At 42.2% G+C, this 52,500-nt stretch overlaps 1 long non-coding RNA gene across 1 annotated transcript; it reads right to left on the bottom strand.

Annotated features, from left to right (window-relative positions):
- Positions 1–16,849: 16,849 nt before the first annotated feature.
- LOC147032427 (uncharacterized) lies at positions 16,850–34,988 on the bottom strand. Its single transcript, XR_015052063.1, has 3 exons — positions 34,552–34,988; positions 18,246–18,296; positions 16,850–17,594 (listed from the first exon to the last, which is right to left on the bottom strand). It is a non-coding gene; the product is annotated as an uncharacterized LOC147032427 (long non-coding RNA).
- Positions 34,989–52,500: the final 17,512 nt, after the last annotated feature.

Below are 52,500 nucleotides of genomic sequence, written 5' to 3'. Positions count from 1 at the left end.
AGAGGGAGAGAGAGAGGGAGGGAGGGAGGGAGAGGGAGGGAGAGGGAGGGAGAGAGAGGGAGAGAGGTGGGAGGATGCTGCACTGTATTGGGAGGGGTGGAGCGAGGATGGAACATAGAGAAAGAGAGAGGGGTGGGAGTAGTCGGGGTAGGGGAGTTAGCAGAGAATATGTTATGTTTTATGAACAACAAACAAACACTCACACGATCATCATGTGACAGGTGGAAAAAAATTGGCTCTGTAATTGAGAAAACACATTAATATGATAAACATCTTGGAAATAGGGTGTTATCTGATATATATAATCTGCACCAATCTATCTGGGGAGGGGCTTCTCAGTTCAGGGCAGGGCTTCCACATTCAGGTAGGGGTTTCAAAATCAAATTGCCACCATTTTGTCAAACGAACTGTGCATACGAACCATTCTTCCCTTTGTCTCGGATCGCTCACCTGCATTTTTTTCAGATATTCTTTGTTCATTTATTTATTTATTTATGTTTCCATTTACGGATGCTTTCCGACGGTTCTGTGATTTTTCCTGGTGCATGGGCTATGATGTCCATCGACACACAAAATTACGATGCTTCCCTATTGTCTCGAGTCACTCAGCTGCATTTTTCTTCAATTATTTTTTTACTTTTTTTTTTCATTTATTTATAGTTTAATTTATGGATGTTGCCTGACAATTCTGTGATTTTTTTTCCCGGTGTACTGGCTTCGATGTCCATCGGCAGGCAAAATTTCAGTTTTATACGTCACCCGGAAGGTACCAATCTTTAATATCAGTCAGTCAGTCATTCAGTCAGTAAGTCAGTGGTTAGAAAGAGCTTTATAAAGTATGTTGGAAAATTAGGTATAGGTATATCGTTGCTGGGATGGCCAAAGGGTTACGTGGAGTTTTCACAAGTGTATAAAAACACCGGTCTTGAACAGATGGAGACGATAGGACAGATGAGGTGAGCTTTCTTTCTCATCTACAAGGACAGGAGGAGTGGATGGATAGGGAAGATAAAAATGGGAGAAGATAGGAGTAAAGCATGGGAGGGGGAAGCGTAGTGTCATTTATGAGACACACAGAGTGGAGAGGGTGGGGTGAGTGCATAAAAAAATGTGCTATTTTTCCTATTTTAATCAAATAAATGCCCCAACAACAACAACAAAAACTTCTGTGGCTCCATTGGCTTGCACCATTGTGCTCATGAATCAAACAGTTGCATGCATTCTGAAAAAGAAAGAAGAAAAAAAGTTGAAAGCATCAGGGCTCATGAGAGTAGGTTTCAACATGAGCTATAATGGCGATGTATTTTAAAGAAGCTGGAGTGCAAAATGCACAAAATGACATTTACTTTTACTCCGCATCACAGAAATATTATCACTTTAATCGTGTGGGAAAGGTGGACTTTGCCATCAATTTGAAGCACTCGAAAAATTACTTCGACACTTGAGAGATATTAGACACGAAACCCCAGGGTCACTGCCAGATTGATGCTTTGTTGATGAACTGTCTACCCATGAAGGATAGAAACGGGGAAAACGGAAATAAAACTGCATTAAGATATCGGTTGTGAACGACGTGTTCCAGCATGCATTCCCTCCTGTGTTGTCATTTTGTTGCCTGATTTTGGCTTTTAACAAATCTTGTGATAAAACCTTCTACACCTATACGAGGGGTGTTTCAAAATGTTCTCATAATGAAATATTCACAATAGTTAGAGATGTTGAGTTGTTTCCTATGACCTTTCCATCATGCTAAGTCATCCATCAAAGCCCACAATGGTGGCATCAGCTATTCCCCTATTGTTACCCTTTTCATTTCTTTACCCACAGTAATTTCTCTGACAAATGAGCATCCACATTGCAAGAACAAATAAAACTGAAGAAAATGTACAACCCATTGCAATATTGTTGTTTTTTTTCCAGTAATTCGCAGCATGCAGCATTTATTGACGTTTAAAATGCATGAAAAGTGCATAAGTACTGCATTAGGAGACTTGAAATCACTAGGAACCCAAAATAATTGGAGTTCGCCTTCTTTGGCTTCTGAAATACAGTGCATCTATATTGCTAAAATTTATTTTCTTATTTCCAGCGATTTGAATGCTGTTCTAAATAAGTGGTAGCTGATGTTCTACAAATCTGGGAAATCCTTGCTTTCCACACAGATTTGTTGATAAATTAATTAACGGGTGAGAAAACGTGTGTGCCAAACAGCTACTATTGCAAAGACATGTTGTTCGAATATACAGTATGTATGTATTGTATATTGATAATAAAATGAGAATTTCTGCATTTCATTGATAGTGTTGAAGTCATGGGGTTCATCCAGTTGCCCGGGTCGAATCCTGGTGAAACATGTCAAAGGGGTTGTGGCGGCTGAATGATTATGACGTCCTGGGCCAGATTATGTGTCTGTCCACCATGATACCATGCTGAGTGGGACCACCAAGCCGGTAGATGCACAACACCTATCGGTGCCTAACACGTGATCTCGATTAACGACAGAGTGGAGTGATTAGGCGGAGGCACAGCCTTATTATCTTTTTTTGTTAAAATTTGTACTTTAACGGATTTGCACAATTGTAATCTCGATCAGAGCCACTAAAATTCACTCAGAGATTAAGTGGTTTTAAAGTGTATTGAGGGAACATGGGGGAGGGAAAGCAAAAAGAAGCAATCATCAATTACCTCTTAACCCCGACTAATACGCACCCGTGAGTCAATGAACGAACCTTAATTATCCAAGTTTCTTAAGGCCTCTTTCATACAACAGGAGATAGACAAGATAGAGTTACACAGGACAGAAGTACTGCAAGCAGCATCCAACAGGATGCAGATTGACCCTGAATGTAAACAAGAGCAGGCAAGGAACGGGTCATGCTGCAGAACAATGCCAGTACGAAGAGAGTGGATGCTGCTTGCTGGTTGGGACATGGCTAGTGACTGTAGCAACATGACCAGTTAAGATGGAACCTCCACACAACCCTCCCCCAAATGCTCAAACTTTCACCCAGATGCTCCTGGTCCTGCAGGTTTGGTCTGGATTGAAGAGGTGCCTTTTCCCACCTAAACTTGTGCCTATTGGAACGTTCAAGAGCGCACAGAAGACAGATTTCAAAAGTAAGAACCATCACGCATTCTAAAAAAAAGGGGTTTTGAGAGATGGCGGTTTCACTAAAAAATGTAGGGCATGTTGAATATACCTTTCTAAAGGCATCTATACATCTATCATGTAGGGCATCTATAAAAGTCGATCCCGTTTTTCCCGGAAGTCCGGGCCTCCACTTATACTCAGAATCGACTTATCCATGGTTTAAGACATTAAATTGCACAAATGAAAATAAATTGCAAAGTGTGATTTTTCCAAAATAAATTGTATGATTGTCAATTTAAAATGCACTACAGCAAGTTTCCACTTCACATTGTGGATGCGTTCAGAGAAAGTGTGACGTTAAGCAAAACGATGTAAAACAAGACGATATATTCTCAGACATAGTGTTATTATGTGGGGTGAGGGGGTGAGGGGAGTTGACACATGATGGCTTACATATGCAAGTCATTTGTTTCAAGATCAGATCCAAGATGGCCGACTGGTAGCCATTTTGTTACTTCAACGTGTCCCCAACTATTTATCTGATATGCATGGTCCGATTTTGTTCAAACATGGCAAAACCACAGCACACAACAACATACGCATGCACCTAAATATATTTTGCAATCCGATCAAAGATGGCAGACTGGTAGACGGGTGACCATTTTAGTTGAAAAAACCTGATGTTGAACATGTCCTCAACCATTTTTTGGACATGCCTTTACCGATGTTGCTCAAACTTGGCGAACAGATAATGAATGGTGGCTTACATGTGTACGTCATTATTTTTCGACATCACATCCAGGGTGGTCGACTGGCAGCCATTTAAGTTGGAAAAAAAATCCAGATGTTGAATACGTCCTCAACCATTTCTCATACATGCATTAACCAATGTTGTTCAAACTTGGCACCAGATAATGAATGACGGATTACATATGCATGTCATTTCTTTCAAGATCAGATCCAAGATGGCTGACTGTTGGCCATTTTGTTACTTAAATGTGACCTCAACCATTTCTCAGACAAGCATGGTCCGATTTTGTTCAAACTTGGCACAAACACAGTACATGATGGCATATACGTGCCCTTGAATTCATTTTGCGATCTGATCAAAGATGGCCGACTCGTAGACTGGTGGTCATTTTAATTGTACATAAACATGGGCTAGCCCTTTAACTCCATACAGAAAAAAATAATAAAACAACCGGGCTACGACATTTCATGTCTTTCTTTACTTGTTTATCTGCATGCCAAGTTTGAACAAGATCGGTAATTGCATGTCCAAGAAATGGTTGATGACGTGTTCAACATTAGGTTATTTTTGCAAATAAAATGGCCGCCAGTCTACCAGTCGGCCATCTTTGATCAGATTGCAAAACAACATTAGATGCAAGTGTATGCCATTGTGTGCTATGCTTGTGCCAAGTTTGAACAAAATCGGACCATCATGTCAAATAAATGGTTAGGGAACGTTTAAGTAACAAAATGGCCCCCAGTCGGCCATCTTAGATCTGACCTCCAAACAAACTGACGTGCTTTTGCAGGCCCTCATTCTTTATCTGTGTGCTATGTTTAAACAACATCGGTAGATACATGTCTGAGAAATGGTTGAGGATGTGTTCGACACTGGGTTTTTTTTTACAACTAAAATGACCGCCAGTCGGCCATCTTGAATCTGATATTTAAAAAAAACATGATGTACATATGTACACAATCATGTGTTTGCTTTGTGCTAAGTATGAATAAAATTGGTCCACACATGGCCGAGATATGGTTGCGGACATACACGTACACACACACACACACAGACACAAAAATAGAGACCAAACCCATAAGCCCCATTTCGGACCAAGTCCAATGGGGGCTAATAAAGGAGGAGGTTGCAGAATACATTTAGGCTGTGAGGGATCAGGTGATGATGACTGGAATAGTATTAGCCTAATAAAGTCCTGCAGTGAAGAGTGGGATGAACGGATTTAGGGAGGCAATTAAACATGCAAGAGAAAAAAGAAGCAAAGGCATGCTATACGGCATATTGTTACCCTTCTGCGAAACCGGCACTCCCCCAAGGCAATGACACAACATATAGCAATCCCGAGACAGTTATTTCATTCATATTCTTTTTAGATTGCCCTTCCCTTATGTGTATAGTGTGCTTATGGGTTGCGTTGCGTAGGCTTTAAGCAGGTTTTTCTTCCCCTTCTTTACCTATTTTACTTGGCTGCACACATGGGCCTTTCTTCATGCAAGCCTGCAGACCATAACAAATAGCAGTCAATAGAATCCACAAGCCAATTTAATATTCAAATCACGTGCCATAATCCAACGAATATTACACTTCAGCCCTTGCCATACTCAAACCCCTACACCGGAACAATTCACACAAGAAGATGCCTTCATAATAATCACCACACCATCAAACCACAACTCAAGCTCACCTACATTCATCATGAACGCCACAACCTCAATGACCACCATCACCACCATGTCAAAGTTCACCATTACGCTCACCGCTATGCGGACGCTGCAATCATTCAGCCACAACCACCACCGACACCAAGGCCACCTTTGGGATAAATAGTGAACAAGGGAGTGACCCGTACCGTGCAAGTGGGTCATACTATACACTGTCCGGTGATGCCCGGAGAAGTCCAGAGATGCACGGAGCTTTTTTTAGCAGTCAGAACTGCTGTTAAGCTCAATTCCGCTGTTAAAATTTTGAGGTTAAGAGTTTGTAGAGTGCATCGTATTTTAGTTTTAAAACGTGAGCAGAAATTAAATAAAGTTACGAACAGCATACAGAGAAGTCTGGAGACACCTGGAGAAGTCCAGCAGTTCTGACTTGAATTAAATCTCATAGAGACTCGCGGCAGTTCCAACTTAAATTAAATCTTATGCACATCTCATGGAGATGCCAGAAGTCCAGAAATTAAATGAAGTTACTGGTGGAAATTAAATAAATTAGTGTAAGGTTAAGCGGTGTTCGCAACTTCATTTAATTTATTTACTTTCCGGATTTCTCCGGGCGGTCATATTATTTAATTTATGGACTCCTTCGGGAGGCAACTTTATTTCATTTCCAGACTTCTCCGGGCGATAATTTTATTTAATTTCCGGACTTCTCCGGGCGGTAACTTAATTAATTTGCAGACTTCTCCGGGCATCTTTGGATGGTAACCTTATCTAAATTTATTTAATTTCTGGAGTTTCCCAGGCATCTCTGGCCAGTAACTTCATTTAATTTTTGGACTTCTCTGGGCATCACCAGGTGGTGTTTAGTATGACTGGTGCAAGTTACTCGGATCTGGACACACGGACATCTAACTTTGGGCACGAGTATGTGTGAGACCTCGTTTGACGTCGTATGGCATTGTGTAGCCCTGAAGCTCTTCTCAATTGTGGCCCTCATTGCATGTTCAGAGTGTGTTCACAGCCGAGGTATGCGACTAAGTATTCTGCCCCATGTTAATCTCGGAGATCAGCTGCGTGGCGAGGGCGAGAAGCAAATGGGACCATTTCCATCACCGGTTCCTCCCATGGGCAGGGCCAATGCCTTGGTAATTGTCCAGACACCAATGGGGGCACGGGGAAACGTTGATAGCTCCACCAGATCTGCCTCCAAACTTCACCCCTGCCAGGGGATTGTGAAGTGCTGTGCGCTCCGCACATCACATTCGGGTTTTTCTCTGACGTGCATTTTTGGTCGGTTCTTGGTTCTCTGGCTAAGCTCAGCTCGATTGATTGGTGCGTTCCATGGACGGAACAGTGCGGAATGGAGTGGGATGGAGCGGAACGGAACAGAGTAGAATGGAGCCCATGGAGCAGAGTGCACGACAGCGACAGAGACCTAGGCACCAGACTGAGCAGCAGTTATTAGACCATTAGCATTTACACGTACAGACCTTCTTTGCACTTCATGTTAGCCGAGCTTCTCACACCTTCTCTGCTTTGTTTCCAACTCCCCTGATCCACACATTTACACTTTCTTCTCTAAACTGTTTGTCTGTCTGTGAGCAGGATAATATCTCAAAAAGTTATGGATGGGTTTGAAACGAAATTTGTTGGACAGGTTGGATGTGTGACAACTGACAAGGACAAATTGATTAGATTTGGATGAAGATCTGGATACCAGAATTTTAAAGTGATTCTTCACCAATGAGTGAGAGGGCCAAAAACTATATAAAGCACGAAATCTCAAAACGTTGTGGATGGATTCGGACAAAACTTGGTGGACAAGTTGGGCGTGTGACAAGGAAGAAATTGTTGGATTTTGGTGAAGATCTGAATCCAGAACCTGATACGAGAATTTTTTTAAAGAGATTCTTCACCATTGAGTGCTATAGGACAAAAAAAACGTTATATAGAAAGGTATCTCAAAAAGTTTTGGACAAGTTATGACAAAACTTGGTGGATGAGTGAGTTGGTTAGGTAACAAGACCCAGATGGTTCGATTTTGGTTAATTCTGGATGCAGGTTCAGTCTGTCAGTGGGATACAAAATGTAAACTGTTCAGCCTAGCAGAGGTATGCGCTCTACCGAGTGTCGTTCTAGTTTATGTCTATATTTTTGCTCACTACCACACCATTATCTTGTTCCCCTTCTATCCTCCACTACTGTTGCTCTTCCATGATAAAAGACTTTTCTCCACAAAAATAACGTTAATATCTTTTTATATAAATTAATAAAAACACGTGTTGGATGACTTCTAAATTCCATAGTCCGAAATAATAATTCAATGACTGACATGTCTAGACCTGATATTCTTGCACAGAGGTCTTTTACAAACATTTCATCTTTTTATTGAATAATTTCTCTTCATATTCGTTTTGTCCACGTCTGTGTGTCAGCCATATTGTTCTATTTATTTGTCTACTACCTTCTCACAATATTCATTAAAAGATCCAAAATAAATGTTGCATTAGCATTGGATCGAAAAGCGATTGAGACATCATAATAACGAAGAATCACTTGTGAGTAATGTTAAAGAATACTCCTGTCCTCATGTAATTTACCCACAAGAACATCTCTACCTGGCCTTTCTCGCCATCTACTGACAGCAGCTTGTCGGTAACGACAAAGGTCACTGTTCCCATGCCCATCAGGGAATGCTGTGTGGCTATTTAATAAATAATGATTATCAAGGTACAATGGTGGGAATTGTGGCTGAAGTTTAGATCATGGCAGAGGAAGACATACAAATTTTTGGATTGAAGAAAATTACTGTGGACAAGCATGAGGATTGGAAATGTGTTGGATGACGGACCTCGATTTTTGGTTGTTCTGTTGCTTTTCTTTTGTGATAATTGGTTGTTTTGTTGCTTTCTTCCTTGCAATATGGAAACCCCAATCGTTCAGGGTCTATCATGAATAGAATTTGGATGTGCTTGGTAAATTTTCCCACCATACACATTATCTTCTCAATCAAATATACCTACATATTCAAAAAGTAAAAACAGGATTTCTTAATTGGACTATTGCAAGTGGAACCTAATCTCAGTTGGAGAAACTTTCCAGCACCCCTAGTTTCATGTCCATCCAAGGAATGGCACACACACATTGATGAATCACCCTACCTGTGAAACACTGGGATGACAGTTTATAGCTGGGTTGGGATTTAAACCCATGCTAGACAGCTTAGAGCGAGTGTGTGTACCTCTTGGCTATCCTGCCATGATGTTAACAAAACGGCACACATATTGATGCCTGTGATACACCGGGATGACAGTTTAAAGTTGGGTCGGGATTCTAACCGAGCTAGGCTGGACAGATTATATGTGAGTATGCATACTTCTCGACCATCCTGTCACTCCGAGTGTATAATGCAAGCAGTCAATACTATTCCTTCATGTTCGGACAAAACTTGGTGTGGACAAAACTTCAACCACCTGGTTGAAAGATGGGTGGATATGTCTATCTGGTGTTAGGGTTGGGTAAATATGATTGAAATTTTGTGCACAGCATTTTCTACGGCCGTTTTCCATGCTGAATCCGAATCCGGTCGAATTTTTTTTTTTTACCTCCGATGACCTTTGACCCCCAGAACCTTAATTTATTCAAAATGGGGGGCAAAAATTGACCTTTTTCATGTTTTCCTTCTCTAATGTGACTAATAAGGCTTGTAAGATATCATGTTTTTCAGGTCAAGGAATACACTAATCACATTTTCAAATTGATTGGATGTTGCATAGGACCGAAATCAATTAATTTAGGGCTGAAAATGTGATCTAAAATGATTTTTGACAAAAACTATCCTGATTATGAATATTTTAATTATCCATTTTGTCTTTCCAGATTCGGATGCTAGCCAAACTGTTTACTAAACACAATAATAATGAAGTATACTTTTTATCGTTGCAGAATCATCAATCATGACTGACGGACCAAGATCCAGTGTTTCAAAAATGAGGAGCAGCGCTCAGAAAGAACTGTTTGGTGAAACGTACAAAGAAGTGCCTGAATATGAACTAAAATCTAAACTACCCCCTGGAATATACTTGCTCGGTCGAATGATTCATTTATGCAGGACTGTAGAAAAGGGACAGAATCAAATTAGCAAGAATGATGCAAGTAATGTGGTAGCAGAAGAAGTGTGTGATGATTGGATTTCAAAGAATGTTTTTCCCAAAGATTTACGTAGTGTGGCAAAACAAATCAAATCGGACTATGATACTTTCCTAATGATGGCTAAATATGAACGAAATACAAGTAAACCGAAAACAGATTCGTGGTGTGAAAAGGCAAAATCATTTAATGATAGAATGACAATGAAGGCATATGATATTAGATCAAAAGCTTGAGATCAGCAGAAGAGTTTGGAAGACCAATATGGTGTGAAAATGACCCAGGATAATGAGAACTTTTATTTAGATAATTGTTACGGGGAGTACGTGGCGATCTATACCAACACAGTACCTGGATACTGGAAGAAAAAGAAAAATACTAGGCTATTGAATACTATACAAACTTGCAAAAAGCACAAAGGACCTTTGACCCCAGACAGTCTAGATTTACTGAGTACACTATCGGAGAAAGAACTTCTAGCGGAAGTGACATATTTATGCTTAACTGCAGCCCCAGACATACGCCAACAAAGACGTGTGAAGGATGGAGCAGGGAAATTCCGCACTCAAAAATTCGGTTTGACCGAGCTACACAACTCTATAAAGAATGCTATCAAACCCGATGAATCCGTGCAGGATAATAAAAATGAACTTTTGTTGGCGGCACTGGTGTGATCTCGGTCTTATGTTGATCTGAGAATGACAAAAACATTTCAATAATAGCAAAATATTGTGCTGTTTTCAAAAATTGTGTTTTAAAAATCATCAAATCGTTGCATAAGTCTCATTTTCGTATTTCCTGATCGGAAAAACCTATAAATTGATATATTACAAGCCTTATTTTGTCTCATTTGGTCAGAAATTCATAAAAATATCATTTTTGGTGGCCATTTTGAATTAATTAAAGTTCCAGGGGTCAAAAGTCATCGGAGGTAAAAAAAATTCCAACATTTTCAGATTCAGCATCGAAAATGGACATAGAAAATGCTATGCGAAGACACTTAACCGAAAAAAAAACTTCACTATTTACCCAATCCCACTGGTGTAAGATGAAGCAAACACAAATCTGTCAACACTTCTTGTTAAAATTGCTATAATAATATCTGTATTATAAATCGTAATTAATGTCATTACTGATTATCATCCTTGTCATTCTCATTCATGTGTAAGTTTTCAAAATATTCTTTATCTTCTGTCTTTCACTTCCATAACTCTGTGCTCACGATGTTTAACTTTCTGCAAGAACAATGAGCTGATGCACAATTACTACAGCAAGAGTGACATCATACCTAAACAACAGCCCATGGGGCAGAATCCACATTTGTGACAACTGGAGATAACACTTCCTATGTTCAATCCACCCATCCTAAGTCAGGCCTGGCAGATTAGGCCAAGTACTATCAGCAGGGAACTCGGAATGGTCAAAGGGCATGGGGCAGAATTTTTCAAGGGCCAAAAAAAAAAAATTTTGGAAAGGGTGAAAGTAGACTGTGAGAAAATAAAACACATGGACTGAGCCTCAAACTAGGGAAAGTTAGAATCGTTATCTTTTAACAACAAACTCAGATAAACATAACTTACCAATTTTGGCACCTTCCAGCAAAACTTCAATACTTTGTGCCAACTACTCACAGACATTATCTTTCCAAGATAACTTATCAATCGATTCATATACGGTGCTTTTTATGGGAGTAATTAACCCTATAGCATCTGAGCAGGCAGTTCACTGTGGTCAATTAGCCACTGAAAGGATGCACGGAAAAAAAAAAACCAAAAAGATTCTCTGTATTGTACCAAATAATTGTAAATATCTCCTTCATGATTATTTTTAATGCCTCCGCTGACGAAGTCACGGGAGGCATTATGTTTTCGGGTTGTCCGTACATATGTACGTCCATGCTAATTTTCTTTTTTCTCAGTAATTAGGTATCCGATTGACACAAAATTTTCACGATAGGTGCAACTGCTCTTGTAGAATATTTTCATAATTATGACGTCATAGGTCACTTGGTGTGGCAGCAATGTTGGAAAAAAAGAAAAAACTTTGGACCTCTATCTCTGAAACTACTACATGGAAAAAATTGAAATTTGCCACATGTAATCCCATGGGGGGAAAAATGTGATTTCTTGATGATGTCATAGGTGGCTTCGTGATGACGTCATAATAGTATACGTCGAACGCTTTTTTCGATTGTTATGAAAATTTTTGAGGGTCATTTATGGCTAAATTGATGATGTCATCAGTCATGTGGTTCAGCAGCCATATATTTTTTTTAACATAAAAACCTTCAAAAATCTTCTCCGAAACGGCTGAACAGATCGAGGCAAAACTTTAGAGGTATGATTGCCGATCCATGAGGAAAAAAAAGTTCTCCACCTATGACATCATAGATCACATGATTTGGTAGCCAGCTTGAATTGAACAAAAATCGTTAAATTTTCTTTCTTTTGAACTGTTTCATCAATCAACGTGAAATGTCAAAGTTATGATCTCGTAGTCATGGGGAATATATATGTTTTAAATTTCAACCTAACAGCTGTAGTGTAGTGGGCCTGCGGGGGCAGGGCATGATGTGGGGAGCGTGGTGGAGGATTGGTTTAGATCATGATCACGTGCTTGCGCGGGATATAGGAGTGCGCGCCGCCTGAGGCGTCGTAGTAGTTGCTGTAGCCGCTGTGGCCTGGGAGCCTGTAAGTCGTGTGGCGTGTAGAGTGCATCGAGTACGTAATAAAGGGGAGTTACGGGCAACGTACGCTCACGCTCTCGTTCGTGCAATAAAGCAGGGTTGAACTGTTCCCCCGCTCGTGTCTGCCTTGGAGCACCACTACCACGACACCACAACAGCCAGAATTATTTAATTTTTTTAAATCTGGATTCAGGGATTTCAATCAATCAATTGGAACAAGTGTTTATAGCGAACGCAGTGAGCTTCATACTTAACGCATGCACATGAGAGAATAGGAAACAACAACAACAACACCAACACAGTACCTCTGGCAATTTGGAATCCGTGTCGTTGGCTATGACCCTTTTGCTTCCGGTTGTTTTTAAACGCTGTGCGGTGTATAAACATGATTGGGTTTTATTTATATCTTGTGAATATTACTTAACGCGTGCACATGAGGGAATAGGAAACAACAACACAATACGCTGGCAATTTGGAATCCGTGTCGTTGGCTATGACTCTTTTGCTTCTGTTTTTTTTTTGCTTCTGTTTTTTTTTTTTTGTTTCCGGTTTTTGTCATGGGGAATGATACATGCCGGGAGATAAAGGCATCGTCGGAGACATGAAAGACCCAAATATCAGACATGGTGTATATTTCCTCCACTGATTTTAATAAAGATATCTCCCGCATCATCAAAAAATAATTTTAAATCGTGATTTACATTATTTGATCGCTGATCCCGAATCAAGGCCGAAGTAACCGGAAATTGCGTACACAGTTGTGAACAAGTTATAGGTAAAGTCAGAAGTGAATGTAAGAAGAATTCTACGTTCGCTTCTATTTTTTTTTTTTTTTTAGGTGAGATCCTGTTCTCGGCGGTGTAGTTGTCGTTGTGAAGGTAATGTTGAGGATTTCTTTTTTTCAGATGAGATCCTGTTCTAGGCGGTGTAGTTCTTGTTGTGAGGGTAATGTTGAGGTAATATTTATTTTTGCAGATGAGATCCTGTTCTAGGCGGTGTAGTTGTTGTTGTGAAGGTAATATTTATTTTTTCATAGCAAAGAGACTGTTTAATTTGATATATTTAAAAAGCGAATGTAAGAAGAATTCTACGTTCGCTTCTAGGCTTTGCCTATTCCATATTAATGATGTAATAATGTGGGCGGAGGCTTATCTGGTGACATAACGTTGTCAAAGAGTGCCCTTCTAGTTTTGTCTATTATCTGAGTAGTATCTGCAGATAAACAGTAAGTTGAAAATCGAAGAAGAAATCGAGGCCTCAAAAATCATAATAAAAAGCATCATCAGAATTATACGTCGATCATGACTCTCGCGATTAAAACGGAAGTGCACTTGTCAGCAACTGCACACCAAAATGTCCCAAAAAGTGATAGCGCCCACAAGATTATTCTATATAATCACGATACTCAGAATTATCAATCACATCAATTGGTGGTGGTGTACTGCACAGCAATGACACTATCCTAGCGCATTGTGCATTGCTCTATGGTAGGTGTAGGCTTGTCAGACTGTCAGGATAAGTGCATGTCTTATCTAAATACAGTGAAAATTAACTAAATAAAAGACAAATTTGAATCAGCGAATCCTTTTGAGGAAATTTTGAGGTCTGCTTCCTTTAGGCCCATAAAGACTTGTGTGGACAAAATGATTGGCAGTCAAAGGTAATGATGCATTTTAGAAGCCTCTTCGACTCTCTGTTAGTTCAGCAATGTGTCAGTCATTTTTGTTAGTCCATGTGATAAGGTGCTTTCTGCCCCTCTCCCACCCCTAATATATGCAGTATATAATGGTAGGTGAATCTTCCACGGCAAAAGGCAGATAGGAGGAAATTGCCCCCCTTCCCTCTCTCGCTCCGGCGTCCCAGGGTGTCAGCTTGCTTCTAGTCCATTAGTGGCAAGTGTGTGGATATACACAGATTATGCTGGTCGTTTGCTTCTGCTGCTGACATCACTACTTCTGCAGTGTGCCAATGTGGACCAAAAAAATTACCCCGGTTGTGGGTGACGGTCATCTCTGAAGCTCTGTAGATGTGGATCTCTGATCGGCTTAGAATGGCTTCGATGTCGTCTTGTCTTTTGGTTCAACGTACAGACGAAAGCCCGGGAGTAAAAAGGATAGAAAACCTCAGAAATCAAACTAAATTTCTGAGTTATCCGGAGATAGATTTTGAAAATGGTTGATTTGGAACATTTATGATCAATGTGTCTTCAAAACGATAGAAACCGGACCTCAGAAATCAAACCGCATTTCTGAGTCATAAATGGCGGATGATATTTTGACAATGGATGATTTCACAAGTTTACAGCATCGGTGACCTTGACCTTCAATCAGGCCTAAAGTCATACCGTCGTGCATCACTCATCGACCCCTACATACATCCCAAGTTTCATCAAGATCGGGTGAAATTTTTTTGACCGTATCACATTGACGATTTTTCCAACTTTGAAGACACGTGACTCAATAACCAGGACGGATTTTAAAAAACCGGCCTGACCAAATTTAGATATTGTTCCATATTATCAGAATCCAAAGAAATTTCAAAGATCGAATCACAAATGGTGGAGGAGATAGATTTTGAAAATGGACGATTTCGCAACTTTGGAGTGGCCTTGACATTGACCTTCAATCGTGTCAAAAGTCATACCACCGTGCATCCCTAATCGACCCCTACCTAGATACCAAGTTTCATAAAGACCAGGCGAATTTTTTTTGACCGTATCACATCGACGATTTTTCCAACTTTGAAGACACCTGACTCGATAACCAGGAGGAATTTCAAAAAACCGGCCCGACAAAATTTAGATATCGTTCCATATTATCAGAATCCGAAGGAATTTCGAAGATCGGATCATAAACGGCGGAGGAGATAGATTTTGAAAATGGACGATTTCGCAACTTTGGAGTGACCCTGACGTTGACCTTGACCTTCAATCGGGTCAAAGGTCATACCGTCGTGCAACCCTCATCGACATCTACCCACATACCAAATATCAAGAAAATCGGAAGAAAAAAATGGGGACGTACGTACGAACGGACATCGAGACTGGTTTTATTCGGTCATCTCGTTAGAAATGACCTAAAAAGTGCAGACCTGCAACATTTTCCTTTTTCATTTGTTTAAATACCATATAGCAAATGTCAGTTCAGAACATTTCACAGATCTATGTTCTTTTGGGTCACGCACACTGGAGTCACACGCATGCACAGTCTTCTCACAGGCTTCAGAATGATATTCTCGATCAGCTGCCAATGACTGACTAACTGCGTCTGTGCTTCTTCCTGCGCTGAAGTTATGGCGGCAGCTGGAGGGACTCATTCGATATATTTTATTTATGGTGCAGGAAATGATACTTGAGGTCAAAGGCAAATCAGGGAAAAATACTGAAATCTTGAATTTCCATTTTTCATTACTACCTTTCATGACTGTTTTATGCATCTTGTGTCTTCATTTGAAGTCCCAATGCTTATGGGTAAAGTCATCCAGTCTCCTCTCCATTGTCACACAAAACACATCATGATGGATGACAAGCACAACATTTGAAGCAAAGCTTCTGCATGTACATGGTGTTCACGATAGAGACTTAAACTTGGAGCCCACTTGGTTGCGTGATGTTTAATATAGACTCATGGAAACAAAAAAAAGACGCAAAGCACACCTACACAATAGAATCAAATTAAAAAGGATATTGAATCAAATTAAAATTTTCTTTCAGGCATAAATTAAAGAACCCTCCAGGCACAGTGTGTTTTCCATTCATCACTCAGCCAAGGTAATTTTGCACACCAAGCACTTACAGCACGGTAGGGGTGTGATGTGATGTAATGTAATGTACCATACTCCTTACAGAGCGTTGGTGCTCCTGAAGCAGTTTCTTGGCAAAGGTCATACTGGACGGTTTGCCATTGCCTTCGTAGCTTTGTTTATCCATGCTCTGTCTCAGCTTTGTTTGTCCGTGCTCTATCCTTTTAAATGCTGAGCATCGAGCAAGGAAGCAGCACGTACTTTAGGATTTTAAAATCTTTGGTATGACTCAGTTGGGGTTTAAACCACTGATCTCCCAGACTCAGAGTAGACATTAATCATTATGCCACTGAGTCTGGTATGGTAACGTTATCAACTTGAAAAAACACTTTGACCTGGTTTTGGTTTGGAGAAGCCAACGATATCATAACATACTCCTATTTGTAGAAAATGTTTCTCTGGCCTGTAGAAGAATCAGTGAAGCCGCAAAACGTCAAATTATTGGGATGAATAATGATGAGATGTCCTACAGAACTGGCTTTGTGCTGCTGGGTACAAAGGCGGGGGATGCCCTCCCCTCACCCCAAAACACAAAGTAGCCCACTGTGTGCAGGGAAGGTCAACACTGCAATCTCACATTCTGGAGGAAGATCCATTGGTTTTATGAGACCTGATTTCTCCTGCATGCAACTGATGGTGGAACTCAGGTTTTTCGTGGTGACTGAATGCAGACTTTGGCAATGCTGAAGGCTGCTTTGCACCAGGAATGGCAACAGCTCCCTTTGGATTTTCTCTTGTGGCTTCTTCAGGGGATGAGAAGGAGGGCCGCAGCAGTAATGCCTCATTCTAATGGTGTGTAAACACATTACTGACCTTTTGAGACATGCATTCCGTTTTGACATCTTCAGATGTCATTATTGATTGGTCTTGAGTCGACTTCAGCAGGCAGATTCTAAAATAATTGTGTTTTTGGTGTAAAACAGTCATTTCAGACATCCTTATTTTGTGATTATAAAAAAATCAACAAAACCACTGAATTTGTCTTGAGTCATTTGTCAAACATGCATATTTTACAAATATATGGTTTTATTTTTGTTAAACGTTATGGTTTCTGAATGTTTTTCTCAGTTATTACCGTGATCCAAGAAAACAACTCTTTGCGAAATACCATGGGATCTTTAAACACCATGACCGACAACCGAGCTACAAGATGGGTGTTGCCTTTTTATGGAAAAAGGATTAAAAAATAAAAACATGATAACTAAGCTAAGTTTGTGTACTTCAGCCCCAAGACCAAAGTACATGTTCAAAGTTTGTTAAATGAATACAAATGCATTTTGGTCGAAAGGCCAAGGCTGATAGAGTCAAACAAAAACACGTACAGTTCGTATATCCCAACCTACAGGACCAGAATGCATGGTCATACCATAACCATTTTCGGTTTGAGAACTAATGTTCATTACCAGTACAAAGTGGATCCCACTCAGGAATTGAGCTGGCTTGCTGTTTCTTGTGGTCCTGCAATCACATGGCACCTCTAAGTGTCGGATTTAGGCATAAGCTAAACAAGCTACAGCTGAGGGCCTCACAATCCACAGGGGCCTCAAAAAATGTGTGAACGAGGCCTAAAAACTGCGACCTTGGTGCGGGAAACATCATGACAAAAAAATCGCCATTAAGCCTTCCTAATGCAAGGCGGTGGTACTTCCCAGAGTTTCCAAAAGTAACCTGGGTGTTGCCAGACCGTCGACCACCTAAAATCAACATATTAATCAGTATATATATATATATATATATATATATATATATATATATATATATATATATATATATATATATATATATATAGTTTTTAAATGCCTTGTGGAGCAAAAAAAGTTAATTTGTAATTTTTTAATAAGCGGCCTCCAAGCTTTATACAGCTTAGGGCCTCACCAAGTCTAAATCCGGTAATGGCACCAATTTACTGTAATGGTGACCATGAAGCCATGTGCCACACCAGCACTTGCTGCAAATATTTTGCGTAGTATGTAAATCAGCCCTTAATACGAAAGATACAATGACAACACACTCTATCCTCAAGTGGTACAGAAGAGATGCTTCATGCTGTTCTGTTAGTCAGAGTAACAAGACTATTTTGGATCAAACAAATGGCTGGAAATTTTTCACCTGAGTCAGGAAGGGCAGTCAATATTTTGAAATGCAAACGTCTCTTGGGAACTGAAGGAAGGAAAGAGAGGGAAGGAAGGAGAACATAAAAAAAAGGAATGTATCAAAAAAATGTTTTGCTTATGCATTATGGAGATGGTCACCTGTGATTATGGATGCAAGAACACCAAATTACAGCTTAGCTTTCTTTATCAGCTCAATCTAAAAAGTCAATTGTCTTACATTACAAGAACTGCATTTTCACAGAGATTAATGCTGCAGCTGCTTATCACAATCTTCTTCTTGTGTATGGCAGCTCTCATTTTGTTGGAGCACAACTATGTCACTGATGCTGTGCCCCTATAACAAGACACTGGTACTCATTTTGCCAACTGCAGAAGGATGACAGGCTGAGTCAACCCCACCTGGTGTTAATTCGGCAGCCTACAAGGCTCAAACACACGACCCTAAGATCCCCAGCTAGCCACCTTAACCACTGAGCCAACACCAGGCTTATCACAATCTCAACTCATATATGCAGCATATAATGGGAGGTGAATCTTCCGCTGGAAGCTGCACAGTCATAAATCTATTTCTCTTAAGGCTGCTGCCAAGTCATATCAAAGAGTTTTCTGACAACTGCTTTCAGAAAACTGAATTTTACTAGCAGCTGTCTTAAATCTGTCGTGCAAGGGCGAAGGATGATAAACAGTCAGGAACCTGTGTAACAATACCTGATGGTTAAATCACTCTAGGAATGAGATACTGCAGTTATCTGACTTCCCTCCATAAGTGTCAGGATAGCCAGGAAATATACACACTTGCATCTAAGCTGTCTCGCCTGGGTTTGAATCTTGGCCCTGCTTTAAACTGTCAGACTGGTGTCTCTCATCCAGGAAGAAACTGTCTGCTCACTTGTTACAGAAATTCACATGCAAAATAACAAACAAGAAAACTCATTAACCAGAACATTGACTTCAGACTGGGTGTTCAACCTGCCAGCGTTTAGTTGGTGGACGTTAAAGACCCCACTGTATCCTTCGCGAAGAGGTGGCAACCTTTCACTGATACCCTGTAAAAATTACAATTTCTTGCTCACGACACGGGGCACTGCATCACTGCTACAGCCACTCTTCCCAGCAAATGATGCTACCTACAGCGACGTGCTGCCTACGAAAGAAGCAGACTTTTCTTCATCCCTCGTCCTTTAATATTCAAACACATGTGGCAACGAGAAAGGCACTCAGTAGAGCGCACACCTCCGCTAGGCTGAACAGTTTACGTTTTGTACCCCACTGAGAGACCCGATCTGCATCTGGACCTTAACCAAAGTCGAGTCGGCTTGTTCTTATCACACACTAACCTGCGCACCAAGTTTCGTCCGAATCAGTTCAAAAATTTGAGATATCATACAATCATGTATTGTTTTTGGTCCTATCTCTCAAAAGTGAAGAATCACTTAAAATTAAAAATGATCTTATTCTGATTTTTCCCAAAATCGAATTGATTTGGCCTCGTCACCTGTCCACCAAGTTTCGTCCCAAAACCTTTTGAGATATCCTACTCAAACAGACAGACAAAAACATAGGGGTAAGAAAATAACCTCCTTTATGGAGGTTATCTTCTCAGACAGACAAAAAAACAGCCAACCTTCAGTGGTGGAGGTAAAAAGATCTTTAGTTGTGCGAACGTGTCAAGGATATTTTAAATTGTCTGATATTAAAAGACTGCGATAGGAATCATCAATCCATGTAGTGTTGGTTCGAGTAATCACATGACTGATGATTTTGGTGATTCTTGGATGAAGCAAAATTGAATATAGCATGCAGCATATGAACTTGCAATAAAATTTTCGTTAATATGCTGGCATTCTTCATCGAAGGGAGGGCAACGAGGACACAGCAGGAGAACAAGCTGGATACTAGCTCAAACACAGCAAGAAGAGGAAGGGGAATACCAGAGGTGAAAAAGAAATGGAACAAAACAAGGAGCTTGTATCGGCTTGATTGTCGATGCACACTCGGTCCCCACCATTTTATCGGGTACACAAGCCAACTTACCGAGATAGTTGTCATGGTAACATCATTGAGCCAATCACAGCTATGATTAAATGAGGTTGAGATAATGTCATGAGGAATTGAGCTAATCACCTCTCGCAGGTTCTCTCACCACATGCAGAACGGTGGTCTTTGTAATCTACCGTCTCCTCTCCGGTGTTGCATCCCCCACTGCTCTGTCTGTGATCTATCCCACCGATATTTCCGCAGGGCGCTCAAGGTCTGCCAAAAAAACCCCTTCCGGTGAAACTACCAAAATCGAGAATCACTGCTCACCTTCACTCTTTCATTCCTCTATTTTCCTGCCTCTGGGACAAGCTCCTGCACCCTTCAATGCCACTACTCCCCCCAGGTCTTCAAAACAGCTGTTCACCACCATGTCATATCTTACATCGTCCAAAATCTTGATCTTTACTTCCCCCGTTAATCCATCCCAAATCCACTCCCTTTAAATTCCCTGTTTTCTTTCCTGAAAGTCCCTGTAGTGTCCATCTTGTTTACCCCGTGTACCCCACCGCTTCCCTCTACCTTCCACAGATCTCTTGATGTTCCTGTTCCTCACTGTTGTTGTGCTTCCCTCTCCCATTGTCTCCTGCTCCCTTTGATATACTCGTGGGCCTGTTGGACCAAATTTTCATTGGTCTTCACAGCCTTGTTGCATACCTGCCTGCTGTACTGCTCAAGCATTAGCTTGCCTTTCACCAAGCCCAGATGTGCTTGGAGCCAAGATGTGCTTGGGATTATATGTTCGTTATTATTATTGCCACATGATACTACTATTCCTATTTTTGTTGTAAATATTATTTGTGTTAATTAATATATGCCTTGTTGCAATGTTATTGTTATATATTTTGTAATTAGAATACTATGCCGTGGTCGAAGAACGTATTAATCTGCTTCAGAAACTTTACCATGGCGTGCATTTAAAACATGGGAATTCTAACGGATTTTTGGAGTGCAGTCGTGTCTTAAAGGGTATACAGGATCTACAATCTTCGGGGTCTTTTGGGTCCTCTAGAAATTTTGTGGGTCCTTGGGAACTTTTTGGTCCTCAGGAACTTTTTGATCCTTGGGAACTTTTGGGTCCTTGGGGACTTTTTGGATTCTTGGGGACTTTTGGGTCCTCAGGAACTTTTAGGACCTTTGGGTCCCCAGGGACTTTGGGGTCCTCGGGGACTTTTAGGACCTTTGGGTCCTCAGGGACTTTAGGGTCCTCAGGGTCTTTATTTGTCTTAAGCATCTTCAAAGTTCTAAGGGATCTCAGCAGTCTAATGGGTCAAAATGTACATTCCAATAGCATGGAATTTATGAATAGACGTATGTACTTAATGGACAAAAAGAATGACACACACACACACACACACCTCATCCATTTATAGTAGATGTTCTGTGTGTTCGCTCTTATACAAGCCTTGACCAAGTATACAAAAAAAAATTATGAGTATGAATGGGGGATGACCTGAGCAGGCAGTGAACGGTCATGTGGAAGCCATGGAGGGAAAAGTGGCATTGAACAGACTGAGGAAGTCGGTTCGACAGGCGTTCATTGTTCAGTTGTTCCTCTTTACTTCATCATCAGTGCATTGACCTCAAAATCTGTTCAGATTTTCGAGGAGTCTTGAAAACACTTCTTAAAAAAAGTCTCATATGGTGATACGTGCTCAAATTTGAGTTGTTCGTTCTTGATGTACAACTTTCATGAGTAAAGATTTTGTCTGTCTGTCCTTTTGCATTTTCCTTTTTTTTCACTTTAGCTTTCCTTATTGTGTCTTTCCCATTTCTATTTTTTCTTTGCATTTTGTTTTTTGGCAGAACATGATTGCTCAGAGCATAATGCACTCACTTCTATCGCTGATCTGATGAGATTTCTCACAGATTATGAGGTGACTACAAATTATCGTCATTTTGCTCATTGCTCTTGATGCTTCGATTGAGGGGGAATGCCAAGCCAGGTGTCCCATCTGCTGACACTTGCTTTTATTGTGAAATGAATGACAGCATTTCAAAATGAGTCGACTATTGTGTGCTCATACTCTGTCCAAGTACATATTCCTGCCCTAACAATATAGAGAGCAAAGTTCTTCCAAATTATGCAATCATTAGCTAGTTGTACACATCTGATTGATCTCAGCTGTGGATTGGCAAGATAGATCATGTAATGTATGGTCCTCTCTCTGCTGTGTAATTCTACAATGCATTCAAAACAGAATCTGATCCAATTAGAACTACTTCCTGATACAATACCACATACAGGACAAGACGGTGATGGACCATGCCAGTGTTTGAATGAGACAATAGTCCATTTGTCATCTGTTTAGACTCTCTTGGGGATGTTAAACATCACACACTAACGTTTGCGAAATGTGTGACTGTGTGCTAGTTTCCTGGTCAAAGTTTTTTGTGTGGATCAAGCAAGAGTTCACTGCATTGCCTCACTCTTGTTGGTCTCCAATTCTTCTGGTAGCTTCATGAACCTTCAAGGGTTTTAAAATAATGTCCAATAGATCAGGTTGAATATTTAAACTTGATAGTACTATAATTTTTCATGTAACCCCCCCCCCCCCATCACCAGCACACCGATTCCAAAGTCATTGTGTTTCTTGGTGTAAAAAGTGTCATCGTTGTGTGATTTAAAAAAAAATAAAAAATAAACAAAATCTTGAATTTGTTGAGTCATTTGTCGAATATATATATATATATATATATATATATATATATATATATATATATATATATATATATATATATATATATATATATATATATATATATATTCTTGTCTTTCCCTGATCATCCTGATTGCAATGATCCTAATCCCAAATTATTCTACTTTGTCCTTCAGTGCAATTCTATCCTCAACACCCAATTTTAAGTACATGATGCTGCGTTTGTCTTTCTCATTTCCTCTATCTCACCATTGCACCTGCCTCTGTTGTCTTACTTTATCCAGATAACCCCATTTACCTCTGCCTTGCATTTACCACTGCCACTCTCTTTTGCTCTCTCCGTTTCTGCGTCTTCTCATCCTCGACCACTTTTTACACGCCTCTCCAATTGCTTTTTCAGAAGATTGATGATGGTTTCTCAACGCCTTTCGATCTGATCGCTCCAACATGGATCACGGCACTTGCCATTTATCATGCAATTAGTGGTCCCTGTGGACCTCATCGTACATCAGATGCCACACGCTCCCAGCCTTTGACAGGCTGGTGGCCTTACACACTCTGAATGCTCCATAGAACAAACACAATTCCACAAGCGTTATCATTTTAACTGCTTCAACTGAGAATGGGTTGATGAAAGACACCATGTAGATGGCATGAAGATATTGGAATGTCACAACCTGCCACGATTTTCATTTCTTTAAATTCATTTTTCCTGCATTCATTTTGATGGTGTTGTTGTTGATATTTTCTCTCATATTTATAGAGTAGCAAATATCAACCATCGCTTTGCGAACGGGAATGCTAGAAGGGGGGTGAGAAAAAGAGGGGGGAGAGTGAGAGAGTAGTGGAGGAGAGTAGTGGGGGGGAGTAAGAGGGGGGACAGTGAGGAGGGGGAGAGGAATAGAGAGAGGAGGGAGGGAGAGTGAGGAGGGGTGGGGGAAGGGAAGGCAGCGAGAGGTGAGAGGAACAAAAGGCAGACATGCGGTAGACTGCTAATTACTATTCATACTGTCTCATCAAAATGATTCTGCAAAGAATAACAGTGAAGTTGGAAACAAAATAACGTCTGAATATCTATTTTCTGCCAGTCATACTATAAATACCGCCCCGAGACAAATACCAACTGAACATGTCAGAGATAAATACAGTCTGGAGACAAACACCGCCCGGACACGTCCGGAGACAAACACCGCCATGATATTTCAGCGGACAAACACCGCCGGATGTGTCCAGAGAAACACTGCTCTGACACATCCGGAGAGAAACTCCCATCCGGACATAAACACCGCCCAGCCACATTCGGAGACAAACACCACCCGGACACGTCCAGAGACAAACATCGCCTGGACATAACAACCGCCCAAACACATATGGAGATAACCACCGTCCAGCCATAACCACCATCCGGAAACATCCAGAGACAGAGGGGGCGGGGGGCGAGGGGGGGGAGAGAGAGAGAGAGAGAGAGAGAGAGAGAGAGAGAGAGAGAGAGAGAGAGAGAGAGAGAGAGAGAGAGAGAGAGAGAGATAGAGAGAGAGAGAGAGAGAGTGCTGCACTGTATTGGGAGGGGGTAGAGCAAGGGTGGGACAAAGAGAGAGATAGAGAGAGAGGTGGGGGTAGGGGAGTCAGCAGAGAGAATATGTTATGCTTTATGAACAACACACACACATACATTAGTGCTTGGCTGATATGGGCAATTTTTTGGGAATCGGCACAATAGTCAGTGGGATTAATGACTACAGTACGTATTGTATACAACCCAAAAACCTTGAGTAGCTTTCATTCATTGCATTTGCATTTATGTGGACATTTGAAGGTGATGTGCACAAACATTATTCTTTATAAAAAGCTGCGTGTGATGGGTGCAAAAAAAATTTGGCTCAGTTATTTCGAACACATGTTAATACGCCAAACGGCTCAGAAATCTGGTGTTATCAAATATATTGAACTTTTGCAAAGCAAATCCGAAAATCAAATGCTTGAGAAACATTCGGGAGGACAAAGGAAAACCTGATAAAACCTCCATAAGATACAGAATGAAACTTTGCCACCATGGCACCCGTAACAGGCATGGCATGCCCACACACCAGCGGAGTGTCCCTACAGATCCAAATCTTTCCATATGTACCATGTCCGTATGCGCTGTATACTTACTTCTACCTTGTAATAACTGTTGACTGTACATCCCGATGGGGACACAAACTATACCGCTATTAAGTCGGGCTATCGGAAAGTAGCTTAAGCACACAAGCAAGCACTCCAATGGAATGCCTGGCTTGGCAAGCGATTACCAATTGCTGTCGATAAACTTATGCACCTGGAAACCCCCAAGCAATGTCCGAATTGGACAAATGAGCACTTTTTTATAGCGTCGGAACTGCTGATAAGTTCAGTTCTGGAGCTTAAATTTTGTAATTCGGCTTAGTTTAAGAGATTCTCAAGGTTATGGCATGTGCGGAAAAGACATAAAGGCACGAACACTGGTGTCTCCGGGCGTTTGTAAGCATTACAATGTATCCAGCGATTTGAAGGTATGATGAACAGTGATTGGTTAATATGAGTGAGGAAAATTAAAACTACCAATAAGAAATTGTTGTGGCCTGTTCCAAATTAGGGCAAGGTTGAGCAGGCCAAAAACATGGCGGCTTCAGACCCCAGTGAGGTTACCCAGCAAACGCCTAAAGACACCATAGAGAGCAGTGACCGTGAATGTGCCTGATAAAGGATATAATTTATTAAGGGCGTTAATTATCTTCAAAAGGGGCGTTTCAATTAACCCAAACAAGCAATTTTCACTCCCGCACTTTCTTGGAGTTCCCTTGGTATGCATGCAGTGTTTCAGGCAGTGAGGTTTCACGGTTTTGGAGTTATGAAGAGACACACACATTGACATTTATCGATATGTGTAGGGTGGTGGGCTTGAGGATCATGAGTTCAAATCCCACTTGGCTGTTGAATTAATACCAGATGGGGCTGACTCTGCCTGTCATTCTTCTGAGGTCAGCAAAATGAGTACCAGCTTGCTGGTATCCTGTGTTGGAGTGGTGACCCATCCAGGATTGCGCCCAATAGCCAAGGAGACTGCTTAAGCAGCAACAATACTCTGCACAGAGTATGGTCCCAATGGATGGCCACACACACACATATATATGTATACTGTATATATATATATATATATATATATATATATATATATTTTTTTTTTTTATACAATATACATATATATATATATATATAGCGTGTCCCAAAAAAATATACAACTATTAAAATGCTTCGTTTGATCCTAAAAAAGCAGTAATTTTGTCACTAATGCTTCATTTCTTGTTGCAGAGACCCTGAAGTTTATTTTGATACCAAGCAAGCACCAGAAAAATGCCAAGACTGACCGTACAACAACGGACGAAAATTGTTGAACTTTGACACCAGACGAAAAGTGTCATACATGTGCAACGTCTTTACTCGAGACATTTCGGTATCCACTTGCGCCATGCATCAAACTTTCGGACAATAAAGTGCACCATCGTAAAGTTTACCAATGTGGGAACCATCTGTGACCTTCACAAGGGTCACAGTGGTCGGAAGAGGACAGGTCATAGTGAAGAAAATGTGGAAATGGTGAGACAGGCGGTCGTTCAGAGTCCAAAAAAATCGATTCGACGACTTTCTGCCGAGACAAACATTCATAAGAGCACAGTTCAGTGGATCCTTCACCAAGACATTCATGTCTTTCCATACAAAATTCAAACGGAAACGGTGCTTACTGATCAACAGAAATGCAAACGACTAGACTTTGCAAATTGGTTCTCAGGAAAGTTGGAGGAAGATGCAGACTTCCTCAAAAAACTTCACATGATGGACGAATGCCATGCTCACTTGTCCGGGGAGGTAAACAAGCAAAACTTTCGGTACTGGGGAACTGAAAATCCTGGGAATGCATCAACTGAACTGGTGCCTCGATCTTTTCTCAAAGTCACATGGGGTGGCGGTTGGTTGGTCTGGGATAATTCGTCCATACTTCTTTGAAGATGACCAGGGACGCACTTGCACAGTAAACCAGAGGAACTATCGCGAAATTATTCAGGAATTCTATCTGCCTGAGCTACGTACTCAGGCCCGTCGGAGAAACAACCTGATCCAGATGAGAACCCAGTGGTTCCAGCAGGATGGGGCACCGCCCCATACAGCCAGGGAAACAAGGCGTTTTCTCAACCAACATTTTGAGGGCCGCTTTATCTCCCTCTACGAAGACATTGAGTGGCCACAGTATTCCCCTGACCTTACTCCTCCAGACTTCTTGTGGGGGTATCTCAAGGACAGGATCTATGGAAACCCTAGACCTCAGACTCTTGATCAGCTGAAGGAAAACATCCACCGAGAAATCCAGAACATTTCTCAGGAAATGTTTCCCAAAGTGATGGAGAACATGACAACGCGTTTGCAGGCAGTGGTCGGACAACGTGGAGCCTAGGTCGAACATGTGGTCTAAAAGAAAACAACGATTCTATACCAAAATTTAAATTTTGGTGGCAATTTTGACATTGGTACAATAAACTTCAACCTTTCTATCCAGCCATATATCTTTAAAAAAAAAAAAAATGTTCTGACCACCATCCTCTTTGCAGATGAAAAGTTGTATATTTTTTTGGGACACCCTGTGTGTATATATATATATATATATATATATATATATATATATATATATATATATATATATATATATATATATATATATATATATATGGATTGGAACAATTGCGGTTGGGAATTATATCCACAGAATGCATATTAAATAAGCACTCCAACCTCTAAGCCTGGTGTTAGTTTAACGGTAAAGGTGGCTGCTTTATGATCTCAGGGTCTTGAATCCAAGCCAGTGTCATTCTGTTAAAAAAAACATCAGGTCGATTGACTTTGCCTGTCATCCTTTTGAGGTCGGCAAAAGGAGTACCAGCTTACTGGGGTCATAAGCCATCTGAGCACCCTGAGTTTGAGTGGTGACCTGTCCAGGATTGTACTCAGCCAAAATGAAACTGCATCGGCAGCCCTCTGTGCCTCACGGTGTGAAGGGAATGGTATATTTTACTCCAACCTCTAGCTCTACCACACAGCTCAACGTTTCAGCCAGCAACACAGGGTTTAACCGTGTAGCCACGAGCCTTTGTCAAGAGCAAATTTCCTGTTAACCTCCTACAAGATATACCTGGGTTGAGGGGGTGGGCCTAATTAGTTGACCAATCAGTTTTGTTTGTGAAACCTCATGACAAAGCACCAATTATACTATCGGCCAATGGCAAGGTTGTGTTGTAACTGCTGGCATCCGTGAAGGAGGTTCATTAAAATTGCTTCACCTGAAACCACGTTGTGTGTGTATGTTTTTTTTTTTTAATCCCTCCACCGGTGTATAAGGATAATATGCATATGCTTAGGCTACAGTCTCCTGCAGCTAGAACATTCACGTTATTCTACAGGGGAATATGGCCAGCTCTCAATTCATGTTTGACAACAGCAGAGATTTGTGGGTGGTTGCATTCAAAGGCCTCCCCGTGTTCTGTGATGCACTGGCCAAAAGTCCTTCCGGTCTCACGAGGTATTTTTAGTTTGTTCGCAACAATCATGGACAATGCATATGATGGACCGTTGATACATCACACTATGAGCCACAATGGAACGTTATTTCGATGGATTTTTGGTGATCCATATACTCTGGAAGCAACGCCTTTGTTGATATACAGGTGCTGGTAATTCACGCTCGATAATCTTGCTGTTCTTTTTATTCTTGCGAGCAGCACATTTTTCCTTCTTGGTTGGATCCTTGGCTACATGTTCATAAGTGCTGGTATCAGTCAATAACTCACACAGTTTGTCCTTGTATGTGGAGTGGCCCATTAACACTGTCTCACACAGCCTTTGTCTGGCAGGACAATCACAAACAGTGAAAAATTTTCATTATAAAACCCTAATTATCACCTAATTTTATTGAATTGTATACCAAGCAGTTCATGTGCTTCTCCATGCACGTCAAGTACAAACTACTTTGAGGTGAAACAAAACAACCAGGTGAGCAGTTCCCAAGGGCAAGGGTGAATCGGATTTTTTAAAAAGGATGTCTGCATTGCAACTGCGGGCTAAAGAAGATATAAAAGCTTCAGCTGCTCCAACAGTGACCAACATATTGTGCACTTAAAATCCCTATGAGGTTTCTCAAGTATCTTTTTTTAGAACATTTGGTGGGTAATAGTCTTGTCTTCCTTGTGAAGAAAATGACCCACATATTCTTGTCCTTGCTACCAAAGGGAGCACCACATGGAAACACAACTTGTTAATGAAACGCCACCATGACGTTATCCATAATCACCTGCTCAATTACTTTGAGTGCCTGTTGATAGCTTTCCAGACCATTTCAGAAATGAACGTTTTTTGGATCACAGCTTTAACCAAAATAGTTAAGCATAAACAAGTTGTTTAGCCTCTTATAGACAAGCAAATGTTCTTGTAATCAAGGTGCAAGTGATAGCAAATGTGGTATCCCACTGAACTTGCATACTCAAGCAAGGAGAAGCAACGAGTGGGCACTTGATGGGAATTATGCGAATATGCATGCTGCATGAAAGAACAAAAAGGTTGCAAACGTATTTCCCATGCGATAAGTGAGATTTTTTTTTGTGTTCACTCGGTGTAAAACTGTCATTGAAAAACGATTGTGTGAAAATGGTTTTATTCATCGAGATTCTCGACACAAAACATGTATATTATCGAGCAGAAGTTTGCTTCTAAGAGATTCAAAAACTGTCTGATACCCCAGAATATTACATTTCTTTTCCAGGCACAGGACATGGTGAGAATTTTTGAGAACTCAAAGCTTCGGGTTGTTCGCTTAATGAGCAGTGCCATGGCACATCAAAAGAGTGAAACTGAAGTCTCAAAGCCAAGTGTGTTTATCACAGTTCAGACTTTAGTTGTCATCCCTTTTACATGGCAGTGTCATCACATTGTAATTGCTATCCGAGCTGCAGCAAAATTTGAGGTTGAGAACTTGTCATGCAGTTGAATCAGGAAGTTTTAGAAAAAACATTTTGGATCTGGAAAGGTAAGGTTTCTCCCATCCTACCTGCAATGTTATGCTTCATGGTAACTGCTCATTGTAGAATAACTTTGCAAGTGGGATGGAAGATATAAATTATTGTTATGAGGTATTTGGGTGTTGCATTATGAGAAATGTTTTCAATTATTCTGTAGAAGTCTTGGCTGATTGAGTGGCTGAAAGGTTTTTTTTCTCTAATGGCAAGGCTCACGGAAGAGAAGAGTGACTGAGACTAAAAAGACCATAAACTGACATTGGAGAGTAAATCCACAGTTGGACACAACAACCAAGGGCATGAATGAACATAAAAGAGGAGACAGGGGAGGAGGAAACAGTTACCTGTAAGATGGGGGGGGGTGATGATGATGATGATGATGATCTTCATGTGAATGGGTGGGAAGGACCCATACGGTTAATTGGGGTATTATGATTGCAGGTAGGAATGGGGGACAACAAGAGATGGCAGTGCCTGTTTGCAGGAAAAAAACAAAAACTCTACAATCTTGAGGGTCATGGAAGTGCAAGGAGACAGAGGGTATGAGCTGACCTGTTGGATGGCAGGACAACTCTTGGACATAATAAACAAAGGAATGGACAATCAGGAAAATAGGAGTGAGATGGATATATAGAGAGGGAAACATTGCATGTTAAGAGGGTTGAATTAAGAAGATTAATTTGGGTATTAAAGATTGTGGGTAAGGATGGAGAGTGACATGTGATCATTATGCACCACCTTCTTGAATCCCTGGAGAGATCAGTGGGATAACACACCTTCAGGAAGGCAGTTCAAAATATGAGTGAAGTGAAGAGCAAGAGTTAAGGTGTCCAGTCAGCTTGGCATTTGGAAGTTTAAACAGAAGGGGATTAACTGGGAGAATGGATTTTTGGGAATGATATATCCTCAACACAAAACATGTATATGAACAAAAGGGCATGAAGGCCTGGACATATCTCTCCAACAACTCCAGGATGACAAGATGAGATGAACATGATACTGGTGGTTGTATTGACAAAGTGGTGAAGCAGGTAATGGACGATTGCAAGGAAATTACTCATTACAAATTAATATACAATAGGCACATTGATAAATATATAGCTTCTGAATTCTGTTTCCAAAACTTAACACATGCTATTAGCTGTGATGTCACTGAAATTGGATAACTACTTGGCAACTTTATTGATTGGAAACATTGTCACAAGCATGGGAAAAAATTATCAAACTGATCTTGAAATAGCACCAGGAGTGTTACTGAGGGACTCAAGGATAATAGCTAACCGTTTGTTTGACCATCGTGTCACATGCAGTTATGATGAAGTTCTCTGCTTCATAAAGTCAGCCACAGTAGCTTCAGCTATTGATCTCAGTCAAGAATAAATACCGCATGCTTAGCATGGTTTAGTGAAGGTAGTATGTGACAACTTTGATGCAGACAAACTTTCTTAACAGAAAGTTATCAACCCATTCCCTTGCAATGATCATCACACAACAAAGGAGTGAGGATGACACTCATAAGGATAACCATCACAATCAACAAGGTGCCCCTGATCGATCTCATCTGTGAAGATCTAATACATCACAGGATCACTTCATGCAGGACAAGCTTGTGGTCACCACCAGTGACCCTATGCCAGTTTAGATCAGTACAATAGTGTACCTACCAGGTTGTAGGACATTGCTATGTCTCAGGAGGGTGATACCCTCATTGTACAGCAAATCGCAAGTGTGGAGGTTCGTAGAGGACTTTGGTTTGGATGATAAGATATTTTGGTCTTTTGTTACATTTCTGTTATATGGTGATATATCCTGCCCTAACATGATGGTTTCTCCAGCCCAGGATGAGGCAGTGATTGATATCAGCACTACTGTAGAATGCCACAAACCAAGCCACACCCTTTATGCTGGCATAATATGGTTTGTCTCGATGTCAGTCTATGACAGAAGCCCATCAGAAAATGTGGTCATCTGAAGTGGGTCGGATCATGGCTTGCACCCCAAAGTTCACTTCTCTTCCTCCACTAACGAAGCCTCAGAGAGAATGTGGCCCATACAAATCTCCAAGTTTCAGTCTGGAGAAATATCTCAGAACCAAACCCACCAGCGGTGGATCCAACTACAAATGGTTGGTCAATGGTCATGGAAAGAGGTTCAAAATCCCTCATTCTGACAACTGTCCCTGACGATATCCAGCTAGCCCCAAAGGAGTTGTGTTAAAACTGATAAAATGCTCTTGGGGAAGTGAGATGTCACGCAAAACACAAAAATGTTGTTGTAACATTTCCAATTTGACGTGCACAGTTTTCAGCTCATGTCAATGAGGCGAGATGTGCATCAACGACCGCTCTATGCAAACCAAACAAGCAGAACATGAAGATGATTGAGTATTCTCGAGCTCTGATGCATTCATGCTCGAGCAACATTTTTGCAAATACATAGTTGTTTAAAAAAGAATGACGTGATCTTCATATCGGTAGTGGTCATTTTGGTCATATACTGTACACTGTACAGCACATGGCCACCATCGCAATTTTTCTTTTTTTTCCCAAAAAATAGTGGTTTCAATGAACATTCCATAACTAGAAACATTAAAAAAAAGACATTTCATTTGTGTTTCTATCTTATCTTGTTGCAGACATAGGAAAATATGTTAATTTATAATTGATTTTTCAATTCCGTGAGGTTTTTTTGTGAAAATTTTCATTTGTGTTTCTATCTTATCTGGTTACCAGAGACATGAAAACTTGTTAGTTTTAATTTGATTTTAAATTTGAATTTCTCAAATTGCCCGAAGGTGGCAACTTCACACCAACCTGGATATAATTATGCACATACAAGGAATAGAAGGAAATCAGACACAGGAGGAGGCCATTCAGCCCATCATGCCTGTGTGACATCAACACCACACTAATTAATCAACACAAGATCCAAAGAAGAAAATGAAAATTTTATTGTTTTTTTTTTAATAGTGTTTTTGTGGGTTATTTATTAATTTATTTTTAAGTTTTGCAGGTTTTTTTTCTTCTCCTCAGGGGAGGGGGGGGGCATGGGTTCAGTTAAGAAACATACATCAACAACTACACAACCCCCCTTGACAAGACCCCCACCAACAGCACTCTGTACACATGCACACAATCACCCATCAATGCTCAAGCTCCCAAAAAGTCCTGCCAACATCCCTATACCCCTCCATCTCCATAACTTCCAGGAACCTGTTTAATTCTAATTTAAACTTATCGACTCTTTCTGCTGTCACTATCTTTCCAGGGAGACCATTCCATGCATTAACTACTCTGACTAAAAGTCCCCTCCCTGCGTTACTACCCTCTTAACTCTCCTCTTCTTCACTCTCAGGCTATGGCCCCTGGTCCTATCACTGTCTACTCTGTTGAATAATTCATCTGCACTTATTTTATCTATACCTTTCATTATCTTAAACATTTCCATCATATCTCCTTGTAACCAACTCCTTACCAGTGTATAAAGCCCTGTCTCCTTCAACCGCTCCTCAAAGCTGAGTCTAGCTGGGCCCGGAATCAATCGAGTAGCCCTGCACTGAACCCTCTCGATGGCATTCCTGAGTTGTGGTGACCAAAACTGCACATAATATTCTAGATGTGGCCCTCACTAAATTCCTGTACAATGGTAACACCACCTCTTTTGATTGATAATTGATCCCCCCTCCGAATACAACCTAAAAGCCTGTTTGCTTTACCCATCGCTGCCTGAAATTGTGCTGCCTGCTTACCTCCCGTATCTTTTACCACCCCCAGATCCTTCTTCTCTGTGACACGCTCCAAAATTACCCCTTGCACCCTGTAATCTCTATTTTCATTGTTCTTTCCCATCCTCAACACCTTACACTGTCTTGCGCAGGTTAAATTCCATCTGCCAATCTTTTGCCCAATCTATACAAGTACCAATACTTTCCTGAATCTGATCATCACCCCCTCTCCTATCCACTTTATCTCCAAGCTTTGCATCATCTACAAATATGGAAAGCTCCTCTTCACCCCACTATCCAAATCGTTGATGTAAATAATCAAGAGTAATGGTCCGAGTACTGATCCCTGAGGTACCCCGCTACTTACGTCCTCCCAGCAAGACATCTTCCCACTCACAGCCACTCTTTGCTTCCTACCACGAAGCCAGTTTGCAATCCAATTGGCTACCTGACCAACCAACCACTCCACAAGCCATCACCTTGACTAACAACCTCCGTTGTGGTACCTTATCAAATGCCTTCTTAAAGTCTAGATATACTATGTCCACTGCCTTTCCCTCATGAACCCAGGCACTGATTCATAGAACTCTAAAAGATTTGTTAGACAGGAACTAGCTTTGGTAAACCAATGCTGACTACCTTTAATTAGCTTGTATTAATTTGAATGGTTCCTTATCTGGTTCTAAAATAATGTCTCCAATGCCTTCCCCATAACTGAAGTCAAACTAACATGTCAAAGATAAAAAAAAATCAATAGAGAAAAAGATTTTAACTTGGAACTTTGTGTCAGGCTGAAAATTTTACCTGTCTGCTGGTGGATGAAGACATCATGAAGCTCCAGAGGGGTTGTATCTGTGAAGTAATTGCTGTGATGGGACAGAATAATACCCTTCAAATCATGAGCCAGGGAATGTTTCACCCATGTGCTCTATCATGCACATTGCACATTTCAGGTGACATGTTTGAAGATTGTTGATGGCGACAAGGTACAAATTGTTACGGATTTGGGTCGGTGTAGGCCACGAGGGGAGTTCGCCTACACACTTCCTGGCTGATGACCCTGAAGCCGACGAACCTCAGATAACTTCGCAGCATGACGGGTTGCTAAGTGACCAAATACGCCATCTGAGACGCTAAATTTAGCGAGGGTCCAGCACCCAAATTTTGCTTCACCTTACCAGCAAATTGATCACCCCAGTTAAGGACTGCACTCTCCAACACTCCACTGCTATCAATCAAAACGGCTGAGAAATACCGTAAGTGTAACATTGGCTAATGTGTAAACATAACGAAGCGACGTGGCTGAACTACCTGTCACTAATCACACACGATGTCTAACCAATGGAAAGAGACAATCATTCAGTTTGGAAACTCATTTATAAAGGTTAAGCAAAAAGGCACAGATATACATATATATATATATATATATATATATATATATATATATATATATATATATATTGTTGTAGCCATGGGTACCAAGACACCAGCTTGTCACTCAGGGGGATTAATCCCCGGCTGTCCTTGGTAGAGCCGGACCTGGGGCCACCGCTTACAATTAACGTTGTGGTACGGTGGGTTGTTTTAAAACCACGAACGCCACCCAGTCAACCATGAGTTCCAGTGTCCACCGTCTAATTATTTCGTTTAACTAGAGGTCACGTGGTTACCTGAGCGGGGAGCGCTCCCTCGGCAAAGCACCAATGTTATCTGATTAGATTTTAATTCGGGCGGCCGGGCGTTTTAACCTCGGGTGCGTGCCGACGATTTTTTTGGTGAAATATGTGGTAATTACCTCCCAGTCTATCTCGGTTCGGACAATGCTTGACCAACGGAAGGAAAGGACAAATACGGACAGGTTGGAAATCGGCAAATAATTTATTAATAATAAAATAAATAAATAAAAAGAACTTTTGATTTGCTGAGGTAAATAAAGAATTTCAAAATAAAATCAATCAAAATGCCATGAAAGAGACAAAGAGCAGATGCTTATCAGGGGTTGACTTACAGCTAAACACAGACAAGGGTACCCAACAGATCATTCAGGGGGAAAGAATCGTCTCACTCACCAGAAAGTCGGCCGTGAAGGGAAAACGTCCTGAAATGCGTGCGTGAGTGTCACGTCCATCTCCAGCACCCAGCTTTGCCGTTGGCACGCACCAGCCCTAATTAAAATCTAATCAGGTAACATTGGTGCTTTGCCCAGGGCATACTCCCCGCTCAGGTAACCATGTGACCTCTAGTTAAATGGAATAATTAGACAGTGGCCACTGGAACTCGTGGTTGACTGGGTGGCGTTCATGGTTTTAAAACAACCCACCGTACCACAACGTTAATTGTGAGCGGTGGCCCCAGGTCCGGCTCTACCGAGGACAACTGCGGATTAAACCCCCTGAGTGACAAGCTGGTGTCTCGGTACCCGTGGCCGCAACAATGTGTGTGTATATATATATATATATATATATATATATATATATATATATATATATATATATATATATATATATATATATATATATATATATATATATATATATATATATATATATATGTATGTATACATTACACCCGAGCAGGTTTGACGGTCAGCTCGGATACAACACTTGATGCAACCGAGTGTTAATCAACCTTAGCGACTACGGAAAGTGAAAACAGAAGTCAAATTGAATTTAAAAAAAAAACGCGTGAGGCCGCTCAAAGCAAAAATCTCCATATTCGAGGAATCATTCCCAATATCATTATAAAATTTTCAAACCCATGTTTATGGCCGTGAAATAAATACTCCAAGTGTGTGTATTTAATGTCCGTACCCAGGACAGAGCTGGACCCAAACTAAAAAGGACCCTCGGACCACCGAGAAGCTCAATCACTCATTGCCTGCACGTCTGCGCGGTGTCACGTGACCAGCCAGCTCTCCGTAGGATGAAATGTCTTAAAATCTCAAAACGTCCGTTTTTCACTGGAATTCTTTCAGATACTTGTGGAGCACATCCCCAAACCATCGAAAATATAAACATTAATCTCACAGACGCTACGAATAAGCAGTCCCTCAAGAGGACAGATTACGAGGTGAAGCGGTGAACGGAAAGCATGTGGTGTCCCTTCCAGAGCGTCACGGTTATTTGAATTGAATATATTTACCTCATGAAAAGTGTGTTTCTGAGCAGATTTGCACGAAAATTATCTTCATTAAACATGTAGCTACACCAGAAGGTCCCAAAAGTGAAAACAGAAATCAACTAGAACTTAAGACCGCCTCGTTATATGGCATGGAAACGGATGGAAGCCCATGGAAGCTTCGCCTCGCTGCAATGCATTCCACACAGACCGAGGATATAAACATTCAATTTTCACAAAACTTGATGCAACCGAGTGTTAATCAACCTTAGCGACGATGAAAAGTGAAAATAGAATTTAAATTGAACTTAAAATAACCGCGCGAAGCCGTGTTGAAGTCAGCGGACCTCGTGTTGCCCAATAAACAGGGCCAGACGACAGTGGTGATCTTGATGACCCTGTAACCTTGACCCCGAGGCGAAAATGCAAAAAAGGGCTCAGACGATTTACAGAGAGAAATTAGTATTATCATCGTGTCAAGTTAGAACTCAATTGGCCGAGACGTCTCGGAGGAGATAGAAAAATAAAAAATTGTTGACAGATGGATGTAGGGACAGATAGACAGACAGACAGACAGACAGACGGACGGACAGACGGACGGATCCGAGGACATCGAACGGTTTTATTAGGTCAGCGAGCTGACTTAACAAGGCAACCAGTGTCACAAAAGAAAGCTCTTACAATTCGCACATAAGCCCACTTCGTCAGTCAACTTAGTCATAACTTGTAAACGCACAGGCACATCAGCCATTCCAAGAAAATGAGAAAAGAAAATGTGATAGACAGAGGAGTGAAGCAGGTGGATTGTGTTGTCGACCGTGTCCTCACCTGTACATGAGCCGGACAAGTCACGTGGTGACGAACAGAGTGTGTAGTGTGGGTGATTGAGAGGTGCAGGTGAGACAGACGGTGTATGTGGGTGAGTGTAGTGCTCGAGTCCTGAAAAGGAATGTTGTGGTCTCTGTTGATACTCCGCAAACCACTGTGAGTCAATGAAGTGCATGCGGTAGTAGGTGCAAGGATGTATTGTGCGTGAGTATGACGTGCAACAGATAAGTTAGCTCTGAGGAGAACCACTGTTGAATCTCTTGATACTCGAGAGTTTTGGTTGGATTTAATGAAGTCAGCATAGGAGGTAATGTCAGTGAGGAGGTGGTGACCATGCCTGGGAACCCACATCTCCGCACTTATTCTGGTTGGTGTTCTCAGCACTCATTTCACGGCGTCCTCAGCTCGCTCAGTGCTCATTCCATGGAATTCCCCATGCGCTGCACTTGGTATGGTTCACCTTGAACTCTCCCTGCACTGCTCTTTTAACTCTAATTCTCTCACCAACTCTTTCTGCCAACTACCCACACAAATTACTTCAACCACTCAAACAAACTCTGACAGGCATTTTATGGCCCCCGCTTCTATCTTCTCCCACGTCTGCCTTCCGAGATCCAGCCACTTTGAGTGGCTGGCACCTTGTGATCCAGTCAATGCGATTGGCTGAATGAACACAGGGGAAAGGGGGTGGGAGGGGTGGGGAGCAGGCTTCTGATGCCTCGGTGGACAGGGCAATGAGTCTGACAGTCTGTCTCCACAGGACCTCCAAAAACAGAAACACCACCACCTCCTCCGTACCAGACTCATCCCGAATCTGCCAGTTCCAGTACATATCAGGTGTAACACGATTACCTGGATTATTGGATACCTAAGTGTGACATTTGTATAAATAGGGAAAATTTTCAAACATGTCTCCACTAAGAACAAGTAAAAGAGACATAAAACGTCATAGTCCCCGTTGTTTTAGTAATTTTGATGTATGGAGTTAAAGGACGAGCCAATATTTATGAACAACTAAAATGGCCACCAGTCTATCAGTTGGCCATCTTTGATCAGATTGCAAAATAAAGTGAGGAGCACGTGTATGCCATCATGTACTGTGCTTGTACCAAGTTTGAACAAAATCGGACCATGCATGTCTGAGAAATGGTTGGGGACACATTTAAGTAACAAAATGGCCACCAGTCAGCTATCTTGGACCTCATCTCGAAATAAAATAATGCGCTTATGTCAGCCATCATTCTTTATCTGTGTGCAAAGTTTGAACAATATTGGTAATGCATGTCTGAGAAATGGTTGAAGACGTGTTCAACATTGGGTTTTTACAATTAAAATTGTCTCCAGTCGGCCATCTTGGATCTGATCTCGAATAAAAATGGCATGCACATGTAAGGAATCAGATGGTAGGTACTTCAGGGACTTTCAGGAAGGAAAACAGAGAATTTGAAAGAGTTGGGTTTGGGGTGAATTAACGGGGGTACAAATGATCAACGTTTTGAATGGGGGAAGATATGATATGGTGGTGAACGGATGTTTTGAAGACTTGGAGGGAGGAGTTGGATTGAAGAGAGTGTGGGAGTTTGTTCCAGAGGCAGGAAAAAAGAGGAATGAAAGAGTGAAGGTGAGCAGTCATTATTGATTTTGACAGTTTCACCGAAAGGGCACTTTTGGGAGACCTTGAGTGCCCTGTGGAAATATAGGAGGCACAGATCACAGACAGCCTGGGGGAGGGAGGGGGGAGGCCGGAGAGGAGGCGGTAAAAGAAAGAAAGACCGCCGACCTGCCTTCAATGAGAGAGTGAGGGATCCAAAGACTCAGCTTTATCGCAGGAGATACCAATGATTCTAAAGGTCCAGTCACACCTTGACGTTTTAGCCAGCAATGGCAACGTATCAAAATGTATGTAAAACACTGGCTTACGTTGAACTTTTGATGTTTTTTTTAAAGATTCGGACGTATTCATTACTTGTAAGCTACTCATAAGTCGAAACACGTCGAGCTAATGTCTAGCGTACCCAAAAGTTATTTCAAACTTATGAGTAACGTGGGTTGAACCAATTCCTTTCGTATTTCCAACGCACATTGACGTATTTGATTGACGTCTTCCGGAGGACCAAAGAACTAAATGAACGTGTTTCTAACTTACAACGACCATATAATGGCGTATTGGCAACGTTTAGGGGAATTGGTTTATAAAAATGGGGTTCACACAGGAGGAACCCGTCAGTGTTCCAGACTCCATGTTTTTTTTCGGTTTTTTTTCTTCGGCATGACGGTGATGTTGACACTTCGATTTCTAGTGCGGTTACGATTTAAATCGTTGAGTGGCAGCCTATTAATTATATTAAATTATAACCGCACTAGAAATCGAAGTGTCAACATCACTGTCATAACGAAGAAAAAAAAAAAAAAACAACAAAAAAACAACAAAAAAAAAATACCCCGAGCGGGAGTGCCGGTCATCTCTGCCAGAGGTAGAAAGTAACTGTGTGCCAGACTGGAATAGGGGCAGTTCATAAAGTACGTACGCTCTACTTCCGGGTTTCAAAACCACACACCCCCCTCTGTATGCAGGCTAGCGACCAGTGACCACCCACCCACCCCCATATGCGTCTCATATCACATCACAATACTTGAAGATTACAACGAACTGTAGATTTATCTCAAATGCATCAGTAATTATTAACTACGGTAATACAGTAATATGGAACAATTATTGACGTCCACGGATTCAACATCACGTCGAAAATGGTCATGTCAACGGGGACATTTTTCCCCCTCGCAATGACGACAGGCTCACCTTCATCTTCTGAAACGCTTTCATGTAGTCCGACACCACTTTCATAAAGTATGTATGCAGCCGTCATACCACCCACCCCTGTACGCAGCCCGTACGCGGGCTTTAAACCACCCACCCCCCTCATACATCGCTAATCGCTTGCAAAGCCAGCAGTTCCTTATGAACCGATGTTTGTAAGCCATGACGATGCAGTCCCTAGCGGTTTAATTTACCTTTTTCTTTTAATATCACAGCACGTCATTTTATCCCTGTGTCGTAAGAGGCGACCAGGCTTGCGTCAGGAAGGGCATCCGGCGTAAAACATGTGCCAAATCACTATGCGGATCATACGGATGATCCGCTGTGGCGACCCCCAACGGGAGCAGCCGAAAGAAGAAGAAGATCACAGCACGTCATTTATGAAAATAAAAGTACAAATTGACATTCAAAACAATGTTAATGTCATAAATGAAAGTAAGTGTGCATATAAACTTGTGTTCCATTGTTTTAGTTAATTCTGACAAAAGCTTCAAATGTAATATTTGTCTCGGAGAGTTCCGGTTCTTAATTTTTTAATACTTTTATTTTTGTATGTACTTTATGAACGGCCCATACGGGGAATCAGAGCGAAGTTTGAAGGGCTATAAAATCGGAACGAGAGCAAATTTCCAAAAAATGGCTCGTGTTGTTCTAGAATCTAGATAATAGTCCGTAGTATCTGAATCACTAATAACATTTGATCTCTCTTGATAAATGAGGGAGGAGATACGATTTGAAATCGACGATTTTCGCAACTTTGACAGCCTCGTGACGTTGACCTCGACCTTGGACGACCTTGAAAGTTATATCGTTGTGCATGTCTCATCGACCTCTATCCATTCCACTATTGGTTATTTGTCTCCATTCGGTTTGATTGTGGACGGACGGACGGACGGGCGGACATACTTCGAGACTGTTATTATTATAGGTCATCTCTGCTGAGATGATAGAGATAACCTAAAAAACCAGGGAGTCTGGAACACTGACGCTAAACATTACCTCGACGTGTTTCGACTTATGAGTAACTTACAAGTAACGTGTGTCGACGATCGCATAACGTACCTAAAACTTATGGCCAGCGTAGCGGAACTTGTGAGTCATACGCTGGCATAAGTCGTAAAATTTCAAACATGCTAAAATTTGAGGACAACCGCAAAGTACAACGATGAAAGCCAGCGTACTACGACGTATGGCAGTGTTTTTCAGCGTGCTCTCAATGTTTCCAAAACTTACCCATAACGTATTGGACGTGCGCCAGCGTTTTAGACAAATTTTTCAAAAATCGGCATAAGCTGGCGAAAACGTCAAGGTGTGACTGGGCCTTTAAAGCCTTGGTTTCCACAGCGTGAAGTCAAGTGAGGTGTGAGGCAGGAGCACCACCCCATAGGGGTGAGCAGTACTCCATCAGACTGCAGATGGAGGCTTTGCAAGCAGTTTTGTGTGCCGGAAGCTCAGGTGTGCCAAGGTAGGACTTTGCACAACTTCAGATGCCCAGTCGGCGACTGTCTTTAGAGGCCGGCTTGGAGATGTGGTTTTCCCAGGAAAGATGGTGGTAGATAGTGAGGCCCAAAAACTTGAATGAAAGCACTTATTCAAGGGGATTGTTGAGAAAGTAGATGGGGGGAGGTGTAGAGGTTCCAGATGGTACTTTCGGGGAGACATAGTGAGAGTATGAGATTTGTCAGGATTGAAAGACATTCCAAGTGTTTGACCAGCTTGTGATTTTATGTAGATCTGCAGTGAGTGAAGAGGCCTACTGATCAGAGCGATGAGATGGTATGGCAGAGGATGGAGTCATCAGCAAAGAGATAAAGAGGATTTTCCAGAGAGTCTGAGAGATCAATAATGAAATCCAGAAAAAAGCACAGGGCCAAGAACACTCACTGCCTTTGGGAACTCCAGCCTGGATGGGAAGTGGATATGAGGGGATTCCATTAAGAGCCATGCATTGACTGCGACAGGAGAGGAAGTCCACGAGCCATGTGTGGATTTTCCCTTGGGGACCATAGGAAGAGAGTTTGGTGAGCAGTGTGGGATGCCAGACCGTATCGAAAGCTCACGATATGTCTCAGGAGATGGCTCTGATCTCATGTTTGGCATTTAGGACCTCCATCCATTGTTGGGAAAACAGAAGCATGTCCAGCGTTGAGTGACCTGGTCTAAATCCAAATTGAATGTCAGAAATCAAGCCATTGGAGAAGAGTAAGGATTTGATGTCGGAAGCGATGTTGGATTCCATGACCTTGCTGATTGCATGAGAGAAAGCAAATTTCTTTGAAAAATTCCCAGGATGAATTTATGTCAGTGAGAGTAGAAATGTGAGACCAGTCTAGAAGTTTGATGGCTGCTTGAAGACCCTGTCAGTCTGCCTGAGTGAAATGCCAGACTCGTTGGCGGTGAGGTGCTTCTCTAATAACAGCCAGAGAGATGACCGCTTTAACAAGTTGAACCGATTGGAGCAAAAGAACAACAGCAGACTTTTTCTGGGAAATTGGTCAAAATCAAATCCAGAAGAGATGGAATACTGTTGGCTGAGATGGAGGTCAGGAAGTTGACAGATTGTGTCAGTCCCAATGAGTCACAGAAGTCCTTTGCTGAAGTGCCATGGCAGGTGAGAGAGGGTCCTGCACCCAGCCAAGTGGCATGATGGCAATTGAAGTCACTGCATATGAGGAAGAGAGAGTTTGGAGGAGTGGACAGAAGTTGGTCCATGTTTTCGGCGAGCGAGATATAAATGAAGTCGTCAATGTTTGGTGGAAGAAAAAACACAGATAAAGAAGAGGTCAGATCGAAGGGGAAACCATAGCCAGAGGTAATACTGGGGGTCTGGAAGAGCGAGGACAGTGCATGGAGAGTGAGGAATAGAGTTCTTGTTTAAGATAGCAACTCCGCCACCAGGACGAGGCTCAAGGCTATCATACCATCGGAGGGAGTAACCAAGGAGAGAAACCAAGGAGTCAGAGACGTCTTGAAGGAGGAAAGTTTCTGTTAAGCAGATTATGTCTGATCTGATCTGATCTCTCCATACAGGTTGCCATTGACAAACCAGTCAGGTTAGAGCGAAGGCCCTGGATGTTTGAGGTCTACATTGTTAAGTAAGATGGAGGGAGGAGGCTTTGAGTGCAGGGGAGGGGAGGGGGAGTGTAGATAGAGGGAGGAGAGGTGGAGGTAGTGAGAGTTGTTGAGAGTTGATGGCAGATTGCAGAAGAGCTAGGGGAGAGGGTCAAATGGGGAGGAGGACAAATGGTGGTGGTAAAGGGATGAGTAGCAGTGGGGAATAATAAGAGAGGAGGAAAATTGAAGTGGGAGATTGGAGGAGGTGGAGGAATGAGTTGGAAGTGAGGATTGGGGGCGGACTGAGCTTTGTAGATGTGAAGGGGGGGCAGCTTTGAGAAGGGGTAGTGAGGGGGAGATTTGAAAGGGAGGGTGAGGGGGAGAATTGAGGGAGAAGGGTGAGGGGAAGAATTGAGGGGGAAGAAAGACAAATTTGTTTTGAAGAGGAAGGAGGTGGTTGATTTGCAATGGAGATGAGAGGGAAGCTTTGAGGAAGAGGGTAGACAATGAGAGCAGTTACGGCCATGGCGGAGGAGGGAGAAGGGAAGGACGAGACTGGGTAGAGGTATTGTGGAGAAGGGAGCGAGTTTAGGGAGGAACAAGATTTGAGGGGGTGGGAAGAGGGGGAGGCAGCTTTGAGGAGTGGGGTGGGGGGATTTGAAGGGGAGGGGTGAGGGGAGGACATTTTGAGAAGGGTGACAGGGGAGAATTGAGGGAGAGGGGAGACGATGAGAGCAGGCACAGTCATGGGGGAGGAGGGAGAAAGGAGGGGTAGAGAGAGGGGGAGGATGAGACTGGGAAGCAGTATGGTAGATGTGGGAGCAGGCAGGGGGAGGAACAATATTTGAGGGGGTGGGAAAGGGAGAGATGTGATGCTCACCTTCATTGTTTCATTCCTCTTTTTTGCCCATCTTGTTTACCCCGTGTACCCCGACCCATCCTTCTCCCTTCCATAGATCTCCTCATGTCTCGTGCTTCCCTCTCCCACCCCTCTTGTCTCCTGCTCCCTTTGTTATACATTCTGTGTGTTAGCTCTTATACGAGCCTCGACATTGTATATAAAAAAAACTAGAAGAGCACTCAGTAGAGCGCATATCTCCGCCACACAATGCCTGATCCACGAGAACATATCGACCCCAATCAATACATTTTTGAAATAGCAGGCTATGTATCGTTTTTGGCCCAATCTCTCAATGGTGAAGAATCACGGTAAAAAATAAATAATTCTTGCATCTAGATCCGGATTAGGATCTTCACCAAAATCGAATCAATTCATCCTTGCCACACCCCCCAAACCTGTCCACCAAGTTTCGTCCGAATCCATCCACAACTTTTTTGAGATATTTCGCTATATATTGTTTTACCGTCCTTGGTGTAGATTCCCAACTTGGATGGACAGGCAAGTGAGGCAGAAGAACCCCACGTCAGGGAATGTCCAGCCAATTTCGAGTGGAACAAAGTGGAGTGAGTGGATCACTAGCACATATATTTACTTCCTTGACAGTTCATAGAAGGACATCCGAGATGTACTAAGAACCTTGCTCATATTATGTGTGGGTGGTGGTTGGGAAAGATCGTGTCCTCACGGTTTAGTTATAAAAGCCAAGGAAGTATGGGGGAAACCTGCACAGCTTCATCACCCTCACAAGGATTCTCCAAGTAAGCCAATCAGGAGGCAATGACGTAGTAGTAGTAGTAGTAGTAGTAGTAGTAGTAGTAGTAGTAGTAGTAGTAGTAGTAGTAGTAGTAGTAGCAGTAGTAGTAGTAGTAATAGTAGTAGTATTTGGTGCTGTAATCTGAGCACTTGACTGGCTTGATCGCGCCTCAAGAAGCTGTGACAGATTGGAAACCCACAATGTATTACTTTCTAATTTCCTTATTGGCTGTGATGTTGGCTGAGATGGTGATGTGTGTTCGATACCGGTATATTGGTGGTGTGCTCCACCATAGGAGGAGGAAGGACGTTATGTTTTCACCCTGATCTGGTCTGTCTCTGTTTTCTGAACAAAATATATCAAAAAAAATTTTTGATCAACTTGGGCGAAATTTGGTGGAGAGCTTGGGTATGTGACAGCGACAAAATATTTAGATTTTGGTGACGATCTGAATCTGAATCCGAGAATTTTTTAAAATAATTTTTCATATCACCAGTGAGACAGGTCCAAAAACGACATACAGCAGGATATCTCAAAAAGTTGTTGACGGATTCGGTTGAAACTTGGTGGATGAGTTGGTGAGGTAACGATAACAAGCTGATTAAATCTTAGTTCAGGTCTGAATCCAGATCCGGCCTATCAGTGGGATACAAAACGTAAACTAATCAGCCTGACGGAGGTATGCCCTCAACCGAATGCCCTTCGAGTTTTTACCTCCACCAACGAAGGTGAGGGAGGTTATGTATTCACCCCTCTGTCTGTTTGTTTGTGTGCAGGATATCTCAAAAAGTTGTGGACGGATCCGGATGAAATTTTGCGGACAGGTTCGGCCTGTGACAAGAACGAACCGATTAGATTTCAGTGAAGATCCGGATCCGATGACTAGAATTATTAAAGCGATTCTTCCCAATTGAGAGACTGGGCCAAAAAGGACGTGCTGGGCACGAAATCTCAAAAAGTTGTGGACGGATTCAGACGAAACTTGGTGGACACGTTAGGTGTGTGACAAGGACGAATTGATTCCATTTTGATGAAGATCCAAATCCGGATCCGATATTTTTTTAAGCAATTCTTCACCATTGAGAGATGGGGTTAAACGAACCCAGGGTTCCACAGGGTCAGGTCATGCCCGCCCCCCCCCGACTCCCCTCCCCCCAGCCAAAACAAGGGTGAAGAGCAGACACGATTTTCGCCTGTATGTTTAGGTCAATCTCCACCAATTTTGTATACGTGTTGGATTCACAGAGGGAACAGGTATTACTCGTATAATAAATCAATTGGAAGCTTTTCAATTGAATTGGACACCCGACACAGAGCTGCACCATTTCAAGCAAAGAGAGATCTCACATTTTGCAGAGAAAGGCTTCAAAGCTAGTGAAATGTTTCTTTGACTTGTAGAAACGGTGCAGGCAGTATATATGCACTTGTTCACCTATGAACCCTTCTTTTCATACAATCTAATGTATCAGTCATGTAGGAAGTGATCATTCTCATTCTGCACAATGAAGCAAAGGCTGATAAGACATGATGAACTCTCCACCAGGTGTAAGAGCATGAAAATAGAAGGGCTGTTTTCGGGCCGTGTCTCATACATATTACATCTCATGTTCTTACTTGCCAAAAGGGGGAAGAATCAACCGAGTTTACGAAAATGACAGTGGGGTCGGCATGATTGATTCCCATTGTTTGTGCATACGTGCGTTGCATTTCTGGAACGGCTTCATTTTGTGGGTGTGTGTGTGCATATATATATATATATATATATATACACACACACACACACACACACACACACATACATACACATTTATATATATATATATATATATATATATATATATATATATATATATATAAATATACATTTATATATCTATATCTATACAGGGGGCTGCAAAAGTAGGTATACAGTAATGAAAAACAAAACGTGCGCACAAAACGTATTTTATTGATTATACAAGCATATCAATAATAACATACCAATAATAAACATATCATTAATAAACATATTAATATAGTATTAATGAATGAATTGTAGTATTAAATGAATCCTAGCACCACTATTATAATACTGGTAACACTGGTATAATCCTTACTTACGTTTGCGATACTTACTTTTGCAGCCCCCTGTATATATATATACATATATATATATATATATATATATATATATATATATATATATATATATATATTTATATATTGTTGTGGTTGACGAAATTCGCAAACCACCATTCAGGTCCCTTAGGTGAAATATCTCTGTAAGTATATGTGTAGTTAGGCCCAAACCCGTTGTTTCGAGGGAATAAATGTCATTCAGTCGGGCTGCGACTCTTCAGGATAGCCGTTTTTCTTTTACTATCTTTATTTTGGACCAGCCGCCATTACTAGCACCACCAACCACAACGCCGCTTCACAACAACAGCCACCAACCACAACGCCGCTTCACAACAACCACCAACCACAACGCCGCTTCACAACAACAACCACGACCTTTACCGTCACAACTCGCCACCATCGCATCACCGTCATTCCCACGCCACTTGTGGGCGCCGATGCTGGACTCGTGCGGGACGCGCACCGAGCAGCGTGTTCAGAGACATCACAGACTTTCCGAAGAAAAACGGATCAAAAACGACTCACGCCCACTTCTGTTCCGTCCTATCGGAGAGCGTGGGGCGATTTGGCCCCGCCTCCAGGGCGTTGGAGTGAGGTCGCGATATGCAAATTCATGGATCAAAAAGCATTCACGCCCACTTTTCCTCGGTCCAATGGGGAGCCAGTTGGAGGTGAAGGGTCGGAGGTAAAGGGTCAAAGGTGAAGGAGCGAAGCCACGGGGGATATAAACGGCCGCGCTCGCCAAACAGTTCAGTTGGCAGTTGTGAGTTCGGAGGGGAGAAGTCAAAAGTTGAGAGTGGTGCGTTGGAACGAGTTGTCGGTGGAGCTGGGAAGAAGAGTCAGAGTTCGGAGGGGAGAAGTCAGAAGTTGAGAGTGGTGCGTGGGAACGAGTTGTCGGTGGAGCTGGGAAGAAGAGGCAGTTGTGAGTTCGGAGGGGAGAAGTCAAGAGTGAAGAGTTGGGACGAGCCAAGAGAGGAGACGGAGAGGGCGAGGGCGAGAAGACGGAGCTGTGGAGAGGTGGCGGCGGCGAAGACGGACGAGGGGGTGCTCACGTCGGTGCCGGGAGCTGCAGAGGGAGAGGCCAGCAACGCGACCGAGGTCGAGGAGGAGACGCTCGTCGCGGGACCCGAGACAGGGTGATATCCGCCATCCCCCGAGCATCAACAACCCCCCTCCTGTTTCCCCCCCCCCGCGCTGAGATAGTGCGACAAGGGGGCCCCCTTCCCACCCCCTACCAGACTGTCCGCGAGGCCCGCGGAGTTGAGGCGCCACCGCCACTTTGCGTCTCATCATCAGACGGTAGGCCCGACACGGTCTCGGCCCCAGGCCCGCCTCATCCTGGAGGGTGGTTCTTTTCTTTTGCTTTGGGTATACGTGTTGTCGGCGCCGTCTGTGAAGTAAAATTGTATAAGTGTTGCCGTGTGCTCGGTAGTCGGATAGATCTGCATTGTTGCATTTGCTTTTTGTGTAATATTGTGTTTCTTCTCCTTTTACATGTGCTTTTGGTGTAATTGAATATGTGTGCTTCCCGTTCATCGCGAAATAAATGTGAGTTATGTTGAACTGTTTTCCCGCTTCGCTTCGTCTTTTCTTTCATTGAATCTCCATCTTGCTTCACGTAAAGGGTTGGTCATGGGCTAAAACGCCTGATAACACTGAACAACAAAATTTTTTTTACTGGAGATGTGTAAAGTGATTTAGACTAATTTGGGTACGCTGATTTCAAAAATCATAACCGTTTTGCTGTATCACGTCAGGATTTTCAGTAACAGAAATATTCCCATTGCCTAGAAGTCAGGATTTCAATGAAATTTACAAAATTCATTTATTCATTTATTTCATCATGAATGCTTCAAAATTATAGAAATTACAGAAAAACTCCACTAGAATGTAATTAAAAATGCTTTAGGCATTTGGCTTTGCGTTTGTGCTGCTCTGTGTCAGTTTCACGATGCAGGAACCAGCAGAAATCGCCCATCATGTTCGGGTTGTGCCGCCCTTGGTAACGCGTCTCCATGAGTGAAATCTCTTGGTGGAATCGCTCGCCGTGCTCGTCCGAGACTGCTCCCAAGTTGTCAGGGAAGAAGTTCAGGTGCTGGTGTAGGAAATGGATTTTCAGGGACATCCTGGAGCCAAGTTTCCTGAAGGACTCCAGCAGCTGCTGCACTATTTCTTCATAGTTGTCCGCGCGCTCGTTCCCCAAGAAGTTGTCCGTCACAGCTTTGAAGCTCCTCCACGCTGCCAGCTCTTTGGGGTTTAGAGTTGTCGGAAAAGTTTCGTCCTTCATAATCTGTCGGATTTGCGGTCCAACAAAGACACCAGCCTTGATCTTGGCCTCCGACAAGGTGTTGCCAAACTTTTCCTTGAGGTATAAAAACCCACGCCCATTCAGATCCATTGCCCGTACAAAACTTTTCATCAAGCCGAGCTTTATGTGGAGTGGTGGAAGGAAAACCTTGGCTGGGTCGACAAGGGCGACATGCTTCACGTTGTGTCGACCAGGTACATGCTCTTTTCGCTCTTCCCAATCTTTCTTCGTCCAGTGATTCTTGTCGTCTCTGCTATCCCAGAGACAAAGGAAGCACATGTATTTCGTGTAGCCTGACTGCAGCCCTAACAACAGCGCCACCACTTTCAAGTCTCCGCAGATGTGCCAGTTGAAGTCATTGTACTTGATGGAATCAAGCAGCTGCCGCATAGTCTCATAGGTCTCTGTCATGCCGAACGCGTGAGCCAGTGGGACTGATGGTTTCTCGTTGCCATTGTGGAGCAAAACAGCCTTCAAGCTGTTCTTCCCCGAGTCGATGAAGAGGCGCCAGTCTGCAGGATCGTGATCACACCCAAGTTCTTTCAACAGACCGTTGATGTCACTGCAGAATGTCATCGTGTCTTCCATCTCAAAGAACTCAGCCATGTCTCTGTGACGTGCTCTGAACAAGGATATCTTGGTGTTAGGTTCAAGTAGATTCCACTGCTGCAGCCTTGATCCAAGCAGCTCTGCCTTCGCCTTTGACAGCGAGAGATCTCTTACAAGATCATTTAAGTCTCCCTGGTTCAGAAGGTGTGATTCTTGAGTGTCGGGTTCAAAAGGTTCATCATCACCATCCTCTTCACCACTGCTTACAGCTATGTTCTGATCAGCTGGAGGTGTTGGAACGGGGTTCTCGTCATCATGAGGCACAGGTTTACGAGCAGAGACGCAGTCAGCGTACTTGATGTGACCTTTATTCTTCTTGTTGAAGCCGGCGATGCTTGTGCAGCAGAAATAACAATCATCATGATGATTCTGCGGCTCACGCCATATCATGGGCACCGCAAATGGCATGCTCGCGCGCTTGCCCACCAACCACTGAGTCAAGGTTGTGTGACAGCTTGTGCAGCAGATGTGTGGTGCCCAGCTCTGTTCTTGGTCCCCCACCTTACACCCGAAGTAGTGAAAGTAGGCGGCCTTCATTTTCACTGCTGTATATATACTTCGCTGTTGATCTTTTTTGGTATACCGACCACAGACATAACATAAGTTGTCAGGATGATTGGTACAGGAACGCCTACTTATCTTTATCTGAAAGAAAGAAATATAACACAAGTTAACAACAATTGTACGAAATAGACATGTTAAAGACATATGTAAATGTCATTGAAATCCTGACTTCTAGGCAATGGGAATATTTCTGTTCCTGAAAATCCTGACGTGATACAGCAAAACGGTTATGATTTTTGAAATCAGCGTACCCAAATTAGTCTTAATCACTTTACACATTTCCAGTAAAAAAAATTTTTTGAAATTTGTTGTTCAGTGTAATTAATCGAACCGTCGAGGCCGACGAATAACACCGCTCGGTTATCCCGATAGTACGGAACGGGTCGCTTAAAGTGGCCCGTGTCCGAAGTCGACCTGCGGCGAGGTGCGATCGCCCGGTCTACCCTCCGTGTGGGTACTTAGGTAGGTCGAATTTGGCGAGCAACCCTATCCCACGCGGGGGCCGATTGGCACGATCGTGGTGATACCGAAAGGTCCACCCGTGACTAGTTCCCGGCGTTAGTCCGAGAGGGTCACGACTGGAATGTCCGTCCGGTGGGCGACGTGCCGCGATTCGAGTTACGTGGCCGTTCGCACGCCGGCGGGCGCGAATCTGCAACAATATGTATATATGTATATATATATATATATATATATATATATATATATATATATATATATATATATATATATATATATATATATATATATATATATATATATATACATATATATATATATATACATATATATATACATATATATATATCTATACATCTATACATATCTCTATATATATATCTCGACATTCTATACATCTATATATATATATATATATATATTGTTGTGGATTTCCGCCCGTCCGGCGTATGGGCGACCGCCTTTACCTCAATTGCGACCGCGCGCGCCCACCGAACGAGCAATCAAGTCGCAGCTTTCGGATCAACGCTGAAACCCAGCTACGGGTGTTGTTATCCACACCATAAACCAGCCAACTCTTCTGTCCACGCACTACAGGGTTGATCGCCGAATTGTCGATGTACCTAATTATTCACGCAGACAGAAATGCCGGGGATTTACACCTCAACGGAGCCTGCACGAAAACGAGCCGCTTTAAGCAGCTCGTTCCGTTTGCGATTGCCGAGCGGTTTTATATCGCCAAGCCCCGTCGGACCAGATGTACGTTTAATCGGCTTATAATCAGCCAGCTAATTATTCCGAATGCAATTATGGCAGTCAATGGAGGAAGGGACGCAATGAGCAGGTGACATTCAAAAATGGGGAACATTTGTTTGCACACATAAGCAATGCAATGAATGTGGGTAGGGGACAAGACACGAGTAAAAACCTACAGCCGATATCTATTCATTACGTACATGCACTTACAACAATGCTACTTACGGACAAGGTGCCACAGACTTGCATGCAAAAACCCCAGAAAAGAAAGATAGAACTAGGCTCGCAAGCCTTTAATGTTCCTCAGAGATGGGATGACCGAAGGAGCTCCGCGAGGCCATGCAGGTTACCTTTGTCGCCCTTGAGGCGACTCGATGGGTCTTTTTGTTAGCGACCCTCCATATGTTTCTGTTGTCAAAGCGGCATCTGTTGTAACGGCGGCTTGGTTGGTCCAGGGCATAGCAGCA

Source organism: Eptatretus burgeri, chromosome 2, assembly GCF_056783735.1.
Source record: "Eptatretus burgeri isolate ZD-2024b chromosome 2, Ebu_testis_v1, whole genome shotgun sequence".
NCBI classification, from domain to species: Eukaryota; Metazoa; Chordata; class Myxini; order Myxiniformes; family Myxinidae; genus Eptatretus; species Eptatretus burgeri.
The sequence above is the reverse complement of the archived record's forward strand: the minus strand, read 5'-3'. Positions and strand labels throughout refer to the sequence as shown.